The sequence below is a fragment of the Procambarus clarkii genome, unplaced genomic scaffold (assembly GCF_040958095.1).
Source record: "Procambarus clarkii isolate CNS0578487 unplaced genomic scaffold, FALCON_Pclarkii_2.0 HiC_scaffold_914, whole genome shotgun sequence".
In the NCBI taxonomy this organism is placed as follows: Eukaryota; Metazoa; Arthropoda; class Malacostraca; order Decapoda; family Cambaridae; genus Procambarus; species Procambarus clarkii.
Genome location: NW_027189946.1, coordinates 1 through 67,288, shown reverse-complemented (window position 1 = coordinate 67,288; position 67,288 = coordinate 1). Strand labels below are relative to the sequence as shown.

The 67,288-nt window shown below is 47.5% G+C and overlaps 3 protein-coding genes across 3 annotated transcripts; 2 read left to right on the top strand and 1 right to left on the bottom strand.

Annotated features, from left to right (window-relative positions):
* Positions 1-29,725: 29,725 nt before the first annotated feature.
* Positions 29,726-30,793, top strand: LOC138361853 (aspartic and glutamic acid-rich protein-like). The gene has a single exon (XM_069320937.1). It carries the CDS (start codon positions 29,726-29,728, stop codon positions 30,791-30,793), a length of 1,068 nt encoding a protein of 355 aa, XP_069177038.1.
* Positions 30,794-37,779: 6,986 nt separating this feature from the next.
* On the top strand, positions 37,780-48,612 carry LOC138361852 (uncharacterized). Its single transcript, XM_069320936.1, has one exon. It carries the CDS (start codon positions 37,780-37,782, stop codon positions 48,610-48,612), a length of 10,833 nt encoding a protein of 3,610 aa, XP_069177037.1.
* Positions 48,613-53,681: 5,069 nt separating this feature from the next.
* LOC138361851 (DNA polymerase I-like) lies at positions 53,682-56,126 on the bottom strand. Its single transcript, XM_069320935.1, has one exon. It carries the CDS (start codon positions 56,124-56,126, stop codon positions 53,682-53,684), a length of 2,445 nt encoding a protein of 814 aa, XP_069177036.1.
* Positions 56,127-67,288: the final 11,162 nt, after the last annotated feature.

The following is a 67,288-nucleotide window of genomic DNA, read 5'->3' as shown; positions in this document are numbered from 1 at the left end:
CCACAGTACGGTATTCAAGTGTTTGCATTTGTCTTCTCCTTATTCCAAGTGTCCTGCAAGGCAGGGCGTTCCTTGAACAGTTGGGTGATTGCGGCGGCGTATGCAACGAGGAATCGAGCGCGGTCGAAAACATCGCCATTCACAAGCACTTCGTCCAGTTCTTGCAGGGCGGTGGTTATGTAATGATCCCGACAATCCTGGAATCGTTTTGCCATTGATAGGTAACGCGGCTCGGCACTTTCACGAGGCCATTTTCAACGGGGCATCCAGCCGCGAGGCCTTTTGCAGCCTCAAGTGCCTCATCAAAGGTGTTTGCCTTGATTGACTTTGAGACAACAATGCTCACTTCAATTTGAACTTCAAAATGTTTCACTTGCCCTTCTCCTTCTGTTCTTCGTCCACTGTCACGGTGACACGTTTGAGGGTGAATCCCGCCTTGCGTAACTCTGGCCATTGCCAAGGGCACTGCAGCGTCGCGGCATTGATGCAGTCTTTCCGTGTCCGCATAACGCAATACGGATCAATTTTCTGGTCAGCTCCCACCACCGCCCACATCGTCGTTTTCATGTCGGCTCATTTGAGAGTTGGGTGAGTAGGGCATTACGGATTCCCCAAGCGTCTGCCAGCGCGTTATGCGGTTGCTCGCTGATTGAATCTATCCGCACCACTTCAAGAGTCAGTGGCGGCGTTTCCAATCGGTAGCCAGGCCCTGTAATCAGAGTGTTACAGAAATGCGCAATATCTTCAGGCCAGTCGGCAATGACGTGGATGGTTTCAAATTGCGTCAACCATTGTCGCAGACTGGTTTGAAGCTCAACAAGCGGCACGGGCTCAATGCCGATTATTGGCATTACATTCTGTGCCACCCACGTGCTTGGATTTATGCACCCAAGGCTTGAATACCACTCCTTGCCATCTTCCGAAACGAGTGCCATTGAAATCAATGGGCCTTTGAAATCGTTGTATTCACAGTCAAGAAACAGGTTCACAATTCACCTCCACGCTGCTTAACTTCAAATTCAAGCCACGCTTGTGCTTCTTCTTTAGTGCGGAAGGCGTTGCCGCGTTGGAGCCTGCGCAGATCGAACAGGCTACCGGTCCACACGTCTTGGTAGACACCCGTCTTCCTTAAAGAGTCAACAACCCAATACATCTCACCATTGTTAGGAGCCTCTCGAATCGGCTCAGGCAGTTCGACGCCAGCAACGGTGATCGTGCGGGGTTTGGGAGTGTAGTATTTGACGAACGTAGGCATGTAGGATATGTGCCTGCCCAAGTCATCAGCACGAATGGAATAGTCGTATGCAACCGTCTTATCATCTGCCCAAACGATTGTCGCGGTATAGTGCGCATTGTCCTTGTCTAACCACACACTACCAATTTCAGGAATCTTGTTCACACTTCACCTCCACGCTGTCTCACTTCAAACTCGAACCATGCGCGGGCGTCAGCTTCGGTTCTGAATGCGTCGCCGCGTTTGAGATTGTTCAAATCGTAGCCATTGTTGAACCATCCGCTGGAATAGACACCTTCATCGACCGCTGTTCTGATGCTCCAATACCACTCACCAACCTTCGGAGCCTCCCGCAACGGCTCTGGCAGCTCGACGCCGTTGACGGTGATGGTGCGGGGCTTGGGGGTGAAGGCTTCCAAAAAATTTCCACGAGAGAAAGCGCATCGAGCCTTGTTATCCGTGTACTCAAACAAGACCGATTTATCGTCTTCAAAAATGACGGTCGCAACAAGCTCAGGACTGGGCTTATAAATCCACTCGCTCCCAACTTCAATTCCACTGTTCATTGTTTAATCTCCGTGAGGCTAATAATTGCTTTTGCGTGCAACTCTGCCGCTTCTTTGGTTAGGTGGAGAAGGCCACGTCTCAGCATTTCCATGTCATGCATATCACCTATCCAAACCCATCCTTCTGGGCGGATGGATTCGTAATCGTGAATTTTTGCGTAGTAAACGGTTGTCTTATGTGGCACAGGAGCAACCCGCAGCGGTTCGGGTACGTCATACTCGCCGATGTGAATGGTGCGGGGTTTGGGCTCATACCGTTTAAGGAAATCCGGATAATGTAGGGAGTATCTATAACAATAGTCAATGCCGTCGGAATAGTCATAGACCACCGTCTTTTCATCTGCCCAGACAACAACGGCCTCATGCTTCGGATTGCTCTTGTCTACCCACACGCTGCCGGGTTCTGGAATCGTGCTCATCGCTCAACCTCCAAAATCACATAGCTCCCCGTAGGGTCCAAATCGTCACACCAGATCGCAGGACGGTACACTTCACCAGTCTCGTCAAACACAGTCTCAATCTTGCGAATCCGCTTCACGCCGCAATCAGCAGCGCATGGTTCGGCAACCTCGCAGTGGCATTTAGGGCAGTAGGTCATCACTCGCCCTCCGTCCAGTCAGCGATAAAAATAGAAACCACGACGCCACAGATAAATCCGGCCAGAATCCAGACGGTGGCGCTCATACAATCACCCATTCATACCAGAAGGCCTGGAGCATACTTTCATTAGAGGTTTTCAAGGTATCTACAGCACTGACTTTTTCGCACCATGTCTTTTGCTCCGTGGCTGTAGTGATAATTGTTCGGTCGTTCATTACTTTCTCCTTTTTCTGTCAAATGAAAAATCGCTTAAGTACTTACCAACTACGTAAGTACTAAAAATAAAGTGCAATTAAAACAACGGTGATTACTTTGTTCATTTAAGGAAGTAATGAAAAATAAGATTTAACCCAGTTATTACCGTTTTCGTCAATGAAGTAACAATTGGAAGGTACATTCAGAAACATGGGAGCAATGTTACTGATGGAATAACCTGCTAGACCTGTACCAATTGGAGTAATCATAAAAATAAGATCAGGATTCTTACTGGCAAAGTAAAGGAAGTCCTTAACATATTTCTCAATGGTTTCCAGAGGCAATGTTCTGATGTTTTCATCCTTTGTGGGAATAGCATAGGAATGACCTGACATGCCTACACCAACACCTAACTTGGCTCCATAATGCCTAAAGGCGTAAAGAGCAGCTCCTGCCCCATGGACTCCACGCAGGTTGGAGCCAAATACGAATATATTACTCATTGGTTTTCCTTTTAGGTATGTCACTCGATTCCGTGTTTTTTCTTAATCTCTTCAATGAGATCAGAGGTACGTTGGTCCCCTTCAGGATAGAAGTATTTCAATGCATCAAGCAGAGCAGTGAAGTAGATAAGCAGTTCCAGCTCATCCCTATCCTCAGTGCTTAGTTGCTGGGTTTCCATCTTCATCTTTTTCTTCTGAATCCTGCATGGTTTCAATCATCTCAACTGCTTCCTGGATATGCTTAAGGATCGCTTCCTTTGCTTCCTGCATGGATTCAGGAGAACCGTCCAGCTTGATGGTCAGCATGTTGACTGGGATGCCGTCAAAATCATCCTCATTCTCATCCTCATCCTCATCCTCATCCTCTTCATCATAGGACTGAGTATCGAGTTTGTCGTCTGTAGAGCCCTTACGATAAATAAGATTTGCCAAAAGGATGGTATAAGTATCTGTCTTCAGATTGTTACCTTTCTGAGTTTCGTAAATCTCAACTGCATCCTTATCCACATTCAGGATGGTACAAGGTACTCCGTTAAATTCCCAAATGTCTCCTTCCATGACAATCCCTTTGTGGTCAAGGTAAGCTAGTTTAATGGGGTATTCGCTCAGACTCTTGGCAAGCTCAACGCCTCTGGTTACGCCTTCAAGCAGGGTATCGAGGATTCTGTTCATGGGGGTATTGTTATTCATTGGTCTTACCTGTGAGTGCGTAGATGAGAAGGGGAATTCTGGCTTCCTCGCTGAGCAGGTCTATTGCTATGCTGACTTCCTTAAACCGCTCAAGCTGTTCAGAAGTGAATTCATAAGGAGTGTGTTGGTAAGTCGGAGAAATATCGGATTTACTGCCGAACTTCATTCCTGCCCCATAACCTCGGCTGTAGGCCAGCTGAGTAGCTGCCTTCATTTCCTTCAGTGTATAGGATTGCTTCCTCTCAAAGAGAGGTCTCCCGTAACGTAACTTCTTCATTTTCATTTCCTTGGATAAAAAAATAGGAGCCATAAGGCTCCTATGCTCGTTTCAGATTGCCTGGTCTGACTTGCATCAGGGTCTGTTTGGAGTCGAACTTCACTATAACCCCAAACGCTGTATGGGACTTTACGTTACCTTCCAGTGTTCCATACTTGAGGGTTGTGTACTTGACTCGTTCACCAATCTTGAAGTCATGTTTTACTGGTTTATCAATCATGCCTGGTTTCTGAAAAAAAGGAGGGTACATTTTAATCCCTTCTCATGATGTTTTTAAATTCTTTTTCCGCTTCCTCAATGAGATCTTCTTCATAAAAATCAAGAAGAAGTTGTTTTCTGTTTTCATTGAGTTTCTTGGCGCATTCAATGAGTTCATCAAGGATCTGCTTTTCCTTGTAAGTCAATGCAATATCTGACTTCTTTAGGTGATTAAGCAAATTGATGGTTGAGTTAGAGCCAAGCAGGTAATGCTCAGGCCCGTAATCACCGTTCCCTGCCATGGAATGCATAATTCTATTGTTCTCATATGTTCCGTCCTTGAAGATCATAGGACTGTCCATGTACTTATTAACGACTCTAAAGTAAATAGTATCAAAGCCGGCAGTCTCCCTAATGTCGGCAGTCTCTACACTGTTGGGATACTTCATAGAAAGTTCAACTCCCCTAAATCATCATAATCAAAGTCCTTTTCGTAGTCAGCCTGATCCTGCTGCCAGTTGAAGTAATCCTTTTCCAGACGTTTGCGCAGAATCCTCAAGGCTTCCTTGCTGAGCTGATCCTCAGTAAAGATATCTTGGCTCTCAAGTTCGTTGAAGATTTCCTTATATTCTTCCGAATTAATCAGGTCTTCGTCATCAATGCTGTTAGGATTTCTCATTAGCAATCTCCAGTAATTTCCTGTATTGGGTCCATGAACGGTTGAAGTTACCATGATAAAAAAGCGTATGCTTGGCCTGAGCTTGATGCTCAGTAGGTGACAGATGGGGTGGATCATTGTCCACCAACCGCTCATAGAGCCTCAGATCCTCTTCCACAGAGGGAGCCCTGCCTTCATGGTTCAAGTACGAGACACGGGCACAACGGGCCACTGAGCATTTCAGGGCAATCGGCAGGTACAGATTTTCATCTGAGGAAACATAAGGCAAGTGCCAATCACCATGGTTAAGCACCTTAGGCTTATGGTCTTCATATTTTTCTTTCATCAAGTAAGCCAGCTTCTGGATTTCAGGCTGAGCCATGTGATGAGCACGAAGCTTAAAGAAGTTCTCGTAATCACTGGACGTAACCAGTGTCTGCATAAGCTGAAACGGCTCCAGAAGCCTGTTGACGACTTGCTTGTGGTAACCAGCCTTGGACATGGCTTCGGCCACCTGAGCGGCCTGCAGAGCTGCTGTGAGCCATGCTGCCTTTACATCCACTTCCTGATCGTCCAGCATGACCATTCCATTGTGTTCTTCACTGGCTTGCATACCGGGTTCGTTACGTCCCCAGTGAACAGGCATAGCAGGATTATTGCGGACCTGCTCAAGCATTTTTTTTACGGGAATAGCACGAGAGCTGGCAGCATTGCGGCTGAAGACTCTATGGGTCATCAGCTCGCCATGAATAAAGCGAGGGTAGACAAGGCTAAAGGTAGTGAGCCTGCTTCCTTCATAAATGCTGTCAGCAATGATCTTGGCTTGGAACTGTTCGGTCATGTGTGGTGTCTTCGTGGATGAGTTTTTCGGACTTCAGATTATCCATGTAATCCTGGTAATAGCGATAATGGTTCTGATACATCTTGGTTCGGATAACAGGAGTGATGCCCTGTTTTGCTTGGCTCACTGGAGGAGGTAAATCACCACCAGCTCGTATAGCCGACCAGCTTTCCGTCAGCAAGAGCTTCACGAGCTTTAGCAATGAACGAAAGGTCATCTTTGATTTCCTCTTCATCAAGTTGAGATGAGCCAAAGAAGAATCCAGTGGTTTTCGGCAGCATCTTGCCCCTGACAGTCTGTTCAAGCAGATCAAGATCCTCACTGGTCAAACCGACAGGAACAAGATTGAAGTCGTTCCATCCCTTTTCCTCATCAGGCTTGTAACGCTTTTTCCAGAGGTTCTCCATAAAGCCCTGAAGATCAGAATGCTTACGCCAGTAATGAAATTCCTCATAACCTGGCTGGTTGGATAGCCAGTCTTCATTGTGTTCCTGTTTGTAGTCAGTCAGTGCCTGAGCGTCAGGAATACGTTCGCTTTTGTTTACTTGAAAAGCGTATTGGTCAAGTCCCATGTCATTTTCCTTTTAATGGTTAAGTAGGTGAGCCTCTCTCTATCATGTTAATGAGTAGAGAGTTAAGAAGTGCCTCAGGGGTTGGACTTCAAGCCAGGCTCATGGCTTATCGATCTTCGTATTCGTCAGCCTTTTCGTAGATACGTTTGATGACCATGTCTTTGGTGACATTTCCATCATCCAGTTTAAAGGCATAAGTATCAAAAATTTCATTAAATGCCCCAGGACCGAAATACTTATCAGCAACTTTGCCAATGTCATAGTAACTGTGACTGAAAGTCATGTCGGTGTTTACGAGTTTATCGTCAATAAATTTCAGTTTCAGGTTCTTAAATATAGGAGAGGCTGCGGCGTAGCCTAATGCGCAATACGTAGTACCACAATGATGGTTATTCATAAAATAGCCGTGGTTATACTGCTTATCGGGAAGATCCTCAAGCAACTTAGCCAGTTTCAAGAGTCGTTTCCTGTAAATAAATTCGTCAGTCGGTTGCATCAGTTTTCCTCTATGTTCTTGATGTTCATTTTGTACATCAGTTGTTTGGTCATGGTCTTGAGTCTTTTGCAGTCAAAACCGTAGGGAATACCTGTCATGCGGAAGTACTCTCCGTCATGGATAATTTCAACGGGGATGCCGTAGTAAGTCTTGTAGAGCCGTTTGAATGTATTTACGGCTTTCTTCTGTGATGGTGTCATTTACTTTTTTCTGTGAGAACAACCACCAACCCGACAAGAGCCATCAGCAAGTAACCCATAATGGATACCAGCACAACGAATCCTACAATGGCGAATGGGATGGCTGCGAGCCATAGGATGAGCTTAAAGAGAAATTCCATAGGTTTCCTTGTAAAAAAAAATAAGCCCCATCCTTTCGGACAGGGCTTAATAATCAGAACTCGTTGAGCTGAACTTTGTTAATGTAATTGTGGTTGTTGGCCATGTAAGCGAGTTTGACGCCCACTTCACGGCTGTCAGTCCAGTTCATCATCTTTTCGCCCATGATGTTGGTACCGTAAATCCAGTAATGGTCCAGAGCAGTGGAAGGATTGATATCCAGTCCTTCCTTAGCAATACGGTACAGGTAGCTGTTCAATAGCATCTGAGCGGCTACTTTGTTGGTAGCCACATCCTGAGCCACCTTACGCAGACGGTTCTTTACGCTGAAGCGGCTGACTTTCTTCTCTTGCATGTTAAGTTGGATGTAAGTGTTCATTTTAGTTTCCTTTGAGTGTAAGTGGTTAGTCGTTCTTGTACTTCAGGTAAAGCCAAATCAAAGATTGGCACTTTGAACGCCTCGGCAATGCGTAATGCTTGCCCTGTTCCTCCTTCCCGTTTGCCGTCCTTAGTCCAGCACACCACAAACCGGGATAAGGTGTTTAAGTCAGGACCTAATATCTGCATGGCATTACGGGCATGAAGGCTTCTGGCTCCTTTTGAACACCGTTCCCAGCAAGGATGGTATTCCTTAGCGATGCAGTAAGCTTCGTTAGGCACTATAAAATCGGAGCGTCTTCCGTTATACCCAGGCCATGGAATGAATATTTGCATGTTGGGAGGTGTCACTTCTAAAGCTCCCTGCTCAAATGCAGTATCCGCTCCGTCAGCTCCTCCTGAGCGCAGTGTCCAACCGTCCAGAGCCAGAGCAATGCCAATACGGTGCATCAGATCCAGTACATCTTCAGGCGTCTCTCTTGAGCCTATTCCTGCGTAATACTTCATGGTTTCCTCCTTAGGGAAAAACCCACAAACACCATGCCTGTGGGTTATGTTTCATCACTCTTCCATCAGAGCGTATTGGGAGTTATGTACATCATCGGAAGTCAGATTACCCATCCTCCAATATGTACCGAAGTGTTTCATCAGGTACTCAGGGTATGCGCTGTCCAGCAGCTTAGCCATGACCCATGAGTAGATGTTCTTCACATCCTGGATATTGGCTTCACGGACTCCGTAGGCATCATGGATAGGCACGATATCAAATCGTTCCCCATCATTGATGCTGTAACGGAACAGTGCCAGTTCCTGTAGCCAGTCAATATCCTCCTCACCGTACTGGGCATATTTCAGTGAAAGGTATCCGTGTTTCATGACGGATTCCCCGTCCGCTTCATCCATGAAATTGCAGATCTCATCGGCTGGAGTATCGGCAATGCGGATCACTTCCCTGAGGATGAAGCTATCGAGGGAGTGCGCGATGTTAGCCGAGAGGAACTTATTACGTTTATTAGGCTTATTACGCCTAAAGCCAACAGTCATTTCGCACTGTCTGTTGCAGAAGTCCACCAGATAGCTGTTGTACTCCGTAACAAACACGTCAGCACTGACCTCAAATCCATCAGGCATACCCCAGTTCCATTGCAGAGCATAGGGATTCTTGGCCTGATGAATCATCAGCATGGCTTCATTGACTCCCCATGCTCCTGGCATGGTCTGCTCCAGGATTTCGTAGAACTCGTCCACTTCATCTCCGAAGGTATCTTCAGGGACCTTGGTTGAGCCATAGAAACTGACCATCAGGGGTTGCTTGACTTCCTTACGGGTCTTGCCCCATTTATCTGCTACAGACTGATACGGGTCTTCCTTGGTACCTGTATTAATAAGATTACAGGTACTACCGGACTTCTCACATCTGGACAGCAGTGAGAGCATTTGCACGCCACTGCTGGTTGCGTCAATCCAGTGGATTTTATCTCCATTGCTGAATGTGAAGTTTTCACGGACTTCAGACTGCAACGCAGGATTCACCCAGTCTGTGAAATACATCCGTCCACGGTAATCAAAGGCCATATTGCACTGGAAGTCATGAGGTCCCTTATTCAGCAGTTCCTGTCTCAAGTATTTATCAATCCCATCAAGAACAGTGATTCCATTAAAACGCAACGTAAGGCCTTCCATGATCTTCAGGACATCATTGGTACCCTTACTGCCTGTAGGGTACAGGAAGCCTTTGTAGAGCTTCTTAGGAGCCTTTACAGGCTCATTCCTTGGCTTGATGTACCAGTGACCTAAGGCTCCTTCCTCCCTGGGCATCACATATTCAGCATCCAGATCATCATTCATTACCATACTTTCCAGTACAGGAATAATGTCACGGATGTCATGCCAGTGCAGACCACCAATAATGCCGCTCAAGTGAATACGGCCCTTACGGTTCACAAAATCAAGAATTTCCTGTTTCACGATTGTCTCCTTAATAAAAGTAATCCCGCTATTAGCGGGATTGTTTGTAATGGTCGTAAAGTTCTCCAAGCCCCATTGGGATGTATAAGATCCCAACGATGGCTAGAGCCTCAAGCAGGGCAAGTCCTGCGGTTATCCAGTAGCTTTGCATTTCAGTATTTATTCCAGATGTCGTTCATGTATTTGTCCCCGCCGAATTGGATATTCTCAGGGGCTTGTACAGGCTCCTCAAAGCCTTTGCAGAACCTGCCTGGACGGTAAGTACCTGTCAGGCTGATCGAGCCATACAGAGCCTTGTAGGAGTGCATAGTGACATTGAGCATGACACCTGCCATCAAGAGACCTACACGTTCGGCACCCGTACCACCAAACAGGGTCTGAAGCACCACATGGATAAGGATGTCCGTAAGCGCGCCAGCGCCTACAGCACGTTGTTTCCAGGTCTTAGGGATCCAGGTACTGAGAAATACGACAGTGACCCACATGCCAGTTGCAATGAACAGTACTTCCATGATTATCTCCGTTAAATAAAAGGTGCCCCGCATCCTTTCGGATGCAGGGCTGTTGTGAATCAGAACGGCAGTTCGTCTTCAGAAACGTCGTCGAACTCGAAGACTCCAGGAGCAATCTTCGGAGCCTTAGCTTCAGGACGGCTAAAGACAAGCTTGAGGTTGTCACGCTTGACGGTGATTTTCTCACCTTCAGGAAGCGTAACGAGCTTAGCGACTACTTTAGAGAAGTAGGACGCTAAGACCTCGCCCGTAGCGATGGAACTACCAGCAATTTGCTGATCGGAGCCATCGGTCTTGCCGCCCTCAACGTAAATGTTGAGGTAAGCAATGACGTTACGGTCTTGCTTGGAACCTTGACGACGGTCGTTATTGGTGATGTCTTGGACACCCATGGGAATTACTCCTTAAGTAAGTTTGATAAGCCCAGGATGGACTTACCATAACGTGCGGAGCACGTCCTTCCGAAGAGAGAGACACCAACAAAGACAGGAACCAAAGATTATTAATAATTATTATTAATTATATTTATTCCGGGCAAAGAGGTTTTTGTTAGTACTATTGGTAGTATTAGTATTATTGTTATTAAGTATTATTAACAATAAAAGGAACAAAGAGATTAGTAGAGCCCATAAAAATAGATATGGTTATTTGAATGGGTGGTGTTGTGATTTCTTTTAGGGTGTAAAAAAATAACTAACCCGAAGGTTAGTTATTAATTGTTATTCGTAACGAGCAATCAGAGATTGCTTACGATTAATCAAGTTGGGATCGAGTTTATCTGCACGATTGCACAGCCTCTCCCACTTCTCGTCCAACTCCACATGAGACTGAACCAGTCGATACTGAATCGACTGGTCAGCCATAGCTGAATGGACTTGCTCACGAGTAACGAGTTCGTGAGCAATGGCTTGCTTGGCGAGCTTGAAGAATCCGAACATGATGAGCCTCCTAAGGCAGTTGAGTTAGTGGGGGGGGATCCCTCCGTGCAGTGCGGAGCACGGTGTAGATACTCACCTATCGCAATTCTTAAAGATCATGGGAATGCTTGTTAAAAATATGTTAATAAGTATTTAACCTAGCCCTTTTTCATATACCCCTATAGATTCTATGGTGTTTTTTTGAAAAATATTTATATAAATCAGTAAGTTACAGAGGGTTTGACTTAACCTATAAGTTATAATAATATAACCTACAAGTTAACTAGATAGGAGAGTTATATGTACGATATTAATGAGATCATTGACTATGTTGACCCAGATACAAAAGGGTTAAAGGTGACTAAGCACACCCCAGCGGTTGAGGTGTATGGGGGACATTGGAAGCTGTGGTTGGATGCTGGGTACTCCAAGTACCTGAAAATGAAACTAGCTGGTGAACTAACAGGCAAAGTGGATGCAGTGTTTAGTTACTTGGTTCAAAGCATGAACAGGTCGAATACGTTTAGTAAGACTCAGACAGATGTAGCCAAGGATCTAGGGTATTCACAGGCTTATGTGAATAAGGTGTTCACCACGTTGAGGCAACTAGGTCTGATTAGAAAGAACATGGTGAACCCTGAGATTGTGGTATTCGGTGATAGCAAGGTTTATAGGGATATCCTGGCTCAATGGGAAGCCTTAGATAAAAAAAGCCCCCAATGAAGGGGGCTTATGGCATTAATAGCGTTCCCATGATTGACGGTAAGGAGGAGGGAAAGGGTTAGGGGAGTCCATAGGGCCTTTGTAAGGCTGAGGCTGGACTTGGGTGGGTTGCTGGTACACAGAAGGGTTATGAGCCAGCTGGGAGAGCTGATTGAGTCCTTGATTGGCACGGATGGGGGAAGTGCCTAACGCAGTTCCCTGTCCTGCGATGGACTGAGGGGAAGGGTTGTCTGCCAGGGGCTGGTTGAGGACGTACTGATCCTGAGCAAAGCCATAAGTCTGAGGCTTGGGAGCACCAAGGGAGTTAAAGCGGTTGAGTTGGGAAGTTCGATTTTGCCAAGGAAGATTAAAATCCATTAGCTGATAGGGGAACATACTTATACCTCGTAATAAGAACTAAGTTGACATTAGCAACAGTAACTCAGTATTCTCTTGTACGATTAAGTGGAGAACACCTATGAGTACAGATAATAACAGCAATACGCTCACTAAGGAGACTGTACTTGCCTGTCTTCCGAAGAACAAACGAGGGGCCGTCACTGATGAATTTATGACCAGGCTCAATGCCAGTATTGACGGCAGTGAGGTGGAGAGGGAAGCCATAAGGAACAACTTCCTTGGGTACTCCTCAGTCTGTGTGGAGGGGAATTACTCCCTGGATCAGTACTTGGCGGCAGTGAAGTTCTGTTCGTACAAGCTGATGGGGGATAACAATGTCACGGCATACGCCAAGACCTTCCCTGAGCGGTACGCCAAAGTGCTGTCTGACCCTGACAAGTCCAGCTATGTGCAGCAGTACGCCACCATGTACAACAAGGGGAAACTGGTTAACTCGATCATGGCTCAGACCATGGTTCCTGTGCATGTGCTTAACCAAGATCTGCACCAGAAAGCCATTAACAGGCTTGCATGGCTCATGGAGAACGCAAGGAGTGAGAAGGTTCAGGTGGATGCGGCAGGCAAGCTGGTGTCCGAGCTGAAGGCTCCTGAGACCAAGAAGGTGGACATCAGCATGGAAGTCCGTAAGACGGACGGTATCAATGAGCTGAACCAGACCCTGATGCATCTGGCTGAGAGGCAGAAGGAGCTGATTGAGTCGGGGATGAGTACCAAGGCTGTGGCTGGACAGAAGCTGCTGGTGGAAGAGGCTGAGGATGCCGAGTTTGAGGAGGTGGATGATGACGAATAAAGGGAAGACTGTAGAGACTTACCTTGAGGAAGTCGATTACAAGAGCCTCAACGAAGGACATTATCTGCCGACGGACTTCAGTTTGAAGTTCGTCAATTTCATTAAGCTGGTGGGAAGCGAGGAGGAAAACCAGACTCCCGTAGTTCACCTGAAGATGCTGGATTTGCTCTCTGGAAAGAACGAGAATATCGTTAATCTGTGCTGCCGTGGTCTGGGAAAGACGACCGTTTTTGCAGAGTACGTATCACTTTACCTGGGTGTCTTCGGAAAGATTGATGGCTTCGGTAAGGTCAACGGGATGCTGTATGTATCTGACTCCATGGACAACGGTGTCAAGGTATTCCGATCCAACGTGGAGCATAAGTACAACACTTCCGAGTTCCTTCAGCACTGGATCCCCAAAGCCAAGTTCACTGAGAACTTCATTGAATTTGATAGGAAGGACGGAACCAAGTTCGGCATCCGTATGTACGGTGCGCAGTCGGGTATCCGTGGTACCAAGATCTACGGCAAACGTCCGCAGATGGTGGTGATGGATGACCTGATCCAGAGCGATGAGGATGCCGCTTCAGAAGCGGTAATGGGCAAGATCAGGAACAACATTTACAAGGCGATTGTTCCTGCTTTGGACCCAGGTCGAAGGAAGATTGTCCTTAATGGTACCCCCTTCAACCAGAAGGACATCATGTACGAGGCGGTGGAGTCGGGCAAATGGAACGTCAACGTATGGCCTGTATGCGAGGAATGGCCGACGACAAGGGAGCTATTCCAGAGTGTGTGGCCTGACCGCTTTACCTACGAGAACGTGGAAAAGTCCTATGACCTAAATGCGTCATCCTTTCAGCAGGAAATGATGCTTCAGATTGTCAGTGACGAGGACAGACTCATTGCCGACTGGGAAATCGTCAAGTACAGCCTCAAACAGTGGAAAGCCAGCAAATCTGCGGCTACCAAGTACATTACGACCGACTTTGCCACCACGGAGAAGAAGTCAGGGGACTGGTCAGTGATGGCAGTCTGGGAAGTGGACGCTGACGGTAACTTCAAGTGGGTGGACGGACAGATGAAGAAGCAGAACATGGGAGCCAACGTGGATGACCTGTTCGCTCTGGTGAAGAAGCACAGCCCACTTGGAGTGGGTATTGAAGTGGCAGGCCAGCAGGGAGGTTTCATTCCATGGCTTAAGCGGGAAATGGTGGACCGCAGCCTGTTCTTCAATCTATTGAGCAATAAGGGCTACACCAACCCAGGTATCCGTGTGACGACTTCCAAGCTCCAGCGCATACAGGAAATACTGCCGATGATTAAGGCGGGCAAGGTGCAGATCCCCGATGACATTGAGCATCCCTGGATCAAGGAATTCTGGGCTGAAATCCGCACAGTGATGAAGAATGGGATAAAATCCAAGCATGACGATGTACTGGATACGGTCAGCCAGCTAATCCACATTACCCCTGTACTGCCAGCTAAGGAGTTTCAGGACAGTAAGGAGGAAAGGCAGGACTACGAGGAACCTCTGTGGCAGACCGATGAAGTGGATTCGCCCAAGGTTGGAATCAGCAGCTATCTTCCTTAAGGGGCATCGTCAATGTACGGCAATATTGTCAATCATGATCTTCACTGGATTGCGGGAGACTCCGTCAATTCGGAAATCACCTACAAAATTGATGGGGTCGGTCAGAACCTGACTGGCTATAAGGTGACGATGACTGTCCGCAAGATTAGCGGAGAGACAGGCAATGACACCGCTTCGCTGGTTAAGACTTTCAGTTCCGATAACAATGACTTCCTCCTGACGGATGCGATGGCAGGAAAGATCGCCTTCAACATCAGTTCCAGCAAGTGCAAGGAACTGAATCCCAATAACGATCTTAGGGCGCAGTATGTGTACTCGCTGGAGATCAGTAAGGATCAGGTAGCTCCTCTGGTACCGATCACAAGGACGGTACTAAGGGGCAAACTCTATGTTCACAGTGACATTAGCCGATAAGGAGATGTTCTGTGGAAGATCAAAAACTGATTGAAATTGATGACAGTCAGCCTTTGGTGCTGATGGAAAATAATTCCAGTATTGGGGTAGATGTCGGCTCTCTGGAGATTACGGTAGGGAAGGATTACTCGCATACCGAGAGTGTTCCCAATCAGGAAATCATCATTAACTATGGCTCAGGCAATTACGGAGGACTCTTCTCCAGATTGACTGCCATTGACAATACGCTGTACCAGACAATTGCAGGTCTGGATAGCCTCAACAACAGTTTCCTAAACCAGACAAGCATTACCTCTGGGATCCAGACTCAGATCAATCTGCTTAACGGCTCGATTCAGGGGCATACAACGAATATTGAGGAGCTGCTTAGCCGTGTGTTTGTGCATGAAGGCAGGCTCACTACACTGGACTCTCAGACCAACAGTACCTCCCAGGCATTCGCATTGCTTGAAGGGGACGTTGATGCGCTGAGAGACTCCTACACTGCAGTTACAGGAGCTGCCAATGCGTTGTCTTCCCGCATGGATGTCATGGACGGGAAGATTGAAGTGGCATCGGGTAACGTCACTGACATTTACAGCCAGTTGAATGGCTTAAACGGACAGCTTGCGTCTAATGCTCAGGCAACTTCTGAACTGGGAACTGTGGTTTCGAGTTTGGGCAACGATTACCAGAGCATTGCGTACCGTACTGATAAGCTGAGCGCTTCCTTCGGTGGCTTAACCAATATTCTGCCTAACAGTGAATTTGCTGCTAAGGGGGCTGGGTGGATCAAAGTATCGGGTACGGGAGGATTCGCACCTTCACTGCTTGAAGTAGATAGCCCTACATACAAGATTTACCTGCCCAGTCAGGTACATTCCCTGTGGACAGTTGGTAACTGCAATATCGGGGACACTTTCATTGCCAAAGCCAATCCTTTCCCTGTTACGGCTGAGGAATGGTACGGGATCTCGGCTTACGCTGGCGGGCATAACATTGATGGGAATGTCTTCTACAAGTTCGTCAGCAAGACAGGCACTACACTAACCAGTGGTTGGATGGACAATCCAGGACCTGATGCTATCGGCAGTACCAATCTCAGCGATTACAGCCGTGGCTGGAAACTGGTAAAAGCCCCAGTAGGAGCTGAGCTGCTTGAGTTTTCATGGATTAGTACAGCAACAGTTGCTGGACTTGTCTGGGCTTACCTGTTCCGTCCTATGGTTGAAAGGGCGTGGGAAAATCAGACTGGTCCGTCTGAATGGGTAAACAACATTGGCAAAGCATTACTAGCTAATGCAACGGCAATGACGGAGCTGACCGCGCGAGTCACGGTAACCGAAGATACCATGGAGACCATCGCGGAGGACGTGACAACGCTGTCGGGTGAGATTCACCACGGCACAACCGGTCTGGCTGCAACCAAACAGATCGCTGACTCCGTAAAGCAGCGCTTGACGGATACCGGTAATGGTCTGTCCATTGAACAGGTGGCAGAGGAGTCGCGGCAAACCAAGCTGGCTGTTAACCACGGCACTACTGGACTTGATGCCACACGCACTAAGACAGACAACCTCAAGCAACGCATTGACGACACTGGTGCAGGCAAGACTATCGAGCAAGTCGCTTCCCAAGTGGATACTACCCGCTTGAAGGTTGATGACGCTGGTACAGGTCTCGACGCAACTCGAACGAAAGCCAACACGTTGGAAAACCGCGTCAATAGCGTGAATGGCGGCGGCCGAACGGTTGAACAATTATCTACGGCTTACGATCAGACTGCGCTTGTGGTCAATCACGGAACCACTGGACTAGCGGCGACTAAATCCATCGCTGACGCGATTAAGCAGCGTGTTGATAATACAGGCAACGGCCTAACCATCGAACAGGTGGCGACGCAATCCAACAATACGGCGCTTACCGTAAACAATGGAACAACGGGCCTTAGTGCAACGCGTAGCATTGTAGATACAACGAAACAACGTCTGGACGATACGGGTGGCGGTCGCACGATTGAACAGGTATCTACTCAATCAAACGCAACCGCGCTTGCGGTGAATGACGGGTCCACGGGGCTATCCAATACGCGCACGGTAGCAGTTAACGCAACCAATCGAATCAACAATACGGGCGCGGGAAAGACCATTGAACAGGTTTCAGAGGATATCCGCACAACGAAACTTGCGGTTGATGATACGGCAACGGGACTTTCAACGCGGGCCAGTGCAACCGAATTTACAACGCTAAAAAATCGTGTTGATACGGTCGGCGGTGGCATTGAAACAACCGCTCAGAAAGTTTCTGCAATGGAAGTCCGAATGCCCGCAGGAACAGGCGGTCTTGCAACGGCGAGTTCGGTTGACACGGTAACAGCGTCAATAACTCGCAGTGCGCAAAACTTGCTGGTCAATCCAACAGGTCAAGACGGGGTTAGTGGGTGGACAAATGGCGGCGGTGTTTCGGTCGGTGCTGGTCCTAATAGTTGGTTTGGTCATTCGTTTGTCATGCCATCGACTACTGGGGGCAACTGGGCGATTCTGCGTCAACGGATTCCAGCCGGTCCGGGCATGACGTTTACGTTTTCTGGCTGCGTATCGTATCCAGCGGATAGTGGCGGGAACGCTTATATTGCAATGGCTCCGATTGATGGCTCTGGAAATCAAATCGGCTCTGAATCGTCTCACCATAATCCGAATGCAGGTGGGACGTGGGATGCGCTTCTTTCGACAACGATGCAAATGCCCGCAGGGACTAATTTTGTAGAGGTTGCGATTGTCACCTATAACACGGCGGCCAATTATTTCCGTTCGATGAAGTTGAATCAAGGGTCAAGTCGTGGCGTGTATTCAGATGATGCGTCCATATCAACTACACTTGCCCGCACGTCGGCTCTCGAAGCAACGGTCAACCACCCAACAACAGGTGTTGCGGTAACGGCTTCGGCTGTCAATCAAACAAAGATTGATATTGATGCGCTTGAAGCCGCAGGAACAGGTGTCAACCTGATTCCTAATTCCACATTCAAGCAGGATGCAAGCAACTGGCAGCCGTTCTGGAATCAGGCAAGTTTGAGTTGGACGTTTACGCCAACAAACGGACTGTTAGAGGGGCAAAAATATTTGCCGTTAGGTGTGAACGGCTTGATGATTCGTGCGGACGGTCAGACGTTGCCTGTAAATCAACATTACCAGCACGGCATTTCAACAGACATTCCGATTAACCCTGCAAAGCAATATTGGTTGCATTGTCGCGCAAATAGCTTTAGGTGCAATACCTATACGGCAGTCACTTTCTATGACATAAACGGCGCATACATTAACGGTTGGGGTTCACCGAACGCAGGGCAGTCATGGGCCGCACCCGCTAGTTATTCAAACACTGCGTTTATGTCTATGGGGCCATACACGCCGCCATCAAACGCTGTCACGGCGCGAGTGCTTGTCGGCATGGTCGGCACTGGGGAGGGGACGCCTGTTGCGTTTTTCTTTGAGCCATTCTTTGCTGAGGTGTCGCCTACCCAAACCGCACCGCCACCATACAACGTTGGCGGTGCGGAATTAATGCCACAGGTCAATGCGAGCGTTTCATCAATCAACGCAATCAACCTTGCGGTCGGCGGCGTCAACGGCGTGGTTGCCAATAGCAGTAGCTTGACGTATCGCGCTGGACAGCTTGAAGGTCAGATGGTCAACAAGGTTACGGTAGGTGACCAGACAGCTGCAATCGCACTTGTTGCCAATGCCAAGGCTGCCGGGATTACGTTCACAGGCAATGAGTTCGTGTTCCAGTCTGCAGCGAGTGGTGCACGGACAACAATCAATCAGGGTATGCAGGGTATTCAGGTGTTTGATGCCAATAACGTGCTCCGCGTAAAGATGGGGGTTTGGTAATGCCCGCAGACTTCCAAGTGTTTGATGCAAGCGGTAATCTGGTGCTGTCTCTAGCCGACCGAACCTACCGAGTGCTTACCTACGCACCTACCAATGGGAATGACGGGTCCTTCACGTTTTCAGGCGACACATCAAAGATGAGCCTGATTGTTAATGTGGTACAAAGCGACCCCAATCTCACTCAACCTACGGTATCAAGGAGCGGCAACACAGTCAGTTGGACATACCCCGCAAGTGGGGTAGCCATTGACAACAACGCTCGTGTATTTGTGGCAGCCTACTAATGACAGCAGGGGTTGAAATCATCAACAACAGCGGGACCATCCTCATTGACGCAGAGGCCCCAGCTCTGGTCTACAGATCCAAGTCGGCGCACACGACGAGCGGCTCAGGGGCACCTGTGTATCCCACGGACGTAGCGCCATTCTCAGGGTGCCAATTCCCTGTCGTGGGGATTGTCCCAACGGGTAGTGGAAGGGCTTGTGTTGGTAGTATTACTGCTGGCTCTAACCCTACCATTCGCCTCTATAGCGCAGGGCCGAGCGTGCCAGTGATGTTGTATCACTTTGACTTGCCTACGCCATCCAATGACCCGTATGGGTTGGTCATTTACAGTCCATCAGGGCAGCAGGTGTTCCACTCCAGTAATGCACACGTAGCACAGAAGGTCAGAGCAGTGATTACTAGCGGTGAGAGCTTTACAGGAACACCAGGGCGGAGGTATTGCGCTGTCGCTTACGGCGGTTTGCGTAGGCAGTCGTTCCTGATTGACGATTCCGGCGGGTTTAAGTACAGAACAAACACTATCCTCTATTCCGTCAGCCAAGAGATTGGTGGTAGTAACGAGCAAATCATTTACACCTACGCAGAAACGGTTGGCTATGTGGATAACACCTATCCCACGGAGCAGAATCCAGACTTACTGGCTCCACGTAACCTAAACCAGATTACTTTCCTTATCATTGATGTTACCAACTACTGAGGAAACACCTATGTCTTACAAGTCCATCGCACTCATGTCCCAAGATCAAGACCTGCGCCTGCGAATCCGTGCCGCCATCGCACAAGAGGGCAACTCCACTGCGAACTGGCATATGGAGGAAACCTACTGGAAGCTGTGTTGCACCGCGGACTGGGACGAAGCCTATACCTATGCGCTGGCGTCCGAAAACCCTCGTCCTGGTTGGGACGAAGCTGTCATCACGGACCAGATGATCCTGTCGAGACTGCAGGCTATGTTCCCGCCGATACCGCCTATGCCAGCCCCGCTTATTCCGCCCACCATGCCGTAAGGACCCCCCCAATGATTACCCAAATCCCCTTACACCCGTGACGATAACAACAAGGACATTCAACAATGAAATTGATCCTCACCACCAAAACCGAAAACGAGTACAGCAATGGACAAGTCCATCTCCAGTTCCGTCAGGAAATGCCTACACAAGATCCTTCAGCTCCTGCAGTATCTCCACAAATGCCAATGATGGCGAACCTGAGCTTCTACACTACTCAAGTGGAGGCGGACGACTATACTGTTGGTTCTGTGTATGAAATGAGCCTAGTAGAGGTGTAATTAATGGCTACTATCCTTACTACGATTATTGTAATCATTGTGATTAGTATGGCTTATCTTCTCTTTAAGGCTTTTATGAGAAAACGTCAGATTAGTCAAGAAAACCAAGAAGATACCAGCGTCAAGTATTACAATAAGGCTGGTAAGGAAATCCCTTTGGATCAGTTCATCAAAGAACGCAAAGAACACAAATAGGAGAGTTCAAAATGTCCGCAGAATACGTAATTATTGTTGCAATTGTCCTCATTATCGCTAGTGCTTTGTGGGTCAGTCGCCACAAAAACAGTATTCTGCGTGACAACTACGATGTTCACCCCGGCACTACTAAGCCTGAGGATGAAGAACGATGATTAAAACTATCCCACTTAGAGCCAGTTACAAGTACCTGGATTCCCAAGGTACTCCTGTCAATGGGATCATCACAGCTACTCCCTTGCTTAGTCAGGGAGTAGGTGATGGTGAGACCGTCAACGTTCCTGTCAGAGTAGTATGGAAAGTAGTTAACGGTATTGTTACTACTAACGCTACTATCCCCACTATTACAGGTGGCATGTTTTGGGAGATCGAAGAGAAGTTTAGGGGTGGTAGACCTCCCTATACGATCCAGGTCATGCCTAACGAGGTAGAGGTCAACCTGGCTACCAAGGTGCCTGCTGTTGCTCCTGTAGATCTGGTCTCCCTTGAAACCACTGCCTTGTATCAGAATGCCTTGGCTCAAGTGACGGCAACCAATGCCGCACGGGACGCGGCGATTGCGGCGAGGGACTCTGCACAAGCTTCGTCAAGTTCTGCATCTACTAGCGCAAGCACTGCTACTACAAAGGCAGCAGAATCGCTTACAAACGCAAATAACGCAGATGCAGACCGCATTGCTGCTCAGGCTGCTGCAACCACTGCCACGACCAAAGCCAGTGAAGCGAGTGCTGATAGGATTGCTGCTCAAACAGCAGCTACTACTGCAACAACCCAAGCAACTACTGCCACCAACAAGGCTTCTGAAGCAACCACTGCCCGTGATGCTGCTGTTTCTGCGAATACTGCTACCCAAAGCGCTAAGACAGCAGCTCAGAACTTTGCAAGTCTTGCTGAGCAATATGCTACTAATGCCAGTGCAGACCGTGTTGCAGCCCAAACAGCGGCAACAACGGCCACTACATCCAAGGACACAGCAGTCACACAAGCGAACACTGCAACCACGCAGGCTGGTATCGCAACAACCAAAGCCAGTGAAGCAGCAGCATCGGCTACCCTTGCACTCGCCAGTACGCCTAATGAGTTCGGTGTATATGTTATCCGTGACGCAGGGATTGTCTCAGGTGGATACCCCGCTACTCGTTCGATCTGGAAGGCAGTCAATGCAACACGGTTCTTTGCCGAGAGCATTGGTGGATCATCGATTGTGACGGTGCTGGTGAATGATAGTGCAGTGGCAGGCCCTTATACGGTGAATGGTACTTCGACACAGGTGATTAACGTGTCGATTCCTCAAGGTGCAACGGTGACGTTCGATATTTCAACGACTACGGCGACGAGGCTGTGGGCACAGATTGATGGAGTAGCAGCATGAGCGTAGTGAGCTATAAGGATCAGGGGACACAGTTGTATCCGTTGAATATGCGGACAGTGGCGTTCCCGAATAACGAGCAGGGTGTCTGGTACGACCCTTCGGATATTCTTAGGTATGCCTCAGGCAGAGGCCCTGAAAAAATAACTAATTATGACTTTTCTAATGGAAGTGCTAACTGGAATGTCAGTGGTTTAGGCCCAACCCATAGCATCACATTTGACAGTAACGGGATGCGTTTTGTAACAGACGGATCATCCCCAGTAGTACAAATTAACCAAGCAGCTGGCTTACAAGTTGGTAAGGCTTACGAAATCATTGTTGATGTTTCATCTTATGTGTCTGGATCACTAAAAAGCGATACCTTTAATGGAGGTATTTTGGTTTACGGTCCAGGAATTAACAAAACTATTTATGTAGCAAACAATGCTTTTATTAATCTGTATAGGCAAGCATCTCCCGTAGATATAACAATTAGATCCATTTCCGTTAAAGAAGTACTTGTTAACACTCCTACCATGTTCCAAGACTCCGCAGGGACGATCCCTGTCACGGCGGTTGAGCAACCAGTGGGACGCATTCTTGATAAGTCGGGGCGCGGCAATCACGCTACGCAAGCGACTGCGGCAAGTCGGCCTGTGTTGAGTGCGAGGAAGAATTTGTTTTTGGATTCTGAGAATGCTTCTGCCATCACGGATGTCGCACTAAACATAACTCACAATACAACAATTGCTCCCGATGGAACCATGACGGCGGATACGCTGACTACTTACTCTGGAAATTCATATAACTACACCATAATGTCCACTCCCGGCGGAATCTACACGCTTTCTGGGCATTTCAAGAAAGGCACGTCCAGTACGATTGGATTTAATAGCTCGTCCACAGCCCCACATTTTGTCGTTTACAACTTCAACACTGGAGTGGTGACAAAAGGTGCAAATGCCATCAGCGCAGGCGTACAACAACTTGCCGATGGGTGGATCAGACTTTGGGTTACTGGCAATCTCCCAAGTGGCAACTATGTGATGTCTAGGAACGCGATTCTTGGCAATACTGCCGGACTTACCGCATATTGCTGGGGTGTCCAACTCGAAGCCGGCCCCACCGCCACCCGTTACCAACGAGTCAACACCGCCACCGACTATGATACGGCAGGATTCCCGCACTACCTTCGTTTCGATGGCGTTGACGACTTCTTTACCACAGCAGCCATCAACTTCACCGCTACGGACAAGATGACGGTGGTGGCTGGGGTGCGGAAGCTGAGCAACGCGGCGGTGGGCTGCGTCGTAAGTTCGTACACCGGCGGGGCAAGTGGCGAGTTTGAGATTCTCGCGCCTCGCGGGGTGGACGGCACTTACGGTGGAACCATGCGTGGTGACGTGGGCAATTCCCAAGTAACCACGCCGGTATTCGCTGCACCAGATTCTGCGATTGTGACTGGCTTGTTTGACCTTGCCGGCGCGACCGCCACCGACGAAATCAAAGTCCGTCATAACGGAACGCTTCCGGCACAGGTTATATCCCTCATCGGCCCTGCGGGGGCAGGCAACTTCAAGAACGGTATCGTCTATATCGGACGCCGGCTGGGAACAACGCTCCCCCTCAACGGCCACCTCTACTCGCTCATCGTGCGCGGCGCAGCCACGTCACTCGCTGACGTTCAAACAGTAGAATCCTTCACCGCCAATAAGACAGGAGTGGCACTGCCATGACCAATGTATTTAAGACCATCATTGTGACCGACCAAGCCGCCGCGCAAGCACTAGCTCAAGATGAAAATATGTTCAACACTGGACTGTCAGCTACTGGTGCCGAGCCTGCAAGCCATTGGATATCAAGCGGCTGGATGCCGCAGGACTTGGCCGACCTGTTCCCAGACGCTACCGATACCGAGCCCTATGAAGCGATGGCAGTACTTGGCTTGCAAATGGTCGCGCCATTAGAGAGTGTCCAATGATGACCATCATCCTACTAATCCTCGCCACACTTGCGGATATCTACACCACCGTGCAGGCACTCAAGCGTGGAGCGGTCGAAGCCAACCCGCTTTATGGCACGAAGCGGCCAAGCCTCAAGCGGCTGCTGATCGTCAAGTCTGTGGTCACAATCCCGATGCTGTGGCTCGCTATCGCATACCCGTCCCCGGTAGTCACTGGGGTCATATGTGCAGTGTCGGCTCTCTTGCTGATCGTGAGCTATCGGAACCATCGGGTGATGCGATAACCATAAATCTACCTTGTATGATAATCATGAATCGTTATTAGGCTAACTATTATGAAAATATATATTCTTGCAGTAATCCTTATCGCAGTCGGTTACTACATCTACAAGAGGAGTAAAAATGAGTGACTAAGCTTGTACTTACGGAAGATGATTATCAAAGAGCAGCTCTTAAACTAGGCTGCTCTGTTGCTGCTGTAAAGGCAGTAGCTAAGGTGGAATCAGCTAACTCAGGGTTCCTCAAAGATGGTACTCCTACCATCCTGTTTGAGCCTCATATCTTCAGTAGACTCACCAACAGACGGTATGACAAATCTCACCCGATCTTGTCCTACCCTCGTTGGGGAACTCTTCCCTATGGCTCTACAAACGTCCAACATAATAAACTTGCCTTAGCTGCTGCATTGGACAGAGATGCCGCTTTGCAGTCCTGTTCGTGGGGAATGTTCCAGGTTATGGGCTTCAACTGGCAAGTCTGTAAGTATAAAAGCGTACAAGAGCTAGTAAATAATGCTTATAAAGGTGTGGATGGGCACCTTGATATGTTTGTACGTTATGTGATCGGCCGTAACCTTGATGATGAACTGCAACGACTGGATTGGGCAGGGTTCGCTTACGGCTATAATGGCGCTGGCTATGCAGCTAACAAATATGATGTTAAGCTTGCGTCTGCATATAAATCATTCCTTTAATACCCAGTAATGGACTAAAGACAAGAGAGAAAACATTACTGATATTAAAGGGGGTTAAAGTGACCACTGAATTTATTACCGCTGCTGCTGTTGCAGCTGGTGGAGCTGTTGTAGCGGAAACAGTTCATATGGTCTTTGGGGTTCCCCAGGATGTCTTGTTTGTTGCGTTGGCTGGTGCCTGTTTCGGTATCGCCAAACGCAATAAGCAGGATGACTGGAAGAAATTCATTGCACCTAACGATTTTGGATGGCCTTACATCATCGTAATGCTAAGGAGCCTTTGGCTCGCATTTACGGTATTTGGTAACGCCGTTGTCTGTGGCTGGATGAGCCAAATAGTGAAGCATATTCCAAGGGAAACCAATCTCATTGGATGGATTGCTCCTATTGCAGAAATCGCTCAATTACCTTTGGCAGGTTTGCTCGGATGGGCAAGCTGGACCTTGCTTCCTGCCGCAGTCGAGTCTTTACAGACATTTCTGAAACGAAAGGCAGAAGGCCAATGAATATAAACATCATTCTTCACATTATTCTCTGCTCGGTAGGGCTGAGCTTAGCCGTGGTACGGCTAAAACTGGTTACTGACCCTCATCCGACAATCAAATGTCGCATCAGATGGGCTGCTTGGGTACTAGCACATACAATGTGGGTATTAGGCTTCAGTGCTGGAATCTGGTACAGCTTCTTCGCAAATTACGATCCTTCCTTACCAGAATGGCTTATTCGGGGAGGGCTGCTCATATACCTTCTCCTGAAGATCAAACATCCACCACGGGAGATTAAGTAATGACAGCAATTAACTTCCTTATTTGGCTTAAGAGCCTCAAGCGTACACAAGTAGTCTTTGGGCTTATGGCTATCGGTTTCCTGTGTATGGGTATCTATTCTTTTGCCTTGCGCTATGAGCTACATACAGAACGTACAGAGCATGAGCTGAAGATCGTAAAGATTACCGCTACCCTCAATCAAGTAACCCTTGAAAGAGACGAATATAAACGTTCCTTTGAGCAGCTTCAGAAAGACATTACAGCCGCTAACAAGGCTAACGCAGAAGCTTTTAAGGCTGCTCAGAAAGAGAATATCAGTGCTATGGAAAGGCTCAGAGCTGACCAAATTAAGGCTGATAAGAACCAAACAGAAAAGATAAAAGTCATCAAGTCCAACAAGATGTGCGAGGACTACATGAAACTGGCTGACACCTACTGCCCAATTAAAGATCTCTGAGGTAACCAATGAAACTCTACCCCTTAGCTTTGATTCTCCTCACTCTGACTGGTTGTAGTGCCTTTCAGAAGAAAGACTCTGTCCCTCCTGGAGTCGTCATTCGTACCGAGACTGTGGAGGTCATCAAGAAAGAGTACGTACCCATCAATGCTGACCTGACCAAACGCTGTGCTTGGGTTGAAAATGTGAGGCCTAGTGCGTCTCTGACTGAGCTGGTTATCCGAAAAGGCTGCCTAAAACAGTACGAGCGGCAGCTAGGTGAGATTGAGCGTATTACGGGTAAACCTGCTAAATAACACTAAAGTTGTTAATGCCTCCACTATTTGGAGGCATTTTTTTGTTAATCTATGGCAATCTTTATATTATCGGGAATAGCTGTGACTACTTTAGCTGAACTCTTAGAGTCCCTATCCTACGTTGAGCTGTCCGATATGAACGGAGCCAGCGAAGGGGATGGAGTCGTAACCTCTAAATGGCGTAACCGCCTGATCTCCATTATCAACTCTGGACTTACTGTTCTCTATTCTGGATTTAGCCTCAGGACTAATAGTTTGGAGGTTTACCCTTCTTACGAGCCTACTGTTCATATTATCAATAATCCTGACTTTATCAGGATTGACAAGATTAGTTATGAAGGTAATCAGCTATACCTCAACGACACCACCATCAGTGACCCCCGTGTTCGTATCCGTAGCTGGAATCAGTTTGAATCCTCTGGCTTCACTGGTGACTTGCCTTTGGTCGTTGAATACAGGGCACGTCCTGAGCTGTTGACCAAAAACTCACCTGATGAGACTGAAATCCCTCTTCCTGCGCGCTTTGACGAACTTCTAAGAGCTTATCTGGCTTGGCATATTTTTGCTGGCTACAAGGATCAAGGCTTCATGGTGAAGTCTCAGGAAAATAAAGCCCGTTACCTTGAGCTTCTTCAGGAACTGAGAGAACTCAACATCACCAACGAATACAACCCTGAACTTCCTCCCCGCTGGTTTGACAAGGGATGGGGACTCACTCCTGCTGCCAAACTTAAAGAGGAATTCTGATGGATACCAATGAGCAAGATGGGTTCGATCATGGCTGGAAGAACCCTCCTTCAGTCAATGACCTGATTCGTGATTTCAAGGCTTCCGAGTCGGATCATGCCACTCAAATGGCCAAGATCAAAGACTGGATTGACGCCAAGAACCTAACAGGTACTTACGCCCCCAAAGCTGTAGCAGGACGTTCCAGCGTCCAGCCATTCCTTATCCGTAAGCTGGCAGAGTGGAAGTTCTCAGCCATGTCTGCTCCCTTTAAGACCTCTGAGAAGCTCTTCAGCATTGCTCCACGTACATGGGCAGATGTCAAAGCAGCTCAGCAGAACGAGCTGATCCTCAACTATCAGTTTGACAACCTGATGCGTAAGAACAGGCTCATTGATGAGACAGTGCGTACAGATTACGACGAAGGTACATGGATCTGGAGAGCAGGCTGGAGACGGGAATCCCATAACGTCAAGTACATAGCCCCTGTTTACGCCTTTTACCCCACCGAAGACCCTGAGTACCTCCAGCAACTGGATGAGGCGCTGGGACTCAAGAAATCAGACATTCCAGCCTTTAAGAAACTGCCTGACGAACTCAAGGAAGCAGCTAAATACTTTGAGGAATCAGGTATGGCTACCCAAGCAGTTGTCACAGGCTACGAGGAACAGACCAAGGAAGTAGTGGACTTTAACGGTCCTACTGTTGAAGTGGTCAATACAGCTAATGTCTTCTTTGACCCGACCTGTGACGGAGACTTGGACAAGGCTCAGTTCATTACTCAGACCTACGAAACTTCCATCTCTGAACTCAAGGCTCAAGGACGCTTCAAGAATCTGGATAAGATTCCTTCCGTCTCAGGGAATAATCAGGACTTCCAGAAGAAAGATCCTAACCAACATGTTGGTTTCGCCTTTCAGGATGATGCCCGTAAGAAGCTGACTGCCTATGAATACTGGGGCTACTACGATGTTAAGGGCAACGGTAAGTTAGTTCCCATTGTTGCCACTTGGGTCAATGGTGTTCTCATCCAACTGGAAAAAAACCCCTTCCCTGATGGCAAGCCTCCGTTTGTTGTGGGCAACTACATGCCAGTCCGAGGCTCTCTCTATGGGGAGCCTGACGCAGTATTGCTAATTCAGAACCAGAACATTATTGGTGCTGTCACACGGGGCATGATTGACCTCATGGCTCGTAGTGCCAATGCCCAGCAAGGTATGCCCAAGAGCTTCCTTGATGTACCTAACCGCAAACGGTACGACCAAGGTCTGGACTACGAGTACAACCCAACTATGGGTACTCCAGCTCAGGCTATTGTCCAGCACCAGTACCCTGAAATCCCTGCTTCCGCTATGGGTATGATCCAGCAACAGCTCATGGACGCGGAATCACTGACAGGTACCAAGGCTTACGATCAAGGTCTTTCCAGTGCTTCCACTGGCAATGTAGTGCAGGGTATTCGTGCAGTCTCTGAAGCCACTTCCCGCCGTGAGATGGATGTTATCCAGCGCATTGCTGACGCTTTTATTGAGCTGGGCAAGAAGATTGTTGCTATGAATGGGGCGTTCCTCACTGAGGAGGAAGTGGTCCGAATCACTGACAGTGAATTCATTGAGGTGGATCCAGAAACTCTTAAGGGCAACTTTGATGTCATTGTTGACGTTGCCAGCGCAGAAGCTGATGAAGCCAAAGCCGCTGAGATGGGTTTCCTGCTCCAAACGATGGGCAACACCATTCCCTTCGATATGACCAAGATGATGCTCACTGAGCTTGCAAGGCTTAAGAAGATGCCTCAATTGGCTCATGCCATTGAAAACTACGAGCCTCAACCTGATCCGATGAAGCAGGCTCTAGATGAGGCAGAACTGCAAATTCGTCAGGCTCAGGCACAAGAAGTACAAGCTAAAGTTGAAAAAGCCAAGACAGAAGCTCTGCGTAATCAGGCTCAGGCTGACTACTATCTGGCAGCAGCACGTCAACTTGGCGCGCAAGCAGACCTTACAGACCTTGATTTCCTTGAGCAGGAGTCAGGCACTAAACATGCCCGTGAGATGGCCAAACAACAGGCTCAAGGTGAAGCCAATCAGGATCTGGCTGTCACTAAGGGACTGGTGCAGAAAGACATTGAAGACGTTAAGGGAGAACACAGGAGCAACATGTCTGGTCAGAAATCAGGCCGCTCCATCAAAGCTCCCGATATGCAAACCACTGCCCGTAAGGGCGGTTTCCCCAACACGCCAAGAGTGCCGAACTTGGGTGGCAACTTAAGCGGCATTGACCAAGCCATTGGCTACAACTTACTGACTAAAGACAGGTAACAATCGTGACTAACCAATTTGAAAAGACTACTGAGCAACTGCAAGCTGATGTGACTCTGATGGAGAAACTGGATCGTCTGCACCTCAACCCTGACTTCGTTGAGCTTATCAGCGAAGGTTATCTCAAGGGTGAAGCTGCACGATTGACTGATTTGATGGGTAGTTTTGCCGCCAATGGACTGGCTCATCGTCTTGTTCCCCCTGGCATGGATTCCGCTATTAACTATGCTGAAAAGCTACGCAGTGACTGCTTGCGCGCCCTTGAAGGCATTTCCTCCTTCCGCACCTACCTCAATGTGATTGCCGCTCGTGGTGAGCAGTCCCAGAATACCCTTGAGCAGATGCGTGAGGAAGAAACCAAAACCATTGAGAATCAGGAGGACTAATACATGACTGACATTAATCTTGACTCCCTCAATGATGAGGACTTCAAGCGTGAATACGACCGACTCATTAATGACCCCAACGCAACAGTGTCTGCTACCTCACCTGAAATGGATTTTGAGGAAGAACCTGAAGAACAGGTTGAGCAGACTGAGGAAGAAGTTCAGCCCGAAGCCGAGGAAGACGTAGCACCTGAAGCGCCAGCGGAAGGTGCGGAGTCTGACGAAGGCGAAGGGGAAGAACAGACAGAAGAAAAAGAGGAAATTCCTGCTCCTATTGGCTGGGAACGTGTAGGTGTTCCCTTCAAAGCCAACGGCACTGAGCTGAAGGTCAACACTCCTGAGGAAGCAATCAAGCTGATGCAAATGGGTGCTAACTACACTCAGAAGATGCAGAAGGTTTCCAAGGATCTGAAAATTGTGGAAGCACTCCGCAATGAAGGACTACTAGATCAGGAAAAAATCAATAACCTTATTGACATTTACAAAAAGAACCCTCAAGCTATCGCTAAGTTGATTCAGGAAGGGGAACTTGATCCTCTTTCCCTGGATTCCGAGGAAGCTCAGGCATACGTCCCAAAAGACTATGGTGTCTCCGATGAGGAGTTCCGTTTTCAGCAAGTCCTAGACGATATCGTCGCAGACCCTGATGGTATGGAACTCTTGAAGGATGCGCAGGGGTGGGATACGAATACCAAGCTAGGCCTACAGAAAGACCCAAGTCAGCTTAATGTTCTTGTAGAACAGAAAAAATCAGGGGTGTACGGTCTGATTACTCAGGAACTGGAACGCCAAAAGCTGTTTAATCCGCAACTGGCTAATATGCCGTTCCTGGATGCCTATCAAGCAGTTGGTAATTACCTGCTGCAACAACAGAACCAGCAACCGCCTCAAGCACCTGTTCCAGTCGAAGTAAGAGCGCAAAGCTCCAATACTGCGAAACCTCAGGGCAACGTCAAGGCAGCCGCTCAAGTTCGCAACTCCCAACCCAAACAAATCTCCGAACCCGACTGGGAATCCATGTCGGATGAGGAGTTTGCGCAGTATTACAACAAATTCGTACATAAACGCTAATAGGTGAATAATCATGGCTAAGCTCTATAACGCGCCTCCGGGCACCCCGTCCACCATTGGTCCTCAGATCAATACCAAGTTCTACGCTCGAAAAGCGATTCAGGACGCCCAAATCGACATCTTCTTCGGACAGTTGTCGGACACCACGAACATGCCGAAGAACTTCGGCAAGACCATCTCTAAGTTCGCTTACATGCCGCTTATTGATGACCGCAACACCAACACCTCTGAAGGTATCAACGCTGCTGGCGTTGTTGCTGGTACCTGGTCGAACCTGTATGGCTCGTCCAAGGACATTGGTACCATTACCGCTGGTCTGCCTACCCTGTCGGAAGGCGCTGGTCGTGTTAACCGTGTTGGCTATACCCGTGTGGAACGTACCGCTACGCTGTCGCGTCTCGGCTTCTTCCACGAATGGTCTGACGAGTCGATGGACTTCGATACCGATCCGCAACTGTATGACCACCTGTACACCGAACTGGTCAACGGTGCTGTGAAGATCGAGGAACACCTGCTGCAAATGGACCTCATCAACGGTGCTGGTGTCGTCCGTTATACGGGTGACGCCACTTCGCTGGCTACCCTGTCGGCAGAAGGCGCGATTAAGGACATGCTGAAGTACGCCGATATCGTGCGTATGTCGATTGCCCTTGACATGAACAACGCTCCGAAGACCATGAAGGTTCTGACGGGTTCGAGCATGACGGATACCCGCACGGTTCCGAACTGCCGTGTTCTGTACGTTGCCCCTGAAATGCAGCTTGAACTGGAAACCATGACGAACGTCAATGGCCGTGAAATGTTCATTCCTGTCCATACCTACGCTGGTCAAACCAAGCCGCTTAACGGCGAAATCGGTTCGATTGGCGGCTTCCGTGTCATCGCAGTCAATGAGATGCTGAAGGAAGCTGGTAAGGGTGCTGCCGTTACGACCAATCCTGGCTACCGTGTTACGGGTTCCAACTATGACGTGTACATCTGCCTTGCTGTTGCAGGTAACTCGTTTACTTCGGTTGGCTTCCAAGGCACTGTCGCTTCGGGTCCCAAGGTCAAGGTCATCGTCAAGAAGCCTGGTGACGCTACGGCTTCGGAAACGAACCCCTACGGCAACAAGGGCTTCGCTTCGATCCAGTGGTACCACGCTACCCTGATCGACCGTCCTGAGTGGATTGGTAAGATTTACACCATTGCCCCGCAATAATGTTGCGCTGTAGTACCATAAGGGAGTCTGTTTATCAGGCTCCCTTTTTTTGCATTTAACCCTCTTAAAGAGTAAAGACAATGAGCAAAGAAACCCTTGAAGCACTGAAGAAAGAAGCCGATGAACTGGGTATTACGTACCGAGACAACATCGGTGAAGCAACCTTGCAGGAACGAGTTGACCGAGCAAAGGCCAATTTGGAAGAGGAACAGGAATCTGATCCTATGGAAGATCTGGTCAAAAAACAGGAAATGGCTGATCCTGTTGTTCCCAATGAAAAGCCCAAGGCTGAAGCCAAGGAAATGACGGAAGAAGAGTTCGCCAAGACCAAGGAATTCCGTGACGCAATGAAGGAAGCTACCAAGCTCATCCGTTGCCAGATCATGAGCCTTGATCCTCAGGAAAAAGACCTTAAGGGCTTCACCCCTGATGTGGGTAATGCCTACACTGGCAAAATCTGCAAATACATTCCGTTCGGTGTGAACTGGCATGTCCCCGCAATGATTATTGACCATCTTCGTGAAACCAAGTTCCTGAGCGTTCGTATGGTTCAAGGTGAAGGTGGTAAGGAAATCCTTGAACAACGCTTCATTCCGAAGTACGCAATCAATGTTCTTCCCGCACTGACCGAAGAGGAAGGCAAGCGTCTTCAGGGTCTGAGCGAAGAAGGCCTGTAATAGGAGGTAGCAGTGAAGACAGTATCTGAAGTACAAACTGAGATTATCAATCTCTATAACGCCCTGAAGGAGTCCGCTATTGATCTTAGTTGGGCTACTCCTGATATTACCTTTGGGGATTCCGATGTTGACTTCCCTGCTTTCTCCAGCGAACTGACTGAGCCTGTCAAGGCGCTAGGCATTGATGCTCTTACCTCTGGAAGCATTAACGGCGATGGTAGCTTTGACAGGCTCATGTCAATTATCCAGAAGTTTCTGGAACGTGAGTTTAAGGAAGAACGAATCAGCGGTACGGACTACGCCAAGCTGATTATTGAATCCATGCAACTGGCAATGAACAATGCCAGCCAGTACATTCTCCAAGCCGAGAATGCAGCGTGGCAAGGGCGTCTGCTGAAGGCTCAAGCACAGCAGATGGAATATGCCAAAGTCCAGACCAAACTGGAAGCCAAGAGAGCTTTAATGGCTCTATACCAGATTGATGCTGAAATGAAGAAAGCCCAAATTGAGGCTCAGATTGCAGCCACTCAACTGGTCAACGCCAAGATGGGTCTGGGAGCTGCTTTCCAGCAAATCAATCTTCAGGATGAGCAGATTGACCAGCTTCGTGCCGCAACCAAGGAAACCCTCCGAGACGGTACGACTGTCGCTGGTACCGTGGCTAAGGAGAAAGCTCAGATTGAGAAAAACATGGCTCAGATCGAAGAGCAGATCCTTAACCTGACTAAGCAACGTATTCTGTTAGGTGAGCAGATTGAGTCTCAGCGAGCCCAAACCTTGGATGTCCGTACTGACAATCTGCCAATTGACGGTATCCTCGGTGCCCAGCGTGAACTGTACATTGAGCAAAAGGCAGCTTATCTGACGGATGCCAAGACTAAGGTTGTGAAGATGGGTCTGGATACTTGGACGACCCGTAAAGGTGTAGGTGATGCCATTGAGCCTCCTGTCGCATTCGATGTGGACTCAGCAGGGCTGGGCGAAGGCAACCTCAATGCCGTTATTGAGAGTCTGCTTACTCACGTTAATCTTCCTACTAATACCTAAAACGAACATTAGATATACAATACTGGGAGGCATTTGCCTCCCTTTTTTTGTGAGGAAATCATGGGGTTATTTTCCAGCAAAACCATTACTACAGTTGCGTCTGTGGTCTACCCTTTGATGGGCAACGACGGCAGTTCCGACACTCCAGATTACATGCAACAGACCATTGTCTCTGCCTCTGTAAACGGTTGGGACGTAGCCAAGAGAATCAACTACTACATTCTTAATGGTCAGTATTTCACTGTCAAAAGGATGTTTGACTACGCCAAGGAAAACTACCCGTTTGGGTTACCAACCAGCAGTTACGTGGTGACTGGAGGAACAGGTTCCTCAAGCCAGTTTGGTATCAACCATATGCCAGCCCTCATCCTCCGTTATGGGGGTAAGGACTTCCTGGATCCTAACATGACAGGTTCCTATACTTGGCTCGGAAACTCCGTTAAGACAGGTAATACAGCTCTTTACCAATCCACCAAAAAGATCCTGAAAATGATGGGAGTGGATGCTGAGTCTCTCAGAAAGCAGATTAATGACAATCAGAACATTAATGACATTGACCATGCTTTTGCTGTAACCGCAGTAGATCTAGCCACTGAAACCAAATGGGGCAAGCAGTATCTCTACGAATACTTCAATAGGGCTACAGCCTCACAGACGGTCACACAAGCTCAGTTCATCCAAGACACAGGCGAGAACTTCTCCCGATTCGATGCTCTTCCTGAGGACGTTACAGTGGCTCCCTCTGGAGTCCGTCAGAACACCATCCGCTACCGTGACCAAGACCCTTATCAGGAAAGCTACGATTTCACCCTAGAGTGGAACTACATTAACAAGTACACCCAAGCTGGAACCATAGGACCGATTGGTACCGTGGAACGCAATGTAGGGGTAGGAACACTGGTCAAAAACCTCACCAACGACATGCTTCTGTTCCGTAAGCAGATTGGTCCCAACCAGCTTGAATGTCTAGAAATTAGAGGGCTACTTCACCGTAACAATGTCTATAAAGACAAGTTTGTCGAGATTACGGCTACTAAAGCTATTACGGATAAACAGAACACTCAGGGATTCCTGATTCCTGTGGATATGGATGTTCTGGCTTCCCTGCCCATTTCAACCCGCCACCAACTCTCCTCCGAGATTTCATGGCTCATCTTCAACTGTGTGGATCAGAAGAAGCAAAAGTGGTACCAGTCAGGCTGGTTCGGAAAGCTCCTGATGCTTGTAGGCTTCGCTCTGGCGATCTTCTTTCCTCCAGCAGGGGTAGCAGCCCTGTCCACCGCTTCGGTCATTACAGCCGTCGCTACGATGCTTATCGTCCAACTCATCATGACCCTCATCCCCAAGCTGGCAGCAGCTCTGGGAAAGATGATGGGACTGGATTCCGAAGCCTTAGCCAAGTTCGTAGCAGCCATTACTATCATCGCCACCATTACCTTCATGATGTACGGAGGTAAGTTGATGGGAAGCAAAGCAGCCCCAACTGCCATGAACTGGATGCAGATGACGGAAGCCGTACTCAAGGGGGTGACTTCAGGGGTCAATGAGTACGTCAAGATGGGCTTTGAGGAACTGGGCAAGTCCTACGAGGAAGCTGAGAAAGCCTTCAAAGAGGCCCAGGAGAAAATAGATGATCTCTGGGACTACCTGACTCCAGACGTTCCCAACATTTATACGGTACAATCACACATAGCTAATACTACATTGGCTCTGACGGACACTCCTGAGGTCTTCCTGAGAAGGACTCTGATGACCGCCCAAGACGTAGTTGACTTAACCTTCATGGATATTGAGATGTTCGTTAACACCAATATCCGCTTACCGTTCGTAACGCCAGCCAACATCAACACTGGCGTAAGCATTGAAAGGAGTTAACTATGGAATTCGATGAATTCGGCAACCCCGTATACCCGGATGGGGTCAAGATCCTTAGCCCTTACCGTGGCTCTTACTCAAGTAGTCCGCTGGCTGCTCTCGGAGGCCTAGGTCCTATGGCTTCAGGATATGGCTTCAACCAGTCCAGAATCGAGCCAATGAACATCCTGAGCGTTAACCCCCAAAACGCCTCTACCCTCGGTACAGACTATGCCAACAAGCTTGAGTATCTTGATCGTCTCCGTCAGATGAGTAATCCCAAATGGAGCGAAATGGGTACTGGTCAGAAGATTGGTACTGTAGGTACGGGACTTCAGGCTCTATCGGCTCTTGGTGGAGCTTATCTCGGCTTCAAGAATCTTTCTCTAGCCAAGAAGCAATTCAATATGCAGAACCAGTACGCAGCAGTCAATCTGGCTAACCAAGCCAAGACCGCTAATCAGGCTCTGGAAGAGAATATCCGTTCCCGCTATGCAGGCGGTCAGACTGCTGCTGAAGCGGAAGAACTGGCTAAATACCGTTTGCAAGGTACCGTTGGAGGTAAAGGCTAATGGCAAAGACCATTACTTGGCGAGACGTACAGGGACCCGAAACTGGGTCCTCTTTGCGTGACATCGCTCAGGCAGGTAATCAGATTACTGATGCTTTTAAGGATCTTGGCTCTCTTGGTCGTCGTTACGAGTCCGATGAGCGTGACCGTATCACCAACGCCTATGCAGCAGCCATCCAGCAAGCAGGTTCCCAGGATGACGTTAAAGCCATTCTTGGAGCCATGTCAGGCAATGTTGATGCCTACAAGGTATCCGCTCTAGGTAACCAACGAGATGAGCAACTCTGGAAGCGTGAAGGCGAAAAGACTGAACGCGAAAGAGCTGCTACTGAGTTCGACTGGAAGACCACGGAATTTGGTCAAAGACAGGATGACCGTACTGCCAAGCTGGAAGCAGAACAAGCTCTGCCTCAAATTACCTCTTTGATGTATCAACGAGGCATGGCAGGCAAACAAGTAAGTATGAACGATTATGCTGAAATCCTTGGCTCTATGGGTATCAGTGATCGAGCTAAATCCTTAGCTTGGAATACTGCGTATCCTATGTACACAGGTGCATATGACGGCTTTGTATCTAATCAGCGTGAGCTAGGTAAGCTGAGAGAACAAAGCACATTAAGTATGCAAAATTGGCTTGCGCAGCAAAAGTACATTCAGCAGAACAGTCTGTTTAAGCCGGGGGATCTAGGAAGCGATCTTGATTTCTCTTCCATTCCAGATGCTGATCTAGTCAAAGCAGTCATTGGGCAGGAATCCGGTACTAAAGGAATGTCTGCCGTATCCCCTACAGGAGTCAGGGGAACTATGCAGATTACTAGAGCAACGGCTGAAGATTTGGCCAGACAAATGGGCGTGTCCGTAGATAAAATTTTCAGCGATGAAGCTACTCATATTAAAGCTGGCAGCCTTTACTTAAGTAATCTAAAAGCTCAGTTTGGCGACACTCGTTTGGCTCTTGCTGCTTACAATGGCGGCCCAGGCACTATTCAACAGTTGCAGAGAGAAGTGGTACGTCGAGGAGGCAATCCAAGCGATTGGAATCAAATATCAGCTTTGCTTCGTCAAAGAGGAGACTCCAAATCTCTGGAAATAGCTAATTATGTTCCTTCAGTCTTGGGAAGACTTAAAGGAAATCAAAGCGCAGTCAAGCAAGCGACAAATGCAATAGACACGGTAGTTGCTCAAAAAAGGAACGAAATTATCCCCAGCACTTCCTTTGAAGGCTTTAACCCAAAAAATATTCGTGGAAGCTTTGAAACAGCTTTTGGTAAAGATCAAGGTACTGAGCTTTACGAACAAGAATACAAAAATGTAGTTGCTGGTATCAGAAAGGTTTACCCAGGAGCCCCAGAATCAGTCGCATTCGCCGCAATGAACCACATGGCTTCTCGTGATCCTAATGGCTGGAACGGTAGCTGGTTTAGTGGAGATGGCTTGAATACTCAAGCAGCTATTGACCAAGGTCTCCTATGGATGAAAACAACCGATCCCGAATACTTACAAAAAGAAGCCCTTCGGGGCGTAGCAGTAATCCCTAAGCAAAAAGTAAGACAAAGAGCTACAGGCGATTACTAATCGTTTTATTTTTCTAATTACAACCTAAACACCCACCTTTCCCTTTCTTAAGGACAACACTATGACATCGCCTATTGAAGAACAACAACGAAAAGAAAGGGAGAGGGAAGCATTTGCCCTTAAGTACTATCAACACGCTCAACAAGCTGCAATAGATAAAGCAAATGGTAGAGCTACTGTTGCTCCTACAGATCCTTCAGTAGCTTTGTTTAACCATGGAGTTGAAAGTACCCTTAAAAAGGCACAAGCCAATTACATAGCAAATACCGATAGAACTACTGGAGAAACTATCCAAGACACAGTAGTAGGTATGGCCAACACTATTGGTACTCCTGTTGTTGGTGCTATTACAGGAGCGGGTGGTGCTCTCGCTGACCTGGCTGAAGGTGTCCTCTACAATCAATGGGACACTGACTCCATACAGAACAGCCTTGCCGTCACCAACAAAATGTCCAATTACCTCTCCGATAAGGAATCGGATGTAATTAAGGCTAAACGAGAAAATGTCTCTTACAAGGCTCAGGAGACCGCTAACCGACTTGGTGGAGGTTTCCTGTCCGAAGCATGGGGAACTGTAGGAGCATATCTCGATGATCCTACTCTTCTGGCTCAGGATGTTGTTAACTCAGCCCCTGCTCTTGGTATCGGTAAGGTAGCAACTAAGGCAACTGACTTAGGACTGGCTGCTCTTAACAGAGGGCTTACCAGAGAGGCTCTGGAAGTTGCTGCTGCACGAGCTGGTACCAGTGGTGGTCAAGCTGCCGCTAACGCTCTGAGAGGCGTTAAGCTCGCAGACCATGCAGGTGTAGGTGTCCTGTCTGGTGGTATGGAAACCATTCCCTCTGTAGCAAGTACCTATCAGGATCTTGTGGATAACGGTGTTGAAGGTGGTAAAGCTCTCAGTACGGCAATGAAGTACGGTGTTGCCCAATTTGCGGCAACTGCTGGTGTCGGCGCTGCTGCTTCAAGGTTTGATCTGAACCTGTTCAAAGCTGAAGGCAGAGCCTCCATTGGCCGAGCCGTAAACAACGTCATTGATACAGGTATGGAAGCTGCTCAGGAAGGTATTGAGAACTCCTCCAGCAGCATTGTAGGCAACCTGGCAGCCCGTGAGACGTATGATCCTAACCGTGATGTCATGCAGGGTGTTGGTGAAGCATTCGGTGCTGGTGCCGTTACAGGCGCAGCTACAACGGCTGCATTGCGTTCTCCTTCCATGGCTTGGAATACAGTGGGAGCAGGCGTAACGGCTGGTACAAAGGCTCTCAGCAACAAATATGAATACAAAGCTGTGGATGCCAGCGTATCCTCTGGAAAAGGAAAAGCGGAACAATACCGTAAAAATACAGGAAATGAGACAGATACTTCAGTTCCTGTGGAAGACAGTGTTCTTAATACAATTAAAACTACAGTACCAATCTCTTCTGACCCAGTAGAACAGATTGCAGTCACTTCCTCTCTGCTTAATAACAAAACCATTTCCGAAGAAGAAAAGGTTTTGCTTCAAGCTCAGGCACAAATCACTGCCGAGGAGTTTAATGACTCTACTGAAGCAGACGATCTAAAGAACTTGGTCAACACCGATATTGAATCCATCAATAAGAATATTGACCATAGTAAGACTAAAGACTCTACTGTTAATAATATTATCAATAAGGCTATTGCCTCCAATGAAGACGGAACTACCAAACTCGGCGTATCTGTTGGAGTAAGTCTGAACCTGGCTGCTAAGAGTCTTAATACAGGTAAGGGTTCAGAAGAATCCATCAATAAGCTTGAAAAGCAAGTCAATGACCGTATTGCAGGCGGAGACACTGATGTAAACCTTACTCAAGCTCAGAAGATCATTAGGGCAGAGAAAGCAGCCAGAGCCGCAAGTAAAGCTCACATGGATGCCATTAACTCGGTAAGAAAGAATGCCGATCCAAAAGCCAAAGACATCTTTACCGTATCCGACCAATTAAGGGAATCAGGTCACTCTGACTTCTCTGGTTCAACAGGTATGAACCAAAAGTTGCGAAATCTTGTCGCAGCTCTGACTACTGGGGATCAAAAACGTATTGCACACGTTGCGGAAGACATTAAACGTTTCTACGGAGACTCCTCAGCACGTATCGGTCTTATCAAGGAAGCTCATGACAAGGCTCTTACCAGCCCTGACGGTACCAAAGTAAAAGTAGTTATTCCTAGCTATGCAACAAAGCGTAACGCTCCTGAACGTCAATGGACTTTCCATAACACAGCCCCTAGTTCCATGGCCATGTTAGGAGTCTTTGAAGCGGATAACAATTACCTTGGCGAAATGTACGCTCTAGCTAAAATGGCTTACGCGGGCAAGTTCGGTCAGGAAGAAGCAAACAAAGTATTCACCAAAAATCCTACATTAGGTCAGAATACCAACATTACCGAGCCCAGTTCTAAAGCTACGAAGCAAGTCGCTCCTAAAAAGGAGACTAAGCCTGCAACCCAGCAAGAACAGAGTAAACCTTCCAAAAAATCTACTTTGGATTCTCTTGATGACTCTCAAAAAGAGAAAGCTAATGAAATTCAAAATGAGATTGATAAGCTAAGTGAGCAAATCTCCAAAGCTGATGCTAAAGGACAGGTCAATAAAGCTAAGTCATTGCGTAAGAAGCGCAGCAAACTCTACGACAGTCTTACTGGCTTAGTAGCTGAAAACAAGAAGCTTAAAGACCTAGAAGAACGCAACAAACGCGAAGAAGCTGCCAGTATCAAGCGTGAGCAGGAAAAAGCGACTAAGGAGGCTGAAGAAAAGAAACTAAAGGAAGAAGCTGACAAAGCCGAGCAGGAAGCTCAACGTGAAGGTAAGTTGCTCCTTCAGCCCCCTAATGTTTACCAGTCCAAGAAAACTAAAAAGAACAGGAAGAGCCAATGGGAAATTAATCCTCCAGATCTCTTGGCTATGATTTCCTGGGGAGCAGGACTTAACCGTGAAGCCTTCAGAAAAGAAGGCGTAGACCCCGACATGTTTACATTGCGGGTACGTGGACGTTACCTGTTCCGTAAAGAAGGAGGAATGACCCCCCATGATTTACGTGAGTTCATGGAACAGGAGAACTTCCTCAAACAGGACACTGATAGTGACGTAGCTGCAAACTACGATAACGATGCCGTAAGTATGGTTATGGAAGCCCTCAACGAGGATAAGAAGTTCTATCCCATTGACTCAGAAGGCTACGCAAAAGAACAGCAAGCTCACTGGGAAGCTACTTATGGGCCTAACTCCGGTCCTCAGGAAGTCATGGATGAAGTCATTACTCAGCTTGATCTGTTTAATGACCAGGAAATCACACAAGAAGAAGCAGAGGAAATCCTTAAAACCATCAGCGAAGTGGCTGACGAAATTATTTCCGCCAATGATCCAAGCCTGTCTCAAGAAGAACGTTTGGCAAATTTTGACGCAGCCATAGAGGAACTGAGCAATGAGCAGCAAGAAAGCATTACCGATGAAGGAAATTCGGAAGACAGCACGAAAGATCCTGCTGGAGAAAGCCAAGAAGCAGGCGAGCAAGAAAAAGCAAAGCTCCCCAGCCTCCACGAATTCCTGACCAACAACCTTAATGTTCCTCTGGATCAGGTAGCTACATCTGGGGAAAAAGCGACTAACTATGAAAATAATCTCACAAGAAACGTATTTAAGCAGGTAGTCAAAAAGGTCAGGAACAAAAAAGGTGAAGTACGAGACAAAGTTACCAGCTTCATTTCCCTGAGCACTGAAAAGTCAATGTTCAGTAAGACGCTGGACATCTATAAGGAACTGAAGAATTCAGAGCGTAACAGTGGACGTAAAGCTGCCGAGTTTATGGCTGACATCAGCCGTGTTCTTAACCACAACCTCAACAACGTAATGCTGTCTGAAGGTGCGATGGAAAAGCTCAAGAACGGCGACCATAACCTCATCAAAAACAACCGCTCACTGCACGCAGTAGAGGTTGTAACGGACAAAGAAGGTAAGAAGCATCTTCGTTACAACAGTAAGATCACTGAAGCTATGGCAGCTACTGCCTTGCAATTTATGGCCGAAGGATTACAGCCTTCGGTGACTGACCAGGACAGCATAAATACGGACGATGAAGGTAATGTGCTTGGCTATTACATGACATCCAGCCAGCTGATTTCCGCATTGGCCACTAACCTGCGCTTTAATCTCGGTGCCAAAACTGACAGAAGTGTGCCTACCAATATCACTGACGGATTCTTCATTGCCCTAGCTAACGATCTGATGGTTGCGATGGCTACTCCTGTGGAAAAAGGTAAAAACAAAACAACCTCAGGTATGGGTTTCTTTGACTTGGTTTCCCAGTTCCGTGAGCAAAGTCAGACAAATGAGGCAAGTACGGTAACTCACGTAGTTCCAACTGAGAAATACCTTGACTCCCAAAGTTACAAGAACAAGGCTCCAGATTCCTTACGTAGCATGAAAAAGGCTCTGGAGGAAGTTGCTGATCTTTCCCGTTCCAAGCGTGTTGCATGGAAACTGGAACCCCCAACAACTAAGAAAAATGTCCATAACAGCCCTAACGCTAAAGTGTCCGAAGAACAGCAAACCGCCAACGACAACATGAGCTCAGTAGCTTACAAAGTTAAGCCTCTGATTGTTGGACTGCTTAAGAACATTTCAGTGGATGCTGTATCCGCTATTACAGGACAAAGCAAATACATTAAAGGACACTCCTCAAAGGACTTCATTGCCAAACAGGATGCCAAATACCTTGTGCTGGAGTCGGCACTCAATACCGTGGACGACATCCAAAACGCATTGGCTAACCCAGATGACCCAGTTTATTTCGAGCATCACACGACGTTCTCTGACCGTAGCATGATGGTCGGTGCGGTTCACCCGCAAGGTAATATTCATTTCCGTGCGATGGTTAGCCATACGGATCAATCCCGTAAAGTGGAGATTGACAAGCTTCCTTATGGTGTCATTGCTGCCTGGGCTCAAGGATTGGATATCAATATTGATACCAATACGCCTGATGTAGTTAAGGCCGAAGTACGTAAAGTGATGATCTCAGGTCTTTTCCAAGCTGCTGCCAGAAACGTACTCGATTATTCAGAAGGCAACACGGAAGACCTTACCCATCTCAACCAGTTCCTGACAACCATGCCAGGAGTTACTGCTGAAACTATTGTTGTTCTTAGTGACTACGCCAATCTTCTTAAAGCCAAGAAAGAAGGCAGTAATGAGATGCACGTTGACTCCTATGTGGAAGTTGACGGCAAAACAGATGGCTTCGCTAATGCATGGCAATTGTTCACTCCCAAGGAACTGACTCAACGCACCATTTCCTTCGACTTCTTTTCTGGCTTGTTTGCAGGTCTTCCTAACAACACTCTGGGATCCATCCAGAATTTCATTACTGAAAAATTAGGTGGTAAGGATGTTTATGAATACTCCGCCAACAAGATCAACGAACTCTGGAAGGTAGTCAAGAACACTCCCAAAAAGGAAGCAGTCAATCACTTCTTCCTTCAGATGGGCATGTTCAAACTCAATGGGGACAATCTTAAGATTGATCGTAAGGCTCTTAAGCAGGTAACTACCGCAGGTGGATACCTTGAAGGATCCGTATCAAGAGCAAACACCATCGTAAATATGCTCTTCGATCATTTGGAAGAGCTGGTAAACAGCAACGCAGAACTGAATCCTGAGGACAGCAAATTTATAAAAATCCTCATTAACAGTAATATGTCTATCACTCCTGAGAGTTTTGCTGAAAACAGCTACTTCATCAAAAGCAGGCTCGGTGAAGCACTTAAGGACAGTAAATATCTGGGAACCATGGAAACGGGTATGGCTCCTCTGCTTGAGACTATCCAGAAGCCTCTGGGTGCTCTTGTTGACTACACTAAGTTTGCCTCTGAAGCTGCGTATATCTACTTCCAGGAATCCCTTCAGGAAGCTATTAATGAAGCTATAGCTAAGGGTGATATGGACAAGGATGCTCCACCATCTCCTCAGATGATCTCCAAAGCAATCCTTAAAGCTGTTCCTTACATGCCTAGGATTACTACCAGTTATTCCGATAAGTCAGGTATAGGCATTCTTAAAGCCAAGAATGCTCCGACTAATGAACAAAGCAAGATGATTAGGGGATTGGTGGAAAAATATGCCATTCCACTAAAGCAACAGACCCTCTTCTCACCAGACTCCTCAGCTGGCGCTTTGTCCGTTATTGGTGGCGGTGATGCTGCGATGATGTATGCCCTGTTCCAAGACGCAGTCAAAGTACTAAACACTTTTGACGGCGCTCAAATGCACCCCTTGGATCTGGAAGATTACGGCCAACGTCTAAATAATGCCAATTACGAAAACTGGCAAAACAGCAACACTTTCAGTGATGCCCTTAAGCACCTTAAGTATATTCAGGAACGTCTGCCTAATAAGTATCAAGGCTCCAACATCTTCGAGAGCAATATGGATGAGGAAGACAATGTTTACTACTATTCCCGTATGCCCAGCACAAAGGGCAGTGCTTACTTGGCACCTAAAGGATTTCCTTCATCAGGTCCTAGGCTGAACTTCGATCAGTTAATCAAAGAACTGAAGCGTTATGAGCTTGAAACCGAAGTAAATAAGGAATTTCGTAGGATCGTCGGCAGCTCCGTAGGTCACATGGCAGGTGCGGAAACACCTGTAAACGTTGGTGGCGACCTTATTGTGGAAAACCCTTCCAGTAACCCTGACGAACTGCTTGAGCAGATTAAAAACCTCTACAGGAGAGCTTTACCTCTTGCACGGGATACAGTGGAAAAGAGCTTCAGCAGAAACGAACGTCAAAGCAGCGATCTCAAGCTGGTTGACGCTTTTGAATCCATCGGTACTACAGAAAACAATGTCACTACTCTTAGCAAAGAGGACATTACTAATCTACTTGATTCGTATTCTTTTAAGGCACCGGTCCTGCACTCCTTGTGGAAGCATGTTATTCGTCCTCTATTGAGCGATGACCTGCAAATCCATTACGCTCAAAAGCTGGGCCCTCTTATGGATTCCGCTGAAAGCCGTGGGCATTCCATCCAAAGAGGCGAAGAAGGGGTATCAAACAATGACCATATCTACATCCATAAACTCAACCCTCGCGTACTGATCCATGAGCTGTTCCACCATGCAACTTCTCATATCATGTATAGCTACTTTGCTGATGGACTGAAAGATCCTGACGATAAGCCTGGTTATTACAAAAACCAGCGAATTGCCATGAATAACATCGTTAAAACTCTTAGCCATGTTATGTCTAACCAATCAGCTTTCAGATCCGACCCTGAAGGAAGGGCTTTCCTGAATATCCTTAAGGACATCACTCAGGGAAAAACCTTTAGTGAAATGACTGCTGAGGAAAAGACTGAGCTGACTCAGGAAGTGTTTGCTCACATCCTGACTCACGGTAAGCTCCGTAAAGTTGCTTCAACGGTAAAGACCGCTTTCCGTAAGGTATCTGATGCCCTGATGGATTATTACCGTAAGCTCTTCAATATTCCTCAAGGGCAGGAGATCAACAACCTGCTTGTGGAGATGCTGGACAGCACCAAAGAGCTTGTAAGAGCAGCGGAGAAGGACAAAGGTACTGTGCCTAGGCTTCAGCAGGCTCAAGCGTACAAGTCCGTACAGCTCTTCAGAAGCAAGGTACCTACGGAACTGAAAGACAAGTTTTCCAATGTACTGAATGCTCTTGCCGCACGTCAGCCTACGACTGCAAGTGAAACCTATGGCCAGTACCAGAGTGTCAACCTTGAAAAGAAGTTATTCAAGGCAGTTAATGCCAGAGTAAATGCTGAGGAAGCCCTACAGCATCTCATTAAGAACAACCTGCCTTTCTCCAATGCGGAAGAACAGGAAGTGTTCCAGTCCGTGTATGGGTTGCTATCCATGCCAGAACTTAGAACACACGAGTTCGACAAGGTAGCAACGGATATCTCCCGTCAAATCCTTTCCCAAGGCTATGACGTGTTCCGCACTAATGATGACACTAACGACAAAGCTGACATTAACCGCTCTAAGGCAATGCATATGGTCTTCTCCAACCGGAAGGACGGACCTGCCATTCTTGTTGCCTACTCTTTAGTTAATCCTGAATTCCGTAATAAGATTGACTCCATCAAATTTAAAGAGACTCCCAAGGAAACTCTCAGCAATCAACTGAAGAACAAGACAGGAGAAACCCTTGATAAGCTCTTTGGCTTAATCAGCACAAACAACAAGGATGTAAGAACTGTCCTTGATGAATTGCAAACCAAGTTGGAAAACCTTGACGAGCAAGCTCTTATTTCCCAAGTCCGTAAGGACTCTCCAATCATCAAGGCAACCGACAAAGTCACTAATACCACTCAGAAGATTGGGAGAAAAATCAGGGAAGTTGCTGATGACCTCAACAGTAACGGGCATGAAACTGCTGCCATTGCCGCAACAGCAGTAGCAGCTTTGGCCGATGATAGATCAGCCAATGATGTGTCTGAGATCTTTGCTGAATTAGGTTCCAAGTTCAATATGCCCAGAGTCTTCACAAGACTCTTTGTGGACGCTGCTGGTAGCAACAAATCCAATACCGATCTCCTTGCAGCTTTCCAGGCAGCCAAGAACCACATCGAGACTATCCGTAATCATTTGAGAGTGTCCGTTGCTCAATCCGTTGCAGGATTCTTTGATGGCTTAAGCACGGAAGAATCGGTAGCCCTTACTAAGGGGATTATCAACACTGATCTCAGTGTCTTTGACAACAAGAAAGCCATCAAGCTTCTTGACGGTACTTCCGATGTCAATGAAATGATCCGTGTCAGGGAATCCTCCCTTGCGAACGAGGAAGCTGCAAAGCAAGCCCGTGAGCTTGGACGTTTCCTGCAAAACGGTACAGGGGAAGTTGCCTATAAGAATGCTGTGAGCATCCTTCACAACACCTCAGTAGAAAACAACAAGAAGAACCTGCGTATCCTTGATGAACTGATTACCCTGCATTCCCTCAAAGCCATGCCGAAAGAGGAACTGTCTCTTCTCAACGCCATGGCTAAGGAACAGGGAGAAGCGCTCAATAAGTTCATTAACATGCAGCGTCAGCTCTCTTCCCTGGAAAAAGAGAAAGCGGATAACAACGGTATCCATCGGTACAACCAATGGAAAGGCTATGCCTACCGTCAACGCAACTACAACAAGGCAGTCATCATTGCTGATACCAGCAAACAGGCTGAACTGGCTAAGCTGGGCTGGACTTTAATGAAGGACTTTGACAAATCTCCTTCAGACACTGGACCGGCACTCAGCTATTATGTCAGCACTACCGCTACTCTACCTAGTTTCTCCTCAGGGCTGATCCATAAGATCTCCGATACAGGAACAGGCTCAACTCTGATGGGCAGTAGTTTGTCCCAGAACATTCATAGTCTGCTGACTGACACTGTTGCCGTGCAAGCTCTTAAGAAAGACATGGAGAACGGTACCCTGCATCCTAACTACATTCCTATTTACAAGGATGTGCCCTACTGGAACGAAGAGACGGATACCTCCGATGTGGAAACTGAAGTAATAGGATTCGAGCGTCGTATTGACCCCACTCTCGTCAACAATCATATGGCTCAGGAAGAGCAAGGACACGTTATCATGGGGCAGTGGTTTGCCCGTCAGCAGGAAGAAAAAGCTTCCCATATGATGAATGCCAGAGCTGTGAATTTTCTTGTTGAGCATTACAACAGCAAGGGAGCCAGCGTAAAATTTGTGGACATCTCCGACTCCGAAGATCCCATTATTCAGGACATCTGGAACAGCCTTAGCTTCAATGTCAAAAGACAAATGAAGGAACAGTTCCCTGACGGTAGAGTAATGATTCCTGATGCTTACATTGAGGAAGCAGTGGGTATCCGTTCCGCTTCGGTGAAGGACATTTTTACGGGCAACAGTAAACTCAACAAGGAGTTCCGTCAAAGCTTAGCCCTTATTGCTAATGGCATCATGGGTGACAAAGCTTACAAATACCTTTCCAACACGGAAGAGGTATGGCAAGGAACAGTGAGTGAAATCCGTAAGAATATTATCGTCAAACTGGGCAGTGTAGCTCTCAGTAACGCTGGATCGGCAATGCTTCAATCCATGCGTCTAGGAGTAAGTCCCATTACCTACTCCAAAGTTTACCTACGTAAATGGAAGGAGACTTCTCATTACATGAGACTGGCTGCAAGAATCCGTGAGCTGGAAGCTCACAGCTTGGCAAACCCAAGCAAAGCCAATTTCTATAAACGTGAGATCACGAGTCTGAAGAACTCAATCCAGAAGCTTTCTATCTATCCCCTAATCAGGGAAGGACACCTGTCATTGCAGGCGGAAGGACTTGATCCCACAACCCAGTATGGTCTGATGAATGATTTCAGTGGCTGGATGGACAAGCAACTGGAGAAGGTACCTTTAACGGCCAAAACAATCGTTGACAATGCCTTCATCAAAGAGAACACAAAGCTTTATCAGGGACTTAATCGTTTCATCATGTTTGGTGACTTCACGGCAAAAGCTGTCATGTCGGAAATCATGAGAGACCAAGGCCGTCACGAGAAGGACATTAAGATGGCCATCCAGGATGAGTTTGTTAACTTCACCATGCATCCGGGGCGTACCAGAGGATTTATTGAATCCCTTGGCTTCATTAACTTCTGGAACTTCAAGTTAAGAAGCGGTAAGCAGATCTTCCGAGCCTTGAGGGAAAACCCTGCTATGGCGATCCTTAACATTCTGATAGGTAATTTCACTCCACTGCCTATTATTGGAGGAGTAGATACCATGCTTGATGCCTCCCTTTGGGAAACTAAATGGGGCTACTCCGTAGGACAGGAAATGTTAATTGACGCCAGTAATGAGAATCTCTGGACTAATATCTGGAAAGCCCTATAAAAATAGCCCCCTTAACTGGGGGCTATTTTTATTCAAAGATCTCGTCGGTCTCGGCAGCGCCTACTTGGTTCTCTTCCCTTTGGGCTTCCTTCATTTGCTGAAGATGCTCATGGAACAAGACTTCCTCATCCTCTTCCTCATGGAACTCCAGCTCTCCCTCTATGGAAGTGTCGTCACTCATTCTAAAAGCGTCTGCAACGCTCCCAGAGGCTAACTGAGCCATAGGTACTACCTTAGTAGCTGGATCAGGGACTTCAGCGTAAACCGTCAGTTTGGGCGTCTTACGGCCACTTTCAAATCGTACCGATAAAATATCCTGCCCCAGATACTGGGACAGGATACTCATAACGGTACTGTGTTCAATCATGATAATCATGACATTAGTACCTACTGTTGGGATTATTCAAACAGGTCAGTCGTGCTTCCGCCGATGGCAGGAGGTTGACCCACTTGAGGGGCATTGGACTGGTTCTTAAAGAGATCAGCCGTCTTGCCTGCGTGCTTCTCTTTCCATGCATCCATGAAGACAGGATCAATGTTCTTGGCCTTCTCGATCATGGTCTTCTTGTCCGATGCCGCAAACTTACGCACATAAGCAGCTTCAACACGGTCATTGGTTTTGTAGTAACCGTTATCGCCCTTGGCTTGCTTGTTCTCCGAGACCTTCTCAATGGCTACCAGACCTTCGGTGTCCTTGAGGGCATGTAGAACCTGTTCGGCAGCTTGCAGAGTGAAAGCCTTAGCTGAGGAGTCCCAAGCCTTGATTTTACCTGGACCAATGGCCAGCTTAGTCTTATCCAGACCAGCTGCGTCCACCAGTTCATTAAAGCGGGTAACACCTGGGTACTCGACGTTCTTGCCGTTCTTGTCCGTGAAGTAGGATTTACCGTCCTTGTTGCTGATAAGGAAGCGTTCGGTATGTTCCATCTTGCCGTCAAGCATAAGAGTTACGCTTACGAATTTAGAACCTGAAGCATACTTGTCAGCAAATGCCTGCACCACCTTGTAGGGGTACACACCAGTTTCGGGAAGGCTAAAGCCACCACCAACGGATTCAGTCGTGGTTTCAGCGCCGCCAGTATCGAGATTAAAAAAGTCAGTCATATTAGTTTCCGTAGAAGTCATTTAGTTTGTTGATAAGAAGCTGGGCGTTATTGTCCATAACTGCGTCAGCAGGGCTAAACATTCCCCGTGGGGAACGGATTCGGTCTCCGTTATGGGGACCAAATGGGCGGGTGATGTAGACGTACTTGTTGTCGTCAAACTCATCATCCTCTGTAACAGTCAGCATCGTTGCCTTCTCAAGATAAGGCTCAATGTCCTTAAGCCTGAGACGCTTCGCATAGACGACTGTGGAGAAATAGGATTCCAGACCATTACCTTTACCTACAGCTCCCTTGAGAGCTGCACGGGAAGTAGTGGTCAGAGTTTCCATGTTGTCTTCCTTCAGGGTATGAGAGATGACAATCACGGTACAAGGAGAATTGGCAATCTTGTCCTGCATCAGGACCTTAATGAATTCACCGTAGTCTCCCCATGCCTTACGGCTGTCAGGAGAGTTCTTGATGTACTGACTCTCGTACATTTCCATCAGGAAAGTGATGGAGTCAATGACAATGGTATGGATCGGAACCTGTTCCCCTGTCTTGGGATGCTTAATGGTTCCGTCCTTCTGGATCTTGTCAAAGGCTCCGTAAACCATGGAAGGATTCGTTACCTTGTATTCCACGAAGTTGTTGCGGAAGGAGATGTCTTTCCCCGCTTCGCAGTTGAGATACAGAACACCTTCATGGTTATCAAGGTACTCCAGTGAGGCAGTTTTGCCGTTGGCTGATTCCCCGTTGATGAGGATCATTCTTTTGTTCGTCATACATTTCCTTTTTGGCTGATTTTCTGGGCTACTGATCTGATGATCGTTGTTTGGATTTCCATATCGCTGAGAGGCTCGGCAATGCTTCTGTTAAGTGTCATGACTCTGGCTTCAATCTCCACCAGAGGCATACCCAAATCCACCAACAGATAGGCAAACCTGAGGAGCATGTTGTTTCTTTTCCCTGTGGAACACTGCAATGCGAACCATCGTTCCATCTGAGGCAGGTTACTGAGAGATTTAATGTGTTCCTTCATTGAAGTACTGCGTGGAGTACCTGGAATAAACGGAGTCACTTCAAGTAAATCCCCATCGTTTTCCAAAAGCAGTCCTCCAGCATGGGAAGCCCATTTACGGCAACGATCCTTAGCGGCTACGTCCACATCGAACGGAAGCCATTCGTAGATGTTCTGCATGAACAGGGAGAATTCCTCCTTACTCAAATGCAATACATGACTCAATGGCAATACCAATCTGAAATGGTGTTTGTTACCTGCATGGCTCTTAGTTGTATACAGGAAGTACTTATAGTCCTTAAAAACGGACTTCACCAACTCTATAGAAGCGGTACCATCCACATCCAGTACGATGAAGTTGGTTCCCTCGACAATGTTGGCTTCATTGCGGTGTCCCTTGCCCTCATCGCCATTAGCCAGATAATGGTTGGTGAAATGTTTATTCTCAGCCTGAAGCAGTCTGGGTAGCTTGTCCCAAGGAACCTTCTGGTTCTTGTAATTGTCGGCAAGATCACTACTGTAAGAAAGCCTCATAGAGTTCAAGTCTGTTTGTTCAAGCCTTGAGCCTGCAAGGAACTCAACTCCGTCTCTGTAGGTTTTGGTGATTACTCCGTTGTTGCCGTATGCCCATGCGATAGCCATATTAAGCATGTCGTTACGGACATTGGCAGCACCGTTGAAGTAATTCAGGGAGTCCATCAGGTCAGCCTGAGTATGTACTGTCTTGGATGAAGTCAGGTACTTAGCCAGTCGGACGTAAGGCTTCTCACGATTCATCATGGCCTTAAAGGAAAGTCCCGATTCCTCAGCCAGAGTAATGGCTTCCATGATGTCCTGAGGTTGCACCTCAAAGCGTCCGTCCAAACCTGCAAACGCAGCAGCCAGCTTGACCATCTTGATGTGACGATGGAGAGCTTCAGCCCTCAGCTCGTCACTATGTTCGGGAAACTTGTCGGACAGGACTTCACAGTAATTCTTGTAATTAAAGTAAACCTTATTGGCAGCAGTATTGAGAATAAACTTTTCACCAAGGTCTACATTGACAAGGTTCTTCAAAGCATCCTGCCAGATGGAATTGGAGAGCTTGGTCAAATGATTAACAGCGGCATTAAAGGCCTCCTCACTGTTGTCAATCTTATTGGCCAGCCTGCGAGACTGGAAAGCGAAGAAGCTGCGTCGTGCGTACCCTGCTTGCAGGTAATCCATAAAGACCCTTTCGGTACTACCTCCGTCAAAGAGCTTGGATGGAGTACCAAAGAGAATCAGATTACTTGGTGTAGGTTTGCGGTTATCCGCTACCCGTGTATTTTCCTTAGTGACTTTGGTAATCTTCTGCCTTACCTGTCCCAGGTCAAACAGCTCAAGGAATGTGGAGAGAGTGTCCTGAATCTTGGTGATGTTGGATCCAATCTCATCACATACGAGATTCAATGCTCCGAACTGGAGGAACTGAATCTTCAGGCGAAGCTGCTTAACCGCCGGTACGGTAGCGTCATCGAAGGTATCCACATAGGTACCCAGACTGTCGCAGTCTGTCTTAGCCATCTCGTAAGCTTTGGTTTCATCCTTGCCCATGCCCATGTAAATTTCAGCCCTAGCATTGATTGCTTCCTCTTCAAAAATCTTGAGGGCTGAGTCCAAGTGCGTAAGGTACTTGTTGTAAACGCCATGTTCAATGGTACTCATGGCATGACCTTTACCTGTTCCTGAAGGAGCAAGGCAAATGGCATACATGTTCACTGGCATTGCGTCACCAATGGCGGTCTTGACAAAGGCGTGCTGGGTTGAGACAGCTTTCACCAAATACCAAGCCGCCATGATGCGGAACATACGTTTGTCAGGATTACCTGTTTTGGCTGAAAGGGCTTCAGCTAACTCCTCAATGTATTTGTTATGGGATAAATTGCTTAGGTCAATCATTCAGATATTCCTGTCTCTGAATACAAAGCGGGGCAGCAGGACAGTAGCTACAAGCTTTAGGTGTTCCTAACCTGGTCTCAATGACTCCTTTACCCCCTTTAGAGGCTTGAAACATCTGAGCTTCCATCATGGAATCGAAGTTCTTGGTGCTACGTCCTGCTGTATTCCCCGAAGCGTAATACGCATATTTAGGTGCGTCACGCCAAAGCTCTTCATCAGTGCATCTTGGAAGTAAAGATTGATCTTCCTCCTCCCAGTACTGATCGAGCTGTTCCAGTTTGTTACTAATAAACGCTTCAGTCCTATCTACTGTTAATAGGGGAAGCGTGATCCTCTGCCAAGCCGATTGGGGGTATTCCACAGAACGTGCTGCAGCACCACTATTCCAATCGACAACAATAGCCTCAACCAATAAGGATTCATCAGTAATTACCTCTGGATTAAGCCATCTATATATGCTTCCCTGCATCTGCCACTTGTCATAATTGAGTTTCTTCTCAATCGTGAAAGCCTTGGTGGTTTTGATGTCGTGCACTTGACCGTCAAACACCATGTCGTACTTACCTGTAACAGTCCAGCCGTTAATCTCCTTGGTTGAACGCTGCTCAAGGTAGACAGGAATCATACCCTCAGGTACATCGCCCAGAGGGTTGACGATATACCTGTGAGCAGGGAGTCCTAACTTCGTAAGAATAGCGGGGAGAGTTTCAGCATTAAGCCACGAGGTTTCAATTGCTGTATGGATTGCAGAACCCATACGGGAAGCGACTAACGAATCAATGGACATGATGGCTTCGTCCTTGACCCGACTGCTCAGGATGATGGCCTTAACTGATTTCAGTAAGGTTGTCACACTGATTGTTTTTTCATCTCCGTAACCGTCGTAGTCGTCGGAGAATAACCATACACCTAAAGTGGGGGGCACATTCATAAGGGTTGAGTTCCTTTGGATAGAAAGCCCCCGCTAATAACAGCAGGGGCTGGTTTCATGTTATCACGCAGACTTAAGATTGCCTGTGGATAACTCTGGGGATTTGTGTGGATTAATCAGTATCCAGAATACGTTGTATTTCATCCTTTGTAGCGTTGTTCGGAAGGCTTATTTCCTTCCCCCAACTCTTTTTGAAGATACTCAGTTCACCCCCCAAACCAACAGTAGGGTGGGTGATATCGGGTAATCCTTGCCATTCCATTTCCTTAGGCAAATTACGGTTCATCCAGTCAATGGTTTCAAGGTCATCACGGATGATGTAATAGCTGGCGTCATGGATCTGAGCGCAGGGATATACAGGTATTCCTATGGATTTGGCTTTGCTCATCAGAGCATTAACAGCACGGTTATTGAGCAAGCCATAGGACTGCCCCATGGCATTGCCTACAGTGCGCTTGTCAGCCTCCACAGATGGTCCTCTACGGCCATTGGTCAGGGATGGTGTACGAACCCTAAGACCGAACGCCACTTCAGCGTAGCCAAGCTCTGAGGCTCTCTGGAGACGTTCCTGGATGACCTGATCGGAGACCTTGTACATCTCATGGTAATTGGCTTCAATGGCTAAGGCAGTTTCCTTGTCAAAGCCGCAGTTGTTCATCAATCCCATGAATGAACCCCCGTAAGTCAATAGGAAAGTAGGAGCTTTACTGGCTTGACGCCACTTAGGGTACTTCTTGGAAATACTGTTGATACTGTCAACACTGTCAGGATTAATATCTGGCATGTTTTCCTTGAAGTAGTAATAGGCGCGCAGGCTGTGTCCGTCGTAGAACGACTCATAAACTTTCAGCTTATTGGGATCCTTGGTAATCAGGGCACTGATACGGTCTTCCAGTGAAGCAAAGTCAGCCCCCACAAACAGGTAACCAGGCGGAGCCTTGAAGATATACTTAAAGACCTTTGAGAATCTGGCACCTGATGAAGGAAGATTCTGGAGGTTAGGTCCACTGGAACTGAGGCGTCCTGAGACCGTTCCTCCGATGTTGAAGTTGCCGTACAGGTAATGCCAACCGTCTTCAGCCTGAGGCGTATTAAGCAGCGGAGGCATGAAGGTGGAGATTAGCTTACTGGCATCCGTATAATCCTGAATGGCTTTGAGGACAGCTTTGATGCTTTCATCCTCAGTATGGCTCATGAGACTTTTAAGAGTGTCCTTGTCCGTAGAAGCCAGTCCTGAATCCGTGTGAGCCAGTACAGGCAGATTAGCCACCTCATAGAGCATCACCCTGAGGTGTACGCTTGAATTTAGGTTAAAGGTCTCAGGCCATTCCTCTGGCTTAACCCGTTTCTTCTTGAGCTTCTTGTTTCGTTCAACAGCCCATTGCTGAGCCAGCACTTCTTCAGTTCCCTTAATGAGATCACTGTCAAGGATTACTTTCTTGGCTTTATCGGAGAAAGCCTTAAGGAACTTGTTGACACGCTTAGCCCGATGCATGATAAAGGGCAAACCCGTAAGTTGCATCTGGATGATGTCAGTCAGATAACCCTTAAACTGCTTATAAAGCTCATACTGATTGTCAGCCATAACAACTGGCAGGTACTTGTTATGGACGTACCATGTGGCAGCACAATCCCGTGCGTTGTACTCAAGGAGTTCCTCTACAGGTATTTCCCTGATGTTCTTGATGTCTTCCTTGGACCATCTACCCATGTATTCCTCAGCGAGGCTCTTCAGATCCAGAGGGGATTTACGGGTGGAATTGTTGGCAAGGTAAGACAGAACCTTAGTGTCATCGTAATTGGATGTCATGATGTTAAGACCTTCCAGTAAACCTTTACGATCAGTCAGTCCTCTCATCCATAGTTGATAAATGAATATTTGTACGTCAAAGCCTGCGTTGTGATACAGAGTATTGATGCCGAGCTGATAGCGACGTTCAAAGAACTGCTTAAGCCAGCGTTTGATGAGCAGAGCTTCACTCTCTTTTTCCCTTAGATCCACAAGAAAGGAGACTGCTGTATTTTGGTCTTCGGAGAAACCAATGGAAGCAATGCCTGCCTTGTAGTGCTTAAGGCTGAAGGTTTCAATGTCGCATGAAAGCATCCGTGTTACACGGTACTTCAGGTAGTTTCTGATTTCATCTAACGTATGCAGTTGAGTGACTTTCACTGGACAGCTTGGTGGGACATAAGTGTTAGTACGGACAGTATCCAGTCTAAGTAGATTAACCATGTAAGTTTCTGGAGTGGAATACATGACAGTCATGTATTCATAGCCTTTAATGACACATGGAAGAGGTAAACCAATACTTCCTGAGACCTTGGTCTTCTTAGTAAGTTTCTTGAACAGCTTGTCATCAGTGGTAATGACATATTCCGTTTTCATGGAACTGAAGGAATCTAGTAATGTCGTATAGTCCGTTAATTCAACAGCAATGCAATGCTCCTTCACTGCATCAGGAACAGAAGTAAAAAGAGCAGGAGGAATGAAGGGTAAAACAGATGCAATTTTGTAGGATTTATTGGCTTTGGAACCAAGGACATACTTGATGGACATGACTTACTTATGGAATCAGGTGGAGGGTCTTACTCGCTCTGGTCACACCAACGTAAAAGATACGTCGTTTCTCCTCAGGCTTACGGCATTTCTTAAGGTCACTAAGCATGAGAAACACGTCCTCAAATGTGGAGCCCTGAGCCTTATGTACTGTGGATGCGTGGGAATGACGAAGGTCAAGAGTTTGTTCTGAGTACTTGAAATAGTCAACCCACTTCTTGGCTTTAGCTAGACGTTTAAGAAGATCAATTCGATGTTCCGAATGACGGAACATAGGGAACTCATAGATGCTGTCAGACGATGTCACAACCAGCATAGGATAGGAAGTGTTTTCGATAACCCAAGTATCTTCCCTAACGCTTTCCACCTCAATTTCCTGACCGATGTTGGTGATCGTTCTGCCTTTATTAATAAAAGCAGACTCACAAATCATTACGTCACCAACCACAGGTTCAGGAGGAAGATTGAGAATAGTTCTTACAAGAGTGTTGATGGACTGCACAGCAGCGTTGGTATAGCAGAGTACACGAGTACCATGGGGATTAGCCTTAACTACTTTTTCAAGATGAGCCTTGGATTCGCTGGTAATGTGCAGGATGTTCTGGGAAGGCTCTGGAATGGCAATATCCTTCTCCTTCACTACCACTTCCCTTGTAAGGGCATAAGCGGCTTCAAGGTCAGGACGTTTGTTGGCGCGCATGATCTCAGTGAGGTGGACAGTTTCCATATCCAGAGTATCCGTAATCAGCTCATTGGAACCTACAGGAGGTAGCTGGTAACGGTCCCCAACAAACAGGATCTTGCAGTCAAATGTGTACTTGCGGATAAAGCTGAAAAGGTAAGGATCAATCATTGAACACTCATCAATAATAATGAGTGCATTCTCAATAATCTCTGTATTGTTGGTGGCTTTTAGCTGATGCTTGCCTGTTGTGTAATCAGGCTTAATGACCAGACCTAAAGCCTTATGGATTGTGCAAGCTTCAGTGCCATTAATAATGCCTAGATTTACCGCTGCTTTATTGGTTGTGGCTGTAAGAATTGTTTCAATGTTTTTTTCCTTAAGTTCCTTAATCAGTTCCTTGATGAGAAATGTCTTGCCAGTACCTGCCTGACCTGAAAGGAAAAAAAATTCCTGGTTGGAGTTCAACCAGGAAAGTATCTTGTTTTTGGCGTCAAGCTGGCCAGCATTAAGAGTCGGGTTTGTAATTGTCATTATGTAATCTGCCGAAGTGAGCGATGAGAAGCGCTTCAGCCCTGTTATGGTCTTTCTTGCGTTTGAGGTAAGGTAGGGCTTGAGGGTAGAGTTCCCGTGCAAGCTCAAGTGACGCCATCTTTCTTTCTTGATGAGATCCAGACGTTTCTTCCATTGGTTAGGGAGAATCAGGTTCACTGGCTTACCTGTAAGCAATGCAGCGGAACGGATGCTCCCAAACGACATCATGAATTTGGCTAGAGAACTTCTGCCGTCAGTAGGGCGCGCATGTACGTGCTCAATCCAGATTTCATCAGCCTTACTGAGAAGACTGTGGGCGTAAGTAACATCAATGAAGTCACCTTTGGAATTGATAGGCATGTCTTCAATGGATAAAACATCACTTTCAATGAAAGCGATGGCTCCTGTATTGCCTGGATCTATTCCGCAGATAATCATTAATGCCTTTAATTAGTGCCGCTGCTGGGTTCCCTGGCGGCTCAGGTAAAGGAAACTGCCCAACTCAGTATCTCCGACCGGAGTTAGTTACCTGTACTACCGAATCCGCCTTCACCACGATCAGTGGAATCAAGGGAATCCGATACTATAAGTTGGGTAGTAGGATACGGCATAATCACGCCTTGACCAATACGGTCTCCTATCTTAAGCAAAGTTTTTAGCAAGTGTTTGTAAGCATGTTCATAGAACAGGATGAACTGGATATCCCCACGGTAATCGGAGTCAACGACTCCAACACCATTACGCAACCCAACTCCATAGTTGTTTGCAAGACCGGATCTAGCGAAAAGGAATAAAGCGTGGTTGGTCGGGAGCGCCATTCGGATGCCAGTGTTGACTTTGACCCAGGGCAAGGTCTCGTGAAACTCGATCTCAGCGGCATAGAAATCAAAGCCAGCGGCACCTAAAGAAGCTTGGGAAGGAACCATGGCATTAGGGTGATTAAGCGTAATACGGGTAATAAGAGGTGTCATTTAGTCTTCTTCGGATTGGTTCCAGACTTTAGTACAGTCAGGACAGTAGGTTTCGATCTCGTCATTTTCCGAGAAGTAAGTCCAACCAATTTTCCTTGCCTTATCATAGGAAGTACGCTCCAGACAGCGGTAGCAGATCACTTCATCACGAGTGCTCTGATTGGTTTTAGGCAAGGTATCAAGTGGCATGGTAAGTCCCCCGAAAGACTTACTCTCTCACAAAATCTTAAGAACCTCAAGACTAAATCGAAGTACTAGAAGACACCGTGAAAATAAACAAAATGGGTACTATTAGTACCAATCATCATTGTCGATTTCATCGTTATCCTCATCGTCTTCCTCATAGCCGAAATTCGAGTCCTCGTCAATCGGATTCCACTTGTCATAGACCTTACGGCTTTGCGGGTAGTACTTGCTGACCTGATCCATGGGAATCTCGCCAACAACCTCGTAACGACAAGCACGTCCTTTGGACCAGCCGTAATCGGTGGGGAATGCCACAACATCACGGGGATTGATTTTGACTGCCACAATACGGCTACCACCACCAGCGTAGTTTGGCAAATAGCTGGCTTCAGCGAAGTGCAGACCCCGTGAGCAAGTACGGTTAGGATTACCATCACACTCATGACGTGGCATCTCTACAACGCAACCAATGCCGTGGTAAAAGCGTTTATCACCACCTCCTGTATGGATAGAGTAGAGATCCTCACGGACAGCCTTCCAAGCCAGGATATGACCGTCTGGGGTAATTGGCAGACCTGTATTTACGACCCACTCAAAGAGATCTGTAGCAGCTCGTGGGTCAGGGTTCTCAAAGGCGTACTCAAGGAACATCTCATAAGGCTTAGCAGCCTCAAAACGCTGTTCAGCAATGAGGTCGAGAATCATCTCGGAGAGCTTGGAGTGAACTTGATAGCCCTTGTAGAAGAGCTTGCCATCCTTGACCAAGACATTACCGCCAGGAGTAAATTCGTTGACAGGCTTAGGAATATCCAGCAAGGGAACAATATCTTCCTCAGTAGTATCAGGATCATTGAGTAGATCAAGGATCTGGCTGTAGTTAGGATGGGACTTGGGTACGACTTTAGGCATAAAGTCGATGAGAACGACAAGCGAATTGTCGGTAATGGATTTAGTAAGCATATTAGTTCCTTGGTTAAATTACACGTTTAATTAAGTCAGTTACAGCATCATCAACATTTGAATTGTGGTACATCGCGTTATACAAAGTGATTAGGTGCTGTTGTTCCTTTTTCATCTGTTGCAGCAATCGCCTTACTTTGACATCGAATGCTCTGTCTTTATTCACAAGAGTACATAACGCTTCAGTTCTGAAGTTTAGTTGGGGTACGTATTGATTGTACAAACCCACCAACTGCCCGAAGGGGGTTTTAACCTGTTCTGAGGTCAGTACAGGATAGTTCCTTTTCGTATGCCTCACTGCATTCATAAACCTACGTAAATACTCATCGGCATTAGAGAATACTTTCAACTTACGAAGTTCGGACTTGTCAGGGTATAGAGCGTTAAATTTTTCCTCAAACACCTCTTCAAATTCACGCCAGTTAACCTGATCCATTTTCATCCAGTCGCCTCGGTTAACGAAGTAAATATCATTGAGTTTAATGAAACCTGCATTGACCTTATTGGCAAGCTCTGACGGCAGTTCAAATTTGTCCATAACAATGACCGTACCTGCAACAGGTATATTGCTTGCTGGGATTTGGTGAAGAGGTTTACCGTAACCTGGCATCAGGTTAAAATGGAAGTTAATAGAGCTATCGCTGGAGATGTACTTATACAGCTTAATCTTTTCCCTTACAGGTTTAGGAGCGGTATTAGTACTGGTAGTGGTGACAGCAGGTAAATCCTTAATGGCGTCAGAGAGTTTCTTAAGTGATTTGGTTGGGTAATCAAGTTGCTTAAGATAAGGATCGTAGTTACTGACATCAGTCCGATCCAGAGAATCATCTTCAAGCCTTAGGACAAGAACCTGTCCTTCAAGTGTTCCTACATATTGAAGGATGCGTTCATTAGCTTTGGACTTAGGAGATCTAGGCAAATCATCAATAAGGACTTCATGGACATCAGAAGGCCTAATTGCGTTTTTTCCTCCATTATTTAACCAAGTCAATGTGGCAGGTAGACCATTGGAATACAGAAACCGCTTCTTGACTCCGGTTATATCATCCAGATAATAAAACTTATCAACCAGTTTATGCCCTTTATAGGTGGCAAGGTTTTTAGCAAGGGTCGTAAGTCTACCACCCCAATCGTCAGACCTTTCAATAGAGTCATTCAAGTACTTACATGCATCCCAAAGACTTACTTGGTTATCAAGAAGCTTGGAAATCTCAATAGTCAATTCACCAAGAATGGATTTAATCTTATTAGTAATATTGTGCTTATTGGCGTTAGTAAGACTTAAAGCTTCACGGGAAAGAGCAACTTGAAACGAACCGATGGGGAACTCAATATCCAAACCCACAAGAGTCAGTAACCTTTCTTCATAAGAATTGGTTGTAAGACTCGTGGCATCAATGGGATAAGCAATACCCCCCATGATAATGTTGATTTGACCATGATTTACATCTTTCCTGATGCCCCAGTCAGAGCCCTTAAACACATACTTTGGTTCATGCAGTCTGCCATTGGTGACAATGGGTAAAGGCTTGAAGTAAGCAAGAGCCTTATCCACTGCCTCACGGAAATTGTCAATGTCTTCTTCCTGTACGGGGAAGGCTACAGTGACTCCGTTATCTTCGTCTGTCGGCTTCTGAGCCTGAAGACTAATGGCAGGTACCCCGTCACTGTCCTTGAACATGGTGTATACGGAGAGCATACCCTCATGCACTACACGCAGAGTGAACTGGGATACGTAACCAAATGGACTCTTGGAACCAATACCAAATCCGCCAATCTGATCGTTGGAAGAGTCCTTAGTGGATCCGTCTGTATAAGCCATGAAAGGACCCATGACAAAATCATGTGCCATGCCTGTACCATAATCCCTAACCTGGAATATAGGTTCAGACTCAATGGGCAGTGTCACTTCAACAGGGCGAGTTTGTCCTGCCGCTGTATGAGCATCAATGGCATTCGCAACCAGCTCCCGCATAATTGCTACAGGGAGATCTGAGTAAGTCTGGTTTGCGAAAAAGTCGAAGATTTTTGGAGTTGCCTTAATGGTAGCTCTAGCAACCTGGAGAGCATTAGTTTGTTGAATGTTATGGGTCTGTTGTTCGATCTTCACTGTATTTCCTTAATTGTTGTGTAAGGTAATCGCTGACAATGGTAGGGATCCTCATAAGGTCTGAGTCACTCATCCAACCGATATGGCACTCATGTTGGTTGAGGTTGAGTTCTTTGCGGAGAAACTCATAGGCTTCGGAACGAGTCATGATCTTCTCCTTCCACAATGGATCAAAATGAAAATGAGCTTGCTGACGTAACTTACGAGTATCAGCACCCGCCAAACTACCTACACGTTTGGTTGTACCTGGGTGGCATCCTGCCCATACATTACAGTCCATACAGGCCCAGAACTGTTTGGAGAAAAGGTCATCCCTGTTGGGGTAAATAATTTCCCCACCAACAAGCTGAGCATCCTTACCGCATTCAGGGCATCTGATTGGCTCAGTCATTCGTCCTCCAGTTCTTGCAGGCTCCAAGTCTCGAAGTCTTTTTTACTCATCTCGACCTTCACACGTTTCAAAAATGGCGGCCACGATCACTGCGATGGTGATGACCCAAATGGTCATGATGATGACTAGGGTGGTCACTTCTCCATCTCCGAGATGACAACCTTGCGGACCGTGTAGCCCTTTTTTTTGAAGAAGCCCCAATCATCCCAATGCAGCCAGTAGGGTGCGATTGCAGCATCACTATCCAAGAAGTTTTCGATAGCGGCGCGGCGGGTTTTCGCTAAACAGTCAGCATTAGCTTTGCCTTTGGGGGAAACAACAATCCAGCCTTTGATTGGTTTCATTTCTTCATCTCCATCGCCAAGTCGATCATTCCACGCAAACCGCCAACAAGTGCCGTTTCGACGATTGCGCTTGGTAGTAGAACCTGCCCGACTGTGTTGTTCACGTCATCCAGCCAGTCGAGGCGTGCGGTGTCTTTGCGGAGGTGTTCTAGCTCGGCTTCCAGTTCGGTAATGCGGGCTTGGGCGGCAGAGAGTTCCTCATGCAGGTAGTCGTTTTCCGTTTTCACTTCGACACCTCCGGCACATAAACAAGTCCACTGGGAAAGTAATGCAGCTTGGTATGGTCAAATTCATCACCGGAATAGTGAAAGCAGAATTTTGGACCGAACAGCTTGAATGCGATTTCACGACCAGCTTCCGCCGTTGGTGCATCAAATACTGCGACCGTATCCTTGTCGAAGATCACGCCGTTGACAATATGTGCGTGAGACTGTCCAAACGTAACGTATTGTTCCATCACTCCACCTCCGGCACGTAGTGGTCGGGTAGTGGGTGACGGGCAATGATGTGCCAATCATTCGTATCCAAGCCATTAAAAATATAACCCATCCAGCCATAAGCCCAGTGATAGGTTGCGACACCGTGCTTACGTAATCTGGACTCTTTGTGTTCTACGCAGACCCAGTAAGCACCGTCCGGTGCATCAGGGTTCGTACCATCCCTGTTCTCCACCATCGGAATCCACTTGGGTTTGGTGGCTTGGGTAGTAGCTTTGTATATTTTGTAAGCATCTTCCACATCGTCTGAATAATCAGCGTCTTGCCCATATATGGATGTCCATCTGCCTTCTGTATCTTTATATAAAAACTGCTTGATGATTACTTCAAATGCTTCACGGTTCATTGCTTACCCTCCAACACGCTGGCGGGGATGATGAGGACGCGACCGTAGTGCTTCGGATCGCAGTCGGCATCGTGATAGATAGAGTTGTCGTCGAATACGATGGCTTTATCTGCACCCCGCACCGCATCCACCCGCGCCTTCAACTCCAGCGCGGCGCGGATTTGTTGTTGGTTGCTCTCAAAAAAATCAGCCAACAGATGCGGGTCATCCACATGCATCAGCACTTCGTCCAGCTCTTTCAGAATGTCTGTCACTCGCCTTTCTCCTTTTCTTCCACGGTTACGGTGACACGCAGTTTTTCTGGCGCGATGTAATGCGCCCTGTTGTCATAGCCGCAATCCGTGCATTCCCACCCCGTGTCAAGAAACATCGATCCGCAACGCAGGCAGCGTTCGTCGTCTTGTTCTACGCCGCTGATATAAACAGCCTCGTCTGTCATGTCGGCTCCTTTGAGAGTTGGACAGCAGCGAGCAAGATGCACATATCGCGCAATGTTTTGTTGAGTTGAATTAGCTGTATAAGGAAAGCAAATCCCATGAGCGAAAAGACAATAGGGAAGGAGCTCACGACTTCACCCCCAGTGCGGCTTCCAATGCGGCTCGCATTTCATCACGCTCCGGTGGTACTTCGTTTTCGCACAATCCGCGATGGGCGATATACGCCGCAATAGCTCGTGCCACCATTTCATTCGACACAACCGGCTTGGGCGGGTGGGTGTAGAGGGGTGTTTCGCGTACTGCGGCATCCTCGTGGTAGTCAATTCCAGCTCGGCCAAACGGAGAAATACCAGCATCCATGTTGTAACGGGCTCCTGATACGGCGCTGTTCGCAATCTCGCCTGACTTGCCAATCAGCTCGTACTGCCACGCCACCGCCTCGCCCTGCTGTTGGAGGGCGGCTTCGGTGGCGGCTTGGTAGCCAAGTCCATAAGCTGCCTTAGCCACACGTATTTCCTCGCGCGTCAGTTCGCCCATGTGTAACAGTAGTTGCTGTGTTGATATGTCACGGCTCATTGGTCGTCCTCCAGTGTGTTGGTGCGTAATACACGTACATCGAGTCATCCTCAAGGAACCACAAACCGCCACGCCGCTTTAGCGGTTGCTCGTTGCGAATGCCGTGTTCATCGTCAATTTTGGTGTCAACGACAAGGCCGTTCTCCGGCACTGCATCAGTAATCGGAATCCAGTCACGGCTCATTGGTCGGCTCCGTTGATGTAGCGTTCTGCATCCTTGAAAGCAGGGTTGTCTCTCAGTATGTAAAGGCGTTCCAGTTCGTTGTATTCGTTGATTGCTTCGATCAGATTGGATAACAAACTCTTAACTTCAGTCACCTCAATCTTACGGGGTTGGGCGGTTTCGGTGATTAATGGTTTAATCGGGGCATTCATGTCCGCCCCAGGTGGAACTAGGCATCGGATGCTTCCTTGCATGTTGACAGCATCCACCGTCACCATCTCATCTGTCACCTCAACCTTGCGTGGTTGGGTTGCTTGCAATCCCGCTTGGTAGCCTCGGTTGTATGCGTCAATCGAACCTGCGGCGTGGCCTTGCTTGAATGACTCTGCTAAATCGTTGTCGTCGAGCTTATGCTCACCACATTCAGCAATCAGGGCGTCTGCTTCCTGCAAGGCAAAATTGCGGGCATGATGCTGGTCGCTAATGTTCCTTTGGCTGGCATATAAGCCTTGCAGCAGCATCGCTGCGATTTGTAATCTTGGGGTCAGGGTGGTCATTACCAGTTCTCCACGTCTTTCATATCGGCGTCACCGAAACAACAAGGACCGCATAAGTCCATGTGATGAATTGAGCCGTCTTTTTTCTTAAGGTCAACTGTCGGCGTCTGTCCACAGGACAAGCACTCGATGTCGTAATTTGGAACCAGGACAACGGATTCTGGTTGATTGGTCATTGGTCGGTGTCCTTTAGTTGTGCAAAATCATCGGCAGGGCAGAACCAATCGTCATCGACGATATGCCCGATTGCTTCTACGTTGCTACGTGATGCCTTGACGCGAATCGTGCGTCCTTTCAGTTGATCGAAGCTGGTTACGCCTGCCACTTCCATACAGCGGAAAATGAAGTGTCCGGCAGGGCTTTCAATGCTGTGGTGCTTCCATGTTTTCGGCAGGTAGAGCGTGTAACCGCCAAAGCCCTGCCCGCTTCCACCGTAGTCAAGCGTCAGCCACATATCCAGAAAACCACGGTCATCGTAAGATAGCTTCACGGACTCAATAACGGCGTTCTTTGTTTCCACTTTGTCGAAGTAATCACTCATCTGACTCACCTCCCCTCGGCAAATTCAACTCCGACAGTTCGCACCAGTGGGTGAAGTTCGATGTATCAATTTCGTGACACGATTGGCAGCGCAGCCATGTGCGGCTTTCTCTGACGTACATCACACGAATAACGAAATCATTGTCCTTTTGCAGCATCCAAACCCAGTTCTCATGCTTGGGCGGCTCACCAATCGGAATCCACTTAATCATTGGACACCTCCGGCACGTAGGGTGCGGGGAGTGGCATGTAAGCGGTGATGTAGGAGTTGTCAATCCACCAAAGGCTGTCGTCACCAATCCATTTACCGTCATAGTGGCTGATATCCACAACAAAATCTCGACAACTTAAGCTGGCAAGATAATTACCATCCTCAACCACATCCCCCGCCTTGTACGGAATCCACTTGGGTTGGGCAGCAACGCCCTTGTGATAACCGTCTAACCACACTGCGGATAAGCCCTTTTCAAACGCTTCACGGCTCATTTCCCTACTCCATTTAGGATGATGTTCAGCACGGCACGGGCTAGGTTAGGGTCCACAGGCTCGTCATACATGATTTCCTGAAATCGCTCAACCATTTGTTCCGTCACTGGGATGTGCTTGGGGTTGGAGTCTCCGTGTTTGAACGGCGATTCGACTTCAATATCATCAATCCTCGTGGCGCTCACATCCGCTGTTTCGTTAACATCGGCGGCGGTTGTTGTTGATGCGTGAGCGGTGCGGCTGTGTTCCTTAATCAGGGCATAAGCCAAACGATATGCTTGGCTCACGAGATCGTCATAACGCTCGTCATCCTTATTTGGATGTGCTAACAACCCCTGCAAGTACATCGCAGCTATCGTCGGTCGGTCGGTCATTGGTCGGTGTCCTTTAGTTGGTCGTTCAGCGATTGCTCGATAGCCGCTACCAGTTCATCAGCTTCACCAATGGCGCAGCGGAACGTGTCGCCCTGATACGGATAGATTTCCCAGTATGGGTAGCCCATGCAGCCTAGACGGTCATGAAAGTCGGCATACACGCTCACGCTGGCCTTGCCCTTGGTAACACGCATCCGTGCCATAGCACCGCTAAACGGCGGCAGAAGTTGAATCAACCAATCGGACTTCACCGGCAGGGCGGGTATTTTCCACATGCAGTCATGCCAGTTTTCAGTCTCTTCAACGTTAAGTCGCTTCATAATGTTTTTAACGTAATCACTCATCCGACTCACCCCCAAGTGCGGTGCGGGCTTGTTGTCTAATAACCTCCGCATCCTCTGCTGGCATATAATCACCGATAGACAGCACCTTTACCAACACCTCCCGCAGACGATCACGCTCGGCTTCCAACGCGACGTAGTCGGCGTGGTTGACGTAGTCGCCATCATGCGTTTCCTTCATCTGCTCAAACACCATGCCGCCACGCTGCTGCACGTTCATCTCATACCGCTTAACCATTAGCTATTTCCTTAAGTTGAGCTGCCAGTGATGTAACCTCATTCCGAACATAGTCAATGTTCTTGTAGCTTGAGTATGAGGTTTCGTAAGGACGGTCATACTTAGGACAGACATCTCCAGCATGAGCGCAGTCAAAACCAAACCACCAAACATGGTCAGGCTCATCTGCATCAGGCAAGTGACAAATCCCTTCACTCTCGTCCTCATTTGGCTGACACAGATCGGCATAGGTAAGACCGCCATGTACGCTTACGTTAGGCTTGTGGTATTCCTTATTGAACAATGGATGTGATTCATCCACTCCAACATACCCGCACAAAGCACCACTTGGTCCACGCACAATGAGGCAAGGCATTCCTGTTGTTTCATCCTGCCATTGAACTTTGTCAGGTTCGTGATGCCATGGACCTTGTGCCCATGAAGATTTGT

Coding starts and splice junctions, on each gene's coding strand:
- LOC138361853 (XM_069320937.1), top strand. CDS start 29,726: ATGACTGACATTAATCTTGACTCCCTCAATGATGAGGACTTCAAGCGT.
- LOC138361852 (XM_069320936.1), top strand. CDS start 37,780: ATGACATCGCCTATTGAAGAACAACAACGAAAAGAAAGGGAGAGGGAA.
- LOC138361851 (XM_069320935.1), bottom strand. CDS start 56,126: ATGTCCATCAAGTATGTCCTTGGTTCCAAAGCCAATAAATCCTACAAA.